This window comes from Dromiciops gliroides, chromosome X (assembly GCF_019393635.1).
Source record: "Dromiciops gliroides isolate mDroGli1 chromosome X, mDroGli1.pri, whole genome shotgun sequence".
In the NCBI taxonomy this organism is placed as follows: Eukaryota; Metazoa; Chordata; class Mammalia; order Microbiotheria; family Microbiotheriidae; genus Dromiciops; species Dromiciops gliroides.
Genome location: NC_057867.1, coordinates 37,463,275 through 37,534,940, shown reverse-complemented (window position 1 = coordinate 37,534,940; position 71,666 = coordinate 37,463,275). Strand labels below are relative to the sequence as shown.

At 45.1% G+C, this 71,666-nt stretch overlaps 1 protein-coding gene across 4 annotated transcripts; it reads right to left on the bottom strand.

Moving 5' to 3' along the window:
- Positions 1-33,383: 33,383 nt before the first annotated feature.
- On the bottom strand, positions 33,384-60,831 carry LOC122733358. 4 transcript variants are annotated; one of them, XM_043973672.1, is made up of 12 exons: positions 60,053-60,831; positions 55,972-56,090; positions 52,794-52,916; positions 50,163-50,330; positions 43,969-48,397; positions 43,334-43,424; positions 41,444-41,558; positions 40,726-40,847; positions 39,401-39,562; positions 37,869-38,031; positions 36,951-37,100; positions 33,384-35,800 (listed from the first exon to the last, which is right to left on the bottom strand). In XM_043973672.1, the coding sequence occupies exons 1-12, from the start codon at positions 60,822-60,824 to the stop codon at positions 33,899-33,901; spliced, it is 8,316 nt and encodes a 2,771-aa protein (XP_043829607.1). In that variant the 5' UTR covers positions 60,825-60,831; the 3' UTR covers positions 33,384-33,898. The 4 variants fall into 4 exon arrangements, with proteins under 4 accessions (XP_043829607.1, XP_043829608.1, XP_043829609.1 ...); XM_043973673.1 differs by lacking the exon at positions 39,401-39,562; XM_043973674.1 differs by lacking the exons at positions 40,726-40,847; positions 41,444-41,558.
- Between the last annotated feature and the right edge of the window lie 10,835 nt (positions 60,832-71,666).

Below are 71,666 nucleotides of genomic sequence, written 5' to 3'. Positions count from 1 at the left end.
ATTTGGATGCTATGCTACTTGGTGCAAAGTTATTCAGTATTGATATTAGTTCTTTGTCTATGGTATCTTTTAGCAAATGCCGTTTCCCTGATCATCTCTTTTATTCTTTTTAAAAATACACTTTTATTTTGCTAAATATTTCTCAATTACATGTAAAATTTTTTAACATTCATCTTTTAAAAGTTTGAGGTCCAAATTCTCTCCCTCCTACCCCTCTTCCATCTTTTGAGAAGGTAAGCAATATGATACCAATTATATACATGAAGTCGTGCAAAACATATTTCCATATTAGCCATATTTCAAGAGAAAGGACACACACACACAGAAGAAAAACAGTTTTTAAAAAGTATGCCGCATGGGGGCAGCTAGGTGGCGCAGTGGATAAGGCACCAGCCCTGGATTCAGGAGGGCCTGAGTTCAAATCCAGCCTCAGACGCTTGACACTCACTAGCTGTGTGCCCCTGGGCAAGTCATTTAACCCTCATTGCCCTACAAAAAAACCAAACAAAGAAACAAAAAAGTATGCTTCAATATGCATTCAGAATTCATTCGTTTTCTCTCTGAAGATGGATAGCATTTTTTTCATCAGTGGTCCTTTGGTATTGTCTTGCATCATTGACTTGATCAGATAAGTCTTTCACAATTGATAAACTTTTCAATATTACTGTTATTGTGTACAATGTTCTCCTGGTTCTGCTCACTTCACTTTGCATTAGTTTATATGTCTTCTCACATTTTTCTTTTTTATGTTCCCATTAACTTTATTTTTTTAAATAAGAAACATTTTTATTTATAGTTTTGAGTTCCGAATTTTATCCCTCTCTCCTCTCACCCCTCCCTGAGGCATTTAGCAATCAGATAATGGGTTATACATGTGCAATCATGTAAAACATTACCATATTAGTCATTTTGTACAAGAAAACTTAAATAAAGGAAAAGAATGAAAGAAAGTGAAAGATAGCATGCATCAGTCTGTGTTCAATCAATATCATTTCTTTCTTTGGAGGTGGATAGTATGTTTTATCATTAGTCTTTTGGTATTGTCTTGGTGAGAATAGTTAATATTAATAGTTAAGTCATTCACAGCTCTTCATCAAACAATATTGTTGTCTCTGTGCACAACAATTTCTTGGTTCTGTTCACTTTACTATACTTCAGTTCATACAAGTCTATCCAGGCCTTTCTGAAATCATCCTGTTTGTCATTCTCACTTTTTTCTGAAACCACTCTGTTCATCATTTCTTTCTTTCTTTTTTTTTTTTTGGAGGGGCAATGAGGGTTAAGTGACTTGCCCAGGGTCACACAGCTAGTAAGTGTCAAGTGTCTGAGGCCGGATTTGAACTCAGGTCCTCCTGAATGCAGGGCCAGTGCCTTATCCACGGAACCATCTAGCAGCCCCTTAATTTCTTATAGCACAATAATATTCCACCACAATCATATACCATGACTTGTTCAGCCATTCTCCAGTTGATGGGGATCTCCTCAATTTCCAATCCTCTGCCAACACAAATATAGCTGCTATAGTCTTTGGTGCATTAAACTGAGAATAAAGGCATGATGGAGACTGCCAGCTTCTCTGATTTTGGCTTTTTCCCAGAGTCTTTTTCTCCCTTTAGCTGTCTAAAGTGGAGTTGGAATAATTTATCTTCTCTCTCAAAGCTGGAAGCCAGTAAAGTCACAAAAAGACTGAAGAACCCATCTTAAGAGACCAAAGAGATCTCTCCTCTCTCTTGCTCCTGCAAATTCCACCCTACCTCTCACACATGTAGGACATTAATCTCTATCAATGAAGAGAGAGTCCCAAACCAATGGGCTCTGGGGCTCTGGTAATATTCCTCATATACCAAAAGTTTTTGCAGATCCTTGCGAAAATCAGATGGGGCAAGTCCAAAATCTAACTATGCAGTATATATACAAACGTGAGCACTATGAAACAACAAAGGTGATTTTCCTGGTGTCCCAGGTAATCAACATTTCATATTGTTGAAACGGAAATAAAACAAATGCACATTAACTGTACACTAAAGAGAGAGGAGCCAAGATGACAGAATGAAGTCAGAATTTTTGCTGAACCTTCCTAACACACTCCTCTATAGCAACTTATAAACAAAAACAAAACAAACACTCCAAACCAAATTCTGAGTGAGGGAAAATCACAGTAAGTCACTTTCCAGCCCAGAGAAGCTTAGGAAAAGAAAAAGAGAGGTCTGTGGACATTTATGTGGGGGTTGGTCAAGAGTGTGGTGCAGTGGAAACAGCACCAGCTGTGGGCTATGGGGTGGCAGCAACAGGAGTAACCAAGCTCCTGGGCATAGTAAGGGGACTGAATACCTGGTCAGAAAGAAATCCCAAAAAGACTTGTGTGAACTGATGTAGAGTGAAGTGAGCAGAACCAAGAGAACATTGTGCACAGAGACAACAATATTGTTTGATGAAGAACTGTGAATGACTATTAACTATTTTCAACAATACAATGATCCAAGACAATCCCAAAGGACTATGGATGAAGCATACTATGCACCTCCAAAGAAAGAACTGATATTGATTGAACACATACTGAAACATGCTATTTTCACTTTCTTTCATTTTTCTTTTATTCATTTTTGTGCAAAATTACTAATATGGTAACGTTTTATACAATCGCGCATGTATAACCTATATCTCATTGCTTACTGCCTCAGGGAGTGGGGAGGGGAGGGTGGGAGGGAAGGAGGGATAAAATTTGGAATTCAAAACTATAAATAAAAATAAATGGGGGACAAAAAAGAATTCCCAGGAGACTCTTGTACTAGCATGGGGTGCAGGATCAGGTACCATTTGGCAGCTCTGTCATCTATTACCTAGTTCTAGGTTACAGTTCCAGGATGTAGAGGAGTACCCACAGTGATGAGAGAGCACAGGCTTTGTCCCAGTAAGGACCTGAGAAGAGACAAGGAGGGAAGTAACAAGATCTCTCTTTAGATCATACCATTTTGGAATTACTGAAAATTTAAAGCCCCCCCCCCAGACTGAGCTGTAAAAGCTGCAGAAGCTCATAAAATACAGAAGGGCAGGACAGACATCTCCCCTAACCCAGAAGTAAAGTCCAAAGCCAACAAATAGGCTGGAAAATGAGCAAAGAACACAAAAAGAACCTGATCATAAAAACCACGATGGGGACATGAAAGCTCAAGAAACACACCCAAAGGACAGCTAGGTGGTACAGTGGATAGAGTACTGGCCCTGGAGTCAGGAGGACCTGAGTTCAGATCCAGCCTCAGATACTAGCTGTGTGACCCTGGACAAGTCACTTAACTCTGATTGCCTCCCAAACTCCCCACACACTCAAAAGAAAACAATGACTTGAAAACATCAATGAGCACCACCAAATACCAGTTCCATAAGAAACACATGTAGCAAATAGGAAAGACACCCATTTATCCAAATTTATAGCAAGATAGAAATCAGGTAGAATATATATAAGAGCATGTATACCAGGAAATACAGAATAAAGGAACTCAGCTCAGCCAAGAGAATCCAAGATCTAGGCTATGTAGGGTAACTGACCTCCCCTATGTCCTTGGGTAAGTTATCTTACCCCTCTCATCCTCAGTTCCCATTCATGAATGGAAAAAAAATGCCCCTCACCTGCCTTACACTCTGTAATCATCTACCAAAGAAAGAAGTACCTCCCACTTCCAACTCCCCTAGTTCCCTCCATTAGCATTTAAGTTCCTTGGGGGAAGAGTCCATCTTGCTTGTATTCATATCCCCAGAAATTAGTTCAATATCTGGCACAGAGTAGTCACTTAAATGCTTTCTCATTCATTCGTTGATGAATTTAATGGAATCTGATGTAGAGATTTTGGATTGGTGACCACTTGGAAAACACTTCTCCTAGTATATACTTAGATTAGTTGACTGCCAAGCTCTACAAGCTAATTCCAGCCAAATTTTCCAGAACATCTGTGTGCACCGGGAATGTCTTTTATTCTTTTTTTTGTTGAGGGAGGGAAATGAGGGTTAAGTGACTTGGTCAGGGTCACACAGCTAGTGTCAAGTATCTGAGACTGGATTTGAACTCAGGTCCTCCTGAATCCAGGGCTGGTGCTTTATCCGCTGCAGCACCATCTAGTTGCCCTTGTCTTTTATTCTTTATCCTCTACCATTGACTTGGGAGTCTTAGAAGACCCAGTGACTGGCTTCATCAAGGAGCCACCCAGAGTAGGGCTCAGCTGAGATGTGTGTGTGTGTGTGTGTACACATGTGTGTGTGTTGGGGTTGGAGGGGGAGCAGAGTGAATGGTAGTGGTGAATAATCAGCATGTTTGCCATAGATGTAAGGAATAGACAAGGAGGAAGGAAATGGCAAAGGAGGCAGCGATGTAATTGCTAGAGTATGGAACTTGGTGTTTCTAGACTGGGGTTCACATCTTGCCTCAGACACTTATTAGTTGTGTGACCCTGGGAAAGTCACTTCTCCTCCCTAGGCCTCAATTTCCCCATCTGAAAAAATGAGGTGGTTGAGCTAGATGGCTTTTGAGGTTCCTTCTATTCCCAGAAGCATGTGCTTCCATTTCATATGAAAAAGCCATGCCTAGTGAACTTAATGGTCTTCACTTAAACAAATAATTCCCTTCCAGCTCAAAATCTATGATTCTATGAAAGGAAGAGAAAGGAATCAACCAATGAGCTTTGATTAAGTGCTATGTGCCAGATATCTTTTTTAAAATAGTATTTTTTCCAGTTACATGTAAAGATAGCTTTCAACCTTCATTTTTACAGGATTTTGAGTTCCAGATTTTCTCCCTCCCTCCCTTCCCTCCCCCTTCCACAAGGTGGCAAGCAATCTGACATAGGATATATATATATATACAATCATGTTAAATATATTTTCACATTAGGCCAGACATCTTTCTAAGCACAAGGAGTTCCAAGACAAAAACAGTCCTTTCCCTCAAGGAGCTTACATTCTAATGGAGGAGACAAAGCGTGGGGCAAGGACGCTGAAAAGCTAGGAAGAACAAAAAGAAAAAGGCACCCAGATTGTAGATTAGAAGAGAGCATGCCATCCATTTGTCTGTGCTCCCTTAAATGTGAGCTCCCCGGCCCTCAGTAGAGTTCCAGGAACAGAGTAAGCACTAAATAAATGTTTGTTCGTTGATTGATCCCAGCCAGAGTTTGCTATGGAGAATGGTATTCTTGGGGAGGGAAAGGAGAGAAATCAGGAAGGGACCACAGGGGATAGAGCAGAGGGATGGAAACAAAGGGAAAAGACTACTTGGTATGAGGCGGGCAGAGAGGAAGAGGAGGAAAGATCTTTGGAGATGCAAAAGAAAGAGAAGGAAGAAGCCAGTTAAGATGGGGGTGGAAGAGGGGCAGCTAGGTGGCGCAGTGGATAGAGCACCGGCCCTGGATTCAGGAGGAGCTGAGTTCAAATCCGGCCTCAGACACTTAACACTTACTAGCCGTGTGACCCTGGGCAAGTCACTTAACCCCAATTGCCCCGCAAAAAACCAAAACAAAACAAAAAACAAAAACAAACAAACAAAAAAAGATGGGGGTGGAAGAGAGGAAGAAGGAATCACTGGGGAAGGGGAGAGAGAAAGAACAAAGGACAGGACAGATGGGGTTGGGAGAAGATAAAGGAGGGAAAGAGACAAAGGGAAGGGACTTCTGGGAATATGGAGGTGGAGAGAGAGGGAAAGGACTTCATGGAGAGGAGGAAGGGCAGAAGAAGAGAGAAAAGACAAGAGATGTGGGCTGAACTTGGGTGACTAGACAGAGGGACCAAGGAATCTCTAAATAAGGCATCCCTTAATCTGGATAAAGCTCTCTCCTGGTATGACACTGTGCCTGTAGTTGTTCACTTTTAGATAGTTTGGACTGAGATGGATTCTCAGGCCTATAATACAATAGTTTTGTGGGACTCAAGGCTGATGTCAGTGCCTTACTGTAAAGGAAGACTCTGGCTATATGGTGATCACATGGTGTGTTTTTTTTGGTACCACAGATTGGCTAACATGGTCTGAAAGAAGCTGTCTTTTGTCAAAGCTTCTTTAAAAAGGAATTTTCTTGTCTATTTTAGTACTCCCAAATCTTGACTTTCCCTTTTCTCCACTCACACACTCACCCTGCTTGTGCATACCTGCTTCCCCTCTTGCCTAGTCTATTGTTGTAGCCTCCCAATTGATCTCAGTTTCCAGTTTCTCCTCTCTATAATCCAACCTCCATACATATTCATATTCCTAAAACTGCCCTGCTCACAAACCTTCTGTGACTCCCTAGTGTCTCAAGGATAAAATACCAGCTCCTCAGTTTGGCATTTAAAGCTTACCACAATCTGGCTTCAGTCTTATTGTACCCTAGGTTCCAACCAAACTGGCTTATTCCTGTTTCCTCAACATGCCCCCTGTGGTAAGATTATTGGAATTTGGCAGACTGATTGGGATGAGCCACACCTGGCCCGCCCTGAGTGCTGTGTGCTGCTGATGTTAGCAGGAGAAACCACTCTCCACAGGCAGTTTTGAAGGACCTCCCCTTTTGGGGGAGGGAGAGTAAACGCTCGCTGAGGGGAGCTGAGTCTCAGTCTCTTCCGGAGTGACTCTGTCCAGGTGCATGTGAGCAGCAGCAGATGATTCCTGTGGGCCCTGGCTACAAGCTGGTTTTCCATTGAAGCTATGGACCCCAAGTGGTGAGTTAACATACGAGCCCTGCTTTTTTTTTTTAATTAGCTGAAATTAAAGAGAGTTTGGGGATTGCATAGACTTAGCTTAGAGTTAGGAGGATTATCCATATTTCTTTTTCCCTATTCCCTTGTCTTTGATTTTATTAATTTCACCTTTGCTGTTTATTTAATTCCCATTAATAAAACCTGATTCATTTGTGGAAAAGAGGCTGTTAGGCTCCTTTCTTACTGTCCTGGGAGAAATATCTAAAAAGGCAGTTCAAAGGGAAGGGAGCTTCGGACCTAGAGGTCCCTCATTATTTCCGGGACCCCAATATTATGGTGAGCCACTCAATTAACTATCCATATATTAAGTTTGGCCCTCACACCCTTCTAGTCTCTGAGTTTTGGCTGGAATGCTCTCACTCCTCACTTTTGGCCCTCCGAGTCCCTGCAAAAGTTTTGTTTGTTTGTTTGTTTGTTTTTTGCAGGCAATGGGGGTTAAGTGGCTTGTCCAGGGTCACACAGCTAGTAAGTGTCAAGTGTCTGAGGTCGGATTTGAACTCAGGTACTCCTGAATCCAGGGCCGGTGCTTTAACCACTGCGCCATCTAGCTGCCCCCTGAGTCCCTTCAAAATTAAGCTCAGGTGTCACACCTCCTACTTGAGACCTTCCCTCATCCCCTAAATGGTTAGCGCTCTCACTCTCCTCAAATAACTGGCATGTTGGATCTTCCTGCTTCCCCTCCCCATAATGTAAGGCCCCCTCACCCCCAGGGCAGGGACTATTTCCTATTTGTCATTGTATTCAGAGCAACTGAGGGTCTTGCATATATATTTTGGTATCACATTTATTGAATTGAACTAAATTTCTTGAAATCAGGATGGTGGGAGATTTGTCAAATTTAGGAAGTCTAGTCAAGGGAAGAAGGGCCATATACTCCAGAGCCACAGATTAGGGACTAAGGCTGCAAGCGCCACAGTAATGTCAGGTGGCCCTGGTGGGCACTTTGGCTGTTGCCTCCTGCCAGCCAAAGCAATGGGCCTCCTTATTCCCTCTTTCAAAACCCAAAGAGAAGCTAGATCCACTTATCCTGGCTGATGATCCCCGCTAATCTGGTCTATGCATCTGGGCCTGGTCCTATTTGCCTTTCGCCCCTTTGCTAAAGAATTCTGCTGCGTTTTGAACTTTTGGGCCATGTATTTGTCCAGATCATTCTCTGGTCTTCTTTACTAGTGGCAGCTAGGCCTTGTGTTAATTCCCACTTGGAGATCTGGGAAGAGTTTGGTGGGGATCGATTCCTGGGGGACAGTGCTAGTTTCATGTTCCTAAGGATATGTCCACTAGTATTGAGTTCTGCTGTCCTTGGGAAGAGGGTAGTGGAAGAACACACTGTCAGCATAGGAGGGAAGAAGATTAGTGGGTTCATTATCAAATATGTGCTAGTAGGTCAATGTGTTGTTTGTTTTCCTTCTTTGTGTAAACAGCGAGAATCTTGTTTTGAAAATGGAAAGAAGCATTCATTTATTAAATGGCCCATTTTGGATATTACATGCAAGTCAACTGGCTGAGATTCAGGCCCTGGGAGGCAGCAATGGAGGCCTCCTTTCCTCAGTCAGGCAGTAATAATTTAAGCCTCTTATACATGGCAGTTAAAGTTTACTAGAGTTTTTGAGAGCCACAGAGAAGCAGGGGAAAGGTCAGAAGTGTTCATGGTGTTTTGAGATGGCATAGTGTTGTTTGTCTTTCGTTCTCAAAGAGGACTATGACATCAGGGTGATGTCATGACTTGCACTGAATTGAATTTAAGTGAGGGAGGACTGAATGGCATAGTGACTGTGGAGTCAGACGGCCTACGTTCAAATCTTTTTCTTTTTCTTTCTTTTTTTTTTTTTAGTGAGGCAACTGGGGTTAAGTGACTTGCCCATGGTCACACAGCTAGTAAGTGTTAAGTGTCTGAGGCCGGATTTGAACTCAGGTACTCCTGACTCCAGGGCCGGTGCTCTATCCACTGCGCCATCTAGCTGCCCCTTTCTTTTTCTTTTGATGGGGCAATGAGGGTTAAGTGACTTGTCCAGGGTCACACAACTAGCAAGTGTCTGAGGCCGGATTTGAACTCAGGTCCTCCTGAATCCAGAGCCAATGCTTTATCCACTGCACCACCTAGCTGCCCCCAAATCTTAATTCGAACATAATCTGTATGACCTTGGGCAGGTCATTTTCCTTCTGTGTGCCTCAGTTTCCTTCTCTGTAAAATAAGGTGGTTGGATTCAATGGCCTCTAGGATCCCGTGGTCTTAAATGTTGCCATGATGAGGTGAGGAACAAAGGACCTAGCCCTTGTCCTCTTCTGTTACAGTGAGTTATTCAGATGGCATCCTTAGAAAATAAAGGGAGTTTCCTTTCTAGCAACTGCAAGGTCATTTTCCTTCTGGGAGGGATGTGGGGGCTGGGGGGTGAGGTGTGGGTGTGGGTAATACAATAGGACTCTGGATGTTTTTCTGAGCAAGACTAGAACTCACTGAAATATTAAGGAGTGTCTGGCTAGCAACCCCAAGTTTGCCTCCCTTCTGAGGGAAGTCAAAATCACAACATAGTGGTGAGTGCCCCGAGGCCCCAGTAATTATTCACTGCCAACCTATGAGAAAGGATTCAATACTGCTTCCATAGCAAGTAGCATCCATTTGTTATATCTTTTAGAACTGAAGATTTTCCAATTAATGTTTATCATTATCAATTCATATCCTGTTGTTTTTCTTTTTGTATTTATTTCATGTGTGGTTTTGCAAAAAAAAAAATTTATATCTTCAAGCTCATTTAGTTTGTCTCTGATGATAATCTCTGCTTCTTCAATAGTCAGAAGGGTTATCTCCCTTGTGCAGCTAATATAAAAATGCTATTGCATTTGTTCCTTTTACAAAAAAACACAAAACTCCAGCTGGCTTTTATTGGAATATACAGTGAGAGCTATGGATCCAACTTAATTCTTTTCTGTGCTTAAATATTTCAAAGCTCTGGGGTTTCCTTGGTCAGTCAGTCAGTTAACAAGAATGTTTAAAAGTGACTACTCTAGGGGGGCGGCTGGGTGGCACAGTGGATAAAACACCAGCCCTGGATTCAGGAGGACCTGAGTTCAAATCTGGCCTCAGCCACTTGACACTTACTAGCTGTGGGCAAGTCACTTAACCCTCATTGCCCTGCAAAAACAAACCAAAAAAGGGGGGGGGCAGCTAGGTGGTGCAGTGGATAAAACATTGGCCTTGGATTCAGGAGGACCTGAGTTCAAATCCAGCCCCAGACATTTGACACTTAACTAGCTGTGTGACCCTGGGCAAGTCACTTATCCCTCATTGCCCTGCAAAAACAAAAACAAAAAATAAAAGTGACTACTCTGTGCCAGGAACTGTGGTAAGCCTTGGGGATACAGGAGAAGGCAAAACAGTTCCTGTCCTCAAGATGCTGACAGTCTAATAGGGAGACAACATGCAAACAAACATGTAAAAACAAGATAGATACACACATGTATACGTATATGTGTGTATGTGCATATGATATATACATATACATGCATATGATAAGGTAGATATATCTATATAGATATAAAATATATGTTAGATACATATACACACATATGAGCAGTTAGCGATAACCAACAGAGGAAAGACACTAGTGTTAAGAGGAATTAGGGAAACCTTGTAGAAAATGGAATTTTACCTGGGACTTGAAGAAAGGCAGAGGCAAAAGGCAGAGATGAGGAGGGTGGGAATTTCAGGCATGAGAACTTCTTTTGTCCTTTGGGGGTCCCCAATGTCCTATCAGGAGGTTGAAGCTAATATAATAATTTCTGATACAGCTCTGCATAGATAGATGTGATCTCAGTCATTTTATTTTATTTTTATAGTTTATTTATAGATTTTAATATATTTACATATAATATATACTCAAATATATATTTTTTATTGTTTATTTTTTTCATGCACATCTGATTCTCTGTGACCCCATCTGAGGTTCTCTTGGCAAATATCCTGGAGTGGTTTACCATTCCTTCTCCAGCTCATCTGTGAAAACTGAGACCAATGGGGTTAAGTGACTTGTCCAGGGTCACACAGCTAGTAAGTGAGTCTGGATTTGAACTCAGGTCTTCCTGACTCCAGGCACAGCTGCTCTATCAAGTGTGCCTATAAGTGATCTATATTATCTATATATCAATAGATATAACTCCCATAAACAAAAGTTCTTTGGGAAAGATCCTCAATGATTTTAAGGGTGTAAACAGGTCCTGAGACCAAAAAGTTGGAGAGGTGCTGCTCTAGGACATTCTTTAAGTTTATCAGTTGCAAGGAAGATACTTACCTCCATTGGTAGAAGGAATTCCATATCCAGTGAAATCCTGGTCTAGTTCCTGACTTTGGCCAGAGGTTTTTTGTTTATTTGTTTGTTTTTCATAAAAGTATTTTATTATTTTCCAGTTACTTGTAGAGATAGTTTTCAACATTTGTTTTTCATAACATTTCTAGTTTCAAATTTTCTTCCCTCCCCACTCCCCAAGACAGCAAGCAATCCAATATAGGTGATATATGTACAATCACATTAAACATATTTCTGCATTAGTCATGCTGTGTAAGAAGAATCAGAACAAAAAGGAAAAACCTCAAAAAACAACAAAAAAATAGAAATAGTATGGTTCAATCTGCATCCAGATTCCATAGTTCTTTTTTTCTGGATTTGGAGAGCATTTTCCATCATGAGTCCTTTGGAACTATCTTAGACCACTGTATTGCTGAGAAGAATCAAGTCTATCACAGTTGATCAACACACAATGTTGTTGATACTGTGTACAATGTTCTTCTGGTTCTGCTCATCTCACTCAGCATCAGTTCATGTAAGTCCTTCCAGGTTTCTCTGAAATCTGCCTGCTCATCGTTTCTTACAGCACAGTAGAATTCCATTACATTCATATACCACAACTTGTTCAGCCATTCCCCAATTGGTGGACATCCCCTCAATTTCTAATTCCTTACCACCACAAAAAGAGCAGCTATAAAATATTTTGTACATGTGGGTCCTTTTTCCTTATTTATGATCTCTTTGTGAAAAAGACCTAATAGTGGTATTGCTGGGTCAAAGGGCATGCACAGCTTTATACCCCTTTGGACATAGTTCCAAATTGCTCTCCAGAATGGTTGGATCAGTTCACAGCTCCACCAACAATGCATTAATGTTCCGATTTTTACACAGCTTCTCCAACATTTATTATTTTCCTTTTTTTGTCATATTAGCCAATCTGATAGATGTGAGGTGGTACCTCAGACTTGTTTTAATTTGCATTTCTCTAATCAATGGTGATTTAGAGCATTTTTTCATATGGCAATAGATAGCTTTGATTTCTTCATCAGAAAACTGCCTGTTTTGGGGCAGCTAGGTGGCGCAGTGGATAAAGCACCGGCCCTGGAGTCAGGAGGACCTGAGTTCAAATCTGGCCTCAGACACTTAACATTTACTAGCTGTGTGACCCTGGGCAAGTCACTTAACCCCAATTTGCCTCACTAAAAAAAAAAAAAGAAAAAGAAAACTGCTTGTTTATATCTTTTGACCATTTCTCAATTGGGGAATGACTTCCATTCTTATAAATTTGATTTAGTTCCCTATATATTTTATAAATGAGGCCTTTATCAGAAATACTGGCTATAAAAATTATCTCCCAGATTTCTGCTTCCCTTCTAATTTTGGCTGCATTGCTTCTGTTTATACAAAACTTTTTTAATTTAATGTAATCAAAATCATCCATTTTGCATTTCATAATATTCTCTATCTCTTGTTTGGTCATAAACTGTTCTCCTTTCCAAAGATCTGAGAGGTAAACTACTCCTTCTAATTTATCTATGGTATCACACTTTATGTCTAAATCTTGTACCCATTTTGACCTTATTTTGGTATAAGGTGTAAGATGTTGGTCTGTGCCTAGTTTCTGCCATACTATCTTCCAGTTTTCCCATCAGTTTTTGCCAAATATTGGGTTCCTATCCCAGAAGCTGGAATCTTTGGGTTTATCAAACAGTACATTACTAAAGTCATTTACTACTGTGTCTCCTGTGCCTAACCTATTCCATTGATCCACCACTCTATTTCTTAGCCAGTACCAAATAATTTTGATGACTGCCACTTTATAGTAAAGCTTCAGATTTGGTATGGCTAGCCCACCTTCCTGTGCATTTTTTCATTAGTTCCCTTGATATTCTTGACCTTTTTTTCTAGATGAATTTTTAAATTATTAGATAATCTGATTGGTATGGCATTGAATAAATAAATTAATTTAGGTAGAATTATCATTTTTATTATGTTAGCTCAGCCTATCCATGAGCACTTGATATTTTTCCAATTATTTAGATCTTATTTGATTTGTGTGAAAAGTGTTTTGTAATTGTGTTCATAGAGTTCCTGGGTTTCTCTTGGCAAGTAGACTCCCAAGTATTTTATATTGTCTACCATTACTTTAAATGGAATTTCTCTTTCTATCTCTTGCTGCTGGACTTTGTTGGTCATATATAGAAATGCTGATGATTTATGTGGATGTTTTTATATCCTGCAACTTTGCTAAAGTTGTTCGTTATTTCAAGTAGTTTTTTAGTTAATTCTCTAGGATTCTCTAAGTATACCATCATGTCATCTGCTAAGAGTGATAATTTTGTTTCCTCCTTTTCTGGCCAGAGGTTTTGAGTCACTAGCTGCTAGACAGACATAAAACCCCTTAAGGCCTAAGGGACACTGGATTCCACCAGTTCAGTTGCCTTCCCTGTAGAGACACCCAATTCCAATGCCCATGACCTCTTTTCTCTTTTGAGTCTTTCTTGACTATGGAAATTGAAAATTCTATTCAGTAAAGAAGTAGAAATGAAAAAAAAAGAAAAAGTCACAGGCAAACTCTGATGAAGTGTGCCAAACAACACTCACTGATTTGGAAGCTTTTGTTCAACCAATTTGCTACAGAAGACTCATGATGAGGGAGCTCGTCAAGGGCAACCTGGAGCAGAAGTTGCTACTATTTGTCTGGGAAAGCCAATGCCAAGATGGGGACATGAATACCTAGTTGTTAATGAATATTGACTGCTAGACATGAACAGGTGCCTAAATGAGATTGTTAACAGTGGAATTCACCGATGTTATTTCAGGTTCTCTTTGAAGTGCAAATTAGATCCAATGAGAGTCGCTGCTTGTTTGTACCATGGTTGGTTGTTTCTCTAGATTATGGGCTAGTGGAAAGTGCATGGCCTTCAATCAAAGGGCCCAACTTTGGGCTTAGTTCTTTATTTTTAAATAGGTTTAATTGAGGACTCCTGTTTTGACATAACAGTCATTTCTGGAAATATTTCCCCCCACTTTGTAATGAAGAAAATCAGTTATGCAAAATTCATCCAATACCATGTTTGCCATAGACTGTTCCTTCAGTTGTCAATGGAGGCAATGATCTATGCCTTAGTTTCCCTCAAAGGGTCATTTGTTGTGGAGCTCAAAAGAGAGGCTCTGTGAAATTGTGATATGCCATAAATGTGAACACCCATTTGGCCTTCTTACTCAGTCAGTTCCTAGTGGGTCCAAAGGTTAGAAGTTGTACAGAGGGAAGGTTTTGGCTCTGTGCAAGCAAAACCTTCCTGACAGGGAAGGGGAAAATGGAGTAAGTTGCTCATTACTAGTGCTCTGCAAGGGAAGGTTGGGTGACCCCTTGTTAGGGGTGTTGTAGAAGAGGGTTCTATACAGGTTATATGTTGGACTCTGGCCTTTGAAATCCAGTCCAACTCAGTCTGTGATTCATCACGGCTTTAATTTGAGAAATTTGGTTTTCTAGTATAAAATGAGGAGGTTGGATTAGGTTATTTCTTAGGGTCCCTCCCAGCTCTGATATTCTGTATCATACGGTCAGTAAATGAAGAAGCATTTATTAATCACTTAAGGTGTCATGTGACATAAGGGCAGCTAGGTGGCGCAGTAGATAGAGCACTGGCCCTGAAGCACCTCGGACACTTTACTAGCTGTGTGATTCTGGGCAAGTCACTTAACCCAATTGCCTTAAACATCCGGGACCATCTCCAGTCATCCTGATGTATATCTTGCCACTGGACCCAGATGGCTCTGCAGGGGACAATGAGGTTGGTGATTTTGCACAGCCCTCCCTCACTTAAATCCAATTCACTGAAAGTTGTGACATCACCCCAATGTCATGGTTCTCTCTGAGAATGAAGGACAAACAACAACAATAACAACTGTGACATAGTAGTCCAGCACATTGCTCCATCTGTCATCCCCATTCTGATGCTCATCTTCAATCTCTCCCTGTCTATTGGCTCCTTCCATACTACTCACAAACATGCCAGTGTCTCCCCCATCCTCAAAAAACCTTCCCATGATTCCTCCATCCCCAGTAGTTATTGTCATACATCTCTTCTTCCCTTTGTGGCTAAATTCCTGGGGCCATCTACAATAGGTGCCTCTACTTCTTCTCCTGTCACTCCCTTCTTAACTCTCAACAACTTGGATTGTACCCCCATCATTCCACGGAGATTGCTCTCTCCAAAGTTACCAGTGATCTCTTAATTGCTAAATCCTATGGCCTTTTCCCCCATCTTCACTCTCTTTGACCTCTCTGCAGCCTTTGACACTATTGATCACCCTCTCCTCCTTGACACTCTCTTTCTTCTCTCTTAGGTTTTCAGGATACCCTTCTCTCTCCTGGCTCTCTTCCTCCCTCTCTGACTGCTCCTTCTCTATCTTTTTTGCTAGGTTCTCATCCAGATAACACCCTCCAAACATGGGTGTCCCTTAGGGGTCTGTCCTGGGCCCTCTTTTCTTTTCTCTCTCTACCACAATTTCATCAGCTCCCATGGATTAAATGAACATTTTTTTGCAGGGCAATGAGGGTTAAGTGACTTGCCCAGAGTCACACAGCTAGTAATTGTCAAATGTCTGAGGCTGCCTGGAAAGACTCATATGAACTGATGTATAGTGAAGTGAGCAGAACCAGGAGAACATTGTGCACAGTGACAACATTATAGCTCCATGAGCAATTTTGAATGACTTAACTACTCTCAGTAATACAATGATCCAAGACAATCCCAAAGGACTAATGATGAAGCATACTATCCACCTCCAGAGAAAGAACTGATATTGATTGAACACAGACTGAAGCATGCCATTTTGTGCTTTCCCTTTTTTACTGGAGTCTTTTTATGTAAAATTACTAATATGGTAATGTTTTACATAATTGCACATGTATAACCTATACTGATTGCTTGCAACCTTGGGAAGAGGGGAGCGGAGGGAAGGAGGGAATGAGAGAGGGATAGAATTTGGGACTCAAAACTTTAAATAAAAGTGTCTGAGGCTGGATTTGAACTCAGATCCTCCTGAATCCAGGGCCAATGCTTTATCCACTCTGCCACCTAGCTGCCCCCTATGCTAATGATTCTCAAATCAATCTGTCCTGCCCTAACCTCTCTGTTGACTGCTAGTTTTGCATCTCCAACTGCCTATTAGACATTGCAAACTTGATATTTTATAGACACTTTAAATTTGCAATGTCCCAAAGTGAATTCATTATCCTTTCTTCTGAAACCATGCCTCTCTTCAAACTTCCCTGTTACTGTCTAGGACACCACCAATCATCCAGTCCCCAAGGCTCTCAACCTAGGTATGATCCTTGACGCCTCACTACCTCTCACCCTTCCTAACCAACCTGTCACAAAGAAAGGCCTATCAATATCATCTTTCTAACATCTCTTGAATATGCCCCCTTCTCATCTCTGATACTACTCCTACCCTGGAGTGGGCCCTTATCTCCTTAGCCCTGGGCTATTTTAAAGCCTGCTGGTTGGTCTGTTGGCCACAAGTCCCTCTCCGTTCCCATCCATCCTCTCTTCAGCTACCAAAGTGATTTTCCTTAAGTGCAGGTCTAACCATGTTCCCCCCCCACCTCTTCCCAGCAACAATTAACTCCAAGATCACAAACAAAATCTCAGTTGGCATTCATTGCCCATCATAACCAATCCCCCTCTCCACTTTTCCTATCCTTTTTGAGCAATCAGGGTTAAGTGACTTGCCCAGATTCACACAGTTAGTAAATGTCTGAGGTCATATTTGAACTCAGGTCCTCCTGACTCCATGGCTGGAGCCAACTAGCCACCCCCTTTCTTATCTTCTTACACCTTATTCCTCCCCATGTACTTTTCGATCCACTGACACTGGCCTACTTGCTGTTCTTCAAACAAAATGCCCCATTTCTGGGCTCTGAACATTTTGCTGACTGTCTCTCATGGCTGGGGTTCCCTCCCTCCCCATAGCCACTTCTTGGCTGCCCTGGTTTATTTCAAGACCCAGTTCAAATACCACTTTCTAGAAGTCTTTCTTGATTGTCTTTAATGTTTGTGCCTTGTCTCTATGGATCATCTCCAATTCATCCTGTATAGAGTTTCTTGGTACATACGGGGTGTTGAAGAGGACTAGCACCTCTGGTGTGAGAGCTTGCTGAGCCCTTTTAAGGGCTGCCTATCCACCTTTGGTGTCCACGTGTCACTCAACTCTCACCAATTGCTCCAAGAAATTGTACTGGTCACACCTCAGCAAACCATCTTGAGAGATGGGCTAAACCAGGTTGACAGGCCTCAAACCCATTAGGGAATTAGGGGGATGTTTACCCCAAGCATGTGAAGACTTCCCCCGGGCAATGGGTGAATAAGAATAATTTGTTCCAACAGCCATGTGTAGAAATATTTTGACTTACTGGCCTAATTTGGGGGGTCTAATCTGACTGGGGTACTTCATCTGGAACTGTTGACTGTTTGGTTATCGAACTAGTATGGACCATATGGGACTAGTATGGACCATATGGGACTAGTATGGGCCGTATCGGATTAGTATGGACCGTTTAAAAATTTCTCCACACTGCTCCCAAATTGATAAGCAAAAGATTAAGAAGCCTCTTCCATTTTAACAGCAGAGGGTCTATTTAGGAGATATAATTTAAAATTAAGAATACAGGGAAATAAAATGTACAACCTGACTGCGTTCCGGCGTGTCTCTTTCCTCCTGCTGTGCCTGGAACTTTTTTAGCCTCCTCCTGCGTACCAACGGACCTTCTTCTAGCATTCCCCTCACTGAAAAGTCCCCCTGCTCCATATCAGCCTCCGTCCCTTCTTGCTCTTAGCTTTTTCTCCTTCCCCTGTCTCTTAGTGCTCCAGCCTTTCTGTTCTCTTAATCTTTGCTTTCTCCAACTTGTACCCTGTGCTGAACGCTTCTGTGCTCTCCGCTGCCTCCCTCAGTGTCTAACTCTCTGGTATATATATATATATATCTTCCTTCCCTTCACTCAAACCTCGGGGCTCCCTGCACCCTCACACACACACCTAGCTAATCCGCCAGCCGCACTAGGGCTGCCGCTGGGGGGGACACTCGAGTGTCCCTTGCATACCGCACCCAGGGCTCCAGGGGCCCATGCCCCCTTCTGTGCACCCAGGGACCTCTGCACGGGCTACGCCAGAGGCTGGCCTGGACAATCCCTGGATCTCTCGGATAAATCCACTCAGGGCGGAGGGAGCTGGGGCTTTATCCCCCAGCCGTCTGACCTGGCGTCTTGTACAGCCCATGGGGCTTTTTTGGCTCAGTTGAAGCAGAGGGGGAGGGGGCACCAGCCCCTCCCACACAGAGAAGAAAAACCTGAGGACCTAAGGCTTTCTAATCTCAGCCCAAAGGTAGGGTCCCCAAATCAAAAGAAATTTCCACAGAAGGAAGCTAACATAGTTGTGGTAGAGGGCTTAGATGTCAGTCAGATTTTGAAAACACCAAGGTCATCCGCTGCATGCTGGGCCATGACCAGTAATCCCGACTTTTGTCCTGCCACTAGATTCTGATGACTCTGGAAGAGAGAGTGAGGTTGATGATTTTTTCCAATTCTGCCTCACTTAAATCCAATTCACACAGTCAAGACATCACTACATTTCATTGGTCCTCTCTGAAAAAAATGAAGGATGAACAACAATAACATTGTGACCTTGGATAAGTCATTTCACCTCTTCCTCTATTCGCCTCAGTATCCTAAACCATAAAATGCAGATAATAATGGAACAACATCTACCTTTAAGGGTTGCTGTGAAGATCAAAAGAGATAATCTTTGTTTTTGTTTTTTTAATCATAAAAGTATTTTATTATTTTCCAGTTACATGTAAAGATAGTTTTCAACATGTGTTTTCATACGATTTTCAGTTCCAAATTTATCTCCCTGCCTCCCTTCCCTCTGCTTTCCCCAAGACAGGAAATAATCTGATATAGGTTACATATGTGCAATCACATCAAACATGTTTCTGCATTAGTCATGTTGTGAAAGAAGAATCAGAGCACAAGTGGAAAACCTCAAAAACAAAAAGAAACAAAAACAAAAGTAGAAACAGTCTGGTTCAATCTGCATTCAGAATCCACAAATTTTTTTTTCTGGATGTGGAGAACATTTTCCATCATGAGTTCTTTGAAATTGTCTTGGATCATTGCACTGCTGAGAAGAGCCAAGTCTATCACAGTTGATGATCACACAATGCTGTTGTTACTATGTACAATGTTTTCCTGGTTCTGCTCACTCCACTCAGCATCAGTCCACTTAAGTCTTTCCAGGTTTTTCTGAAATCTGCCTGCTCATCATTTCTTACAGCACAATGGTATTCCATCACATTCATATACCACAACTTGTTCAGCCATTCCCCAATTGATGCAACATTCCCTCGATTTCCAATTCTTTGCCACCACAAAGAGAGCTGCTATAAATATTTTTGTACATGTGGTGTCTTTTCCCTTTTCTATAGTCTCTTTGGGATACAATCCTAGCTAGTGGTACCACTGGGTCAAAGGGTATGTACAGTCCCATAGTCCTTTGGGCATAGTTCCAAATTGCTCTCCAGAATGGTTGGATCAGTTCACCACTCCACCAACAATGCATTAGTGTTTTTACACAGCTTCTCCAACATTTATTATTTTCCTTTTTTGTCATATTCGTCAATATGATAAGTGTGAGGTAGTACCTCAGAGTTGTTTTAATTTGCATTTCTCTAATCAGTGATTTAGGGTATTTTTCATATGGCAATAGATAGCTTTGATTTCTTCATCAGAACTTGGATTCTTATAAATTTGTTTTTCTTTTTTGAGGTTTTTCCTTTTTGCTCTGATTCTTCTCTTATAACATGACTAATGCAGAAATATGTTTAATGTTATTGTACATATATAAATTATATCAGATTACTTGCTGTCTTGGAGGGGGAAGGAGGGAAAAATTTGAAACTAGAAATCTTATAAAAACAAATGTTGTAAACTATCTCTACATGTAACTGGAAAATAATAAAATAATTTTATAATTTAAAAAATCCTAGCAGAAAAAAAGGAAGACAGGAAAACCAAGGGGAAGAAGTTGGGATGAAAGATTATATATAAAACATAAAGAAATGAGATGTAGTATTGAGTCATGCCTGGAGGCATGTATAGCAGAGGGGTACATCAAGCTCTATGCATGTCTACAGCTAAGTTCAAGCTCTGTTTCTGGCAAGTAACTGGCTTTGTGGCCCTTGGTAAGTCATTTAACCTCTGAGTGCTTCAGTAAGATCTCTGAGAATATAAATTACATAGTAAGGTTCAATATGCTTCAGTGGAGGGAATTTCCACTCTGGGAGTTTCCCCCAAACAAATGAAAATACAGGGTCCAGAGCAAAATAAATTATAAAAATAAACTAAGAAAAGTAGATTACCATAGTCATTTTCTACTGTTTCTCCTATGCCCAACCTATTCCATTGATCCACCACTCCATTTCTTAGCCAGTACCAAATAGTTTTGATGACTGCTGCTTTATAGTATAGTTTCAGATTTGGTCCAGCTAACTCACCTTCCTGTACATTTTTTTTATTAGTTCCCTTGATTTTCTTGACCTCTTGTTCTTTCAGATAAACTTTGTTATTATTATTTCCAGCTCTATAAAATAATTTTTAGGTAGTCTGATTGGTATGGCACTGAATAAGTAAACTAATTTAAATAGAATTGTCATTTTTATGATATTATCTCGGCCTGTCCATGAGTACTTGATATTTTTCCAGTTATTTAGATCTGATTTTATTTTAGTGAAGTGTTTCTTAATTGTGTTCATAGAGTTCCTGGGTTTGTCCAGGAAGGTAGACTCCCAAGTACTTTATATTGTCTACGATTATTTTAAATAGAATTAAGAGATAATATTTATAAAATAGGTGACACATTGTAGGTATAGTATAAATGCTTGTGCCCTTCCCTTCTTCCCATGTGGAGTGTATTTGACAGAGGAGTTGAGGATGCCATCAAGATTGTGAACCTGGATAACTACTTTCGGTGATTTTAGATTCCTTCCAACTCTGACTTTCTGTGTTCTAAGACCCCATCTAGCTCTGACATTCTATATATTAAGATGCCTGCTATCTCTTAAATTGTTTCAGTGTACCGCCAAGCTCGGACATTCTCTGTTCTAAGGATTCTCACAATTCTGCCATTTGATGTTCTAAGACCCTTCCACCTCTGTCATATTGTATTCTAAGGGCTCTTCCATCTCTGACATTGGATATTCTAAGTCCCTTGAATGTTGGCGTTTTGTGTTCTAAGGGCTCTCCCAGTTCTACCATTTGATGCTCTAAGTCCCTTACATCTCAGTCATTTTGTAATCAAAGAGCTCTTCCAGCTCTGTCATTTGATGTTCTAAGTCCATCCCTGCTCAGACAGTGCATGTTCTAATGTTCTTCTTAGCTCTGTCTTTCTTCTTCTAAGGCTCTCCTAGCTCTGCCATTTGAAGCTCTAAGTCCCTTTGATCTCTATAATATTGTGTCCTAGGGCTCCCCCAGCTCTGCCATTTGATGCTCTAAGTCCTTTTCACCTCTGTCATTTTGTGTTCTAGGGATCCCGAGTTCTTCCATTTGATATTCTAAGTACCTTCTGTTTCTGCCCTTTTGTGTTCTTTGGGGGGGGGGAATGGGGGTTAAGTGACTTGCCCAGGGTCACACAGCTAGTAAGTGTCAAGTGTCTGGGGCTGGATTTGAACTCAGGTACTCCTGAATCCAGGGCCAGTGCTTTATCCACTGTGCCACCTAGCTGCCCCACATTTTGTGTTCTAAGGATTCTCCCAGCTCTGCCATTTCATGTTCTAAGTCCCTTGAACCTTGTCATTTTGTGTTCTAAAGGTTCTCCTAGCTCTGCCATTTGCTGTTCTAAGTACCTTCCATCTAGGCCATTTTGTGTTCTACAGCTCACCCAGCTCTGCTAATTGAAGTTCTAAGTCCCTTCCATCTAGGCCATTTTGTATTCTAGAGTACTCCCAGCTTTGCCATTTGATATTCTATCTCCCAACTCTACCATTTGATGTTCTCAGCACTTTCCACCTCTGTCATTTTGTGTTCTAAGGGCTCTCCCAGGCCTGCCATTTGATGTTCTAAGTACCATCCATCTCTGTCATTTTATGTTCTAAGGGCTCATTCAGAGCTGCCATTTGATGTTCTAAGTCCTTTCCACCTCTGTCATTTTGTGTTTTAGGGCTGCTCAGTTCTTCCACTTGATGTTCTGAGTACCTTCTGTCTCTGCCATTTTGTGTTCTAAAGCCTCTCCCAGCTCTGCCATTTGATGTTCTAAGTTCCTTCCATCTTTGTCATTTTGTGTTATAAGGGTTTTCCAGGTCTGTCATCTCATGTTCTAAGTCCCTTGCACCTTGTCATTTTCTGTTCTAAAGGCTCTCCCAGCTCTGCCATTCGATGCTCTAAGTCCCTTAAACCTCTCTCATTTTGTGTCAAAGGCTCTCATAGATCTACCATTTGATGCTCTAAGTCCCTTCCATCTTTGTCATTTTGTGTTCTAAGGGTTCTCCCAGCTCTGCTATTTGATGTTTTAAGTAACTTCCATCTCTGCCATTTTGTGTTCCAGGGCTCTCCCAGCTCTGCCATTTGATGTTCTAAGTACTTCCCACCTCTGACAGTTCACGTTCTAATATACATTGTAGCTCTGTCATTCTTGTTCTAAGGTCTCTTCCAGATCTTCCATTTGATGTTGTAAGTCTCTTCCACCTCCGTCACTTTGTGTTTTAGGGCTCCCCCAGTTCTGAAATTTCATGTCTAAGTACCTTCCACCCCTGTCATTTTGTGTTCTAAGGGCTCTTCCAGCTCTTCCATTTGATGTACTAAATGCCTCCAAGCAACGACAGTCTGTGTTCTAATATTCTTCTTAGGTCTATCATTCTTGGTCTAAAGGCTCTCCCAGCTCTGCCATTAGATGTTCTAAGTCCCTTCCATCTCTGTCATTTTGTGTTCTAAGAGTTCCACCAGCTCTGTCATTTGATGTTCTAAGTCCCTCCCACCTCTGACAGTTCATGTTCTAATATACTTCTTAGCTCTGTCATTCTTCTTCTAAGGGCTCTCCCAGCTCTGCCATTTGATACTCTAAGTCCATTACACCTCTGTCACTTTGTGTTCTAGCATTCTCCCAGCTCTGCCATTTGATGTTATAAGTCCCTTTGATCACTGTAATTTTGTGTTCTAGGGCTCTTCCAGCTCTGCCATTTGATAATCTAATCCCTTCACCTTGTTATTTTGTGTTCTAGGGCTCTCCCAGCTCTAACATTGGATGTTCTATCCCCAAGCTCTGTCATTTGATGTCCTAAGTACCTTCCATCTCTGTCATTCTTGGTGTAAAGGCTCTCCCAGTTCTGACACTAGATGTTCTAAGTCCTTTCTATCTCTGTCATTTTGTGTTCTAAGAACTCCACCAGCTCTGTCATTTAATGTTCTAAGTCCTTCCCACCTCTGACAGTTCATGTTCTAATATACTTTGTAGCTCTGTCATTCTTGTTCTAAGGGCTCTCCCAGCTCTGCCATTTGATGCTCTAAGTCCCTTTGACCTCTGTCATTTTGTGTTCTAAGGGATCACACAGGTCCCATACAACTCACTCATTTTGTATTCTAGGTGTTCTCCCAGCTCTGCTATGTTATGTTCTTAGTCTCTTCCATCTCTCTCATTTTGTGTACAAGGGCTCTCCCAGCTCTGCCATTTGATGTTCTAAGTACCTTCCACCCTTGTCATTTTGTGTTCTAAGGGCTCTCCCAGCTATGCCATTTGATGTTCTAAGTATGTTCCATTTCTGCCATTTTGTGTTCTGAAGGCTCTTCCAGCTCTCCCATTTGATGCACTAAGTCCTTATTATCTCAGTCATTTTGAGTTCTAAGGGCTCTCACAAATCTCCCATTTGACATTATAAGTTCCTTTGATCACTGTCATTTTGTGTTATAAGGGCACTCTTAGCTCTGCCATTTGATGTTCTAAGTCCCTTCCACCTCTGTTATTTCATGTTCTAGGGCTCCCCCAGCTCTACCATTTGATGCACTAAGTCCGTATTATCTCAGTCATTTTGAGTTCTAAGGGCTCCCACAAATCGCCCATTTGATATTGTAAATTCCTTTGATCGCTGTCATTTGTGTTCTAGGGCTCTTCCATCTCTGCCATTTGATATTCTAATCCCTTCCACCTTGTGACTTTGTGTTCTAGGGCTCTCTCAACTCTAACATTGGATGTTCTATCTCATCGCTCTGTCATTTGATGTTCTAAGAACCTTCCATCTCAGCCATTTTGTGTTCTAAGGGCTTTCTCAGTTCTGCCATTTGATATTCTAATCCCTTCTACCTTGTCATTTTGTGTTCTAAGGGCTCTCCCAGTTCTGCCATTTGATGTTCTAAATCCCTTTCTACCTCTGTCACTTTGTGTTCTAGGGTTCTCCCAGCTCTGTCATTTGCTGTTCTAAGTACCTTCCATCTCTGCCATTTTGTGTTCTAAAGCCTCTTCCAGCTCTGCCATTTGATGTTCTACGTCCCTCTGAGTTCTGACAGTCTGTATTCTAATATTCTTCTTAGCTTTGTCATTCTTGAACTAAACGCTCTCCCGGCTCTATTAATTGAAGTTCTAAGTCCCTTCCATCTCTGTCATTTTGTGTTCTAATGGCTTACCCAGATCTGCCATTTGATGTTCTAAGTCCCTTCCACCTTTGTCATTTTGTGTTCTAAAAGCTCTCATAGATCTTCCATTTTATGCTCTAAGTCCCTTACAACTCACTTATTTTGTGTTCTAAGGGTTCTTCCAGCTCTACTATTTGATGTTCTAATCCCTTCCATATCCCTCATTTTGCAGGCAAGGGCTCTCCCAGTTCTGCCAACTGATGTTCTAAGTTCCTTTGACCCCTGTCATTTTGTGTTCTAGGGCTCCCCCAACTCTGCCATTTAAGTCCCTTCCACCTTTGCCATTTTGTGTTCTGAGGGCTCTCCCAGTTCTGCTATTTAATGTTCTATGTCCCTCCCAGATCTGACAGTCCATGTTCCAATATTTGTCTTATCTGTGTCATTCTTGTTCTCAGGGCTCCACCTGCTCTGCCATTTGATGTTCTAAGTCCTTTTTCATCTCTTACAGTTCATGTTCCAATATACTTTGTAGTTTTGCCATTCTTGTTCTAAGGGCTCTCCTAGCTCTGCCATTTAATTCTCTAAGTCCCTTCCACCTCTATTATTTTGTTTTCTCCCAGCTCGGCCATTTAATGTTCTAAGTTCCTTCCACCTTTTTCATTTTGTATTCTGAGGGCTCTCTCAGCTATGCCTTTTGATGTTCTCAGTCCTTCCCAGTTCTGCCAGTCCATATTCTAATATTCTTCTTATCTCTGCCGTTCTTGTTCTAAGGGCTCTCCCAGATCTGCCATTTGATGCTCTAAGTCCCTTCCACCTCTGTTATTTTGTGTTCTAAGGGCTCTTCCAGATCTGCCATTTGATGTTCTGACTCCCTTCGAACTCAGCCATTTTTGTGTTCAAAGGGCTCTCCCAGATATGCCATTTGATGCTATGTCTCTTCCACCTCTGTAGCTTTGTGTTCTAGGGCTCTCCCAGCTCTGACATTTCATGTTTTAAGTACCATTCACCCTTGTCATTTTGTGTTCTAAGGGCTCTTCCAGCTCTCCCATTTGATGTACTATGTCCCTTCCCAGCTCTGACAGTCCATATTCTAATATTCTTCTTACCTCTGTCATTCTTGTTCTATAGGCTCTCCAAGCTCTGCTAATTGATGTTCTAAGTACCTTCCATTTCTGCAACTTTGTGTTCTAAGGGCTAACCCCTGTCTGCCTTTTGATGTTCTAAGTCCCTTAGTTCTAAGGACTCTCCCAGCTCTGCCATTGGATGTTCTAATTACCTTCCATCTCTGCCATTTTTTTGTTCTAAGGGCTCTTTTGATGTCCTAAGTCCATCCCAGCTCTGCCAGTCCATGTTCTAATATTCTTCTTAGATCTGTCATTCATGTTCTAAGGACTCTCCAAGCTCTGCCATTTGATACTCTAAGTCCCTTCCACTTCTGTCACTTTTTGTTTTAGGGCTCTCCTAGCTCTGTCATTTGCTGATCTAAATACCTCCAAGTTCTGACCGTTCATATTCTGATATTCTTCTTAGCTCTGTCATTCCTGTTCTAAAGGCTCTCCCAGCTCTACTAATTGATGTTCTAACTCCTTTCCACCTCTGTCATTTTGTGTTCTAAGGGTTCTCCCCGGTCTGCCATTTAATGCTCTAAGTCCCTTCCACCTCTGTCATTTTATGTTCCAAATGCACTCACAGATCTTCCATTTCATGTTCTAAGTAATTTTGGTCTCTGTCATTTTTTGTTCTCGGGCTCTCCTAGCTCTGTCATTTGATGTTCTAAGTACCTTACATCTCTGCAACTTTGTGCCCTCCTCTCCCAGTTCTGCCATTTGATGTTCTAAGTCCCTTCCATATCTTTCAATATGTGTTCTAAAGGCTCTAACAGATCTGCCATTCGGTGCTCTAAGTCCCTTCCACCTCTGTCACTTTGTGTTCTTGGGCTCTCCCAGCTCTGCTATTTGATTGCTAAGTCCCTTACATCTCTGCTGTTTTTGTGTTTTAAGGACTCTCCTAGGTCTGCCTTTTGATGTTCTAAGGCCCTTTCACCTCTGTTATTTTGTGTTTTAGGGGCCCCCAGCTCTGCCATTTGATGCAGTAAGTCCCTATTAACTCAGCTGCTTTTAGTTCTAAGGGATCTGCCATTTGATGTTCTAAGTCCCTCCCAGTTCTGACAGTGCATGTTCTAATAGTCTTCTTAACTCTGTCATTCATGTTCTAAGAGCTCTCCCAGCTCTGCCATTTGATGCTCTAAGTCCCTTCCATCTATGTCCTTTTGTGTTCTAAGGGTCTCCCAGCTCTGCCATTTGATGTTCTAAGTACCTTCCATCTCTGTCATTTTGTGCTGTAAGCCTCTTCCAATTATGCCATTTGATGTTCTAAATCCTTTCCACTTCTGTCACTTTATGTTCTAGGGCTCTCCCAGCTCTGCCATTTGCTGTTCTAAATACCTCTGAGTTCTGACCATTCATATTCTAATATTCTTCTTAGCTCTGTCATTCCTGTTCTAAAGGCTCTCCTAGATTTGCTTATTGATGTTCTAAGGCCTTTCCACCTCTGTCATTTTGCGTTCTAGGGGTCCCTCAGCTCTGCTATTTGATGCAGTAAGTCCCTATTAACTCAGTCATTTTTAGTTCTAAGGGTTCTGCCATTTGATATTCTAAGTCTCTCCCAGCTATTACAGTCCATGTTCTAATATTCTTCTTAGCTCTGTCATTCATGTTCTAAGGGCTCTCCCAGCTCTGCTAATAGATGTTCTAAGTCCTTTCCACCTCTGTCATTTTGTGTTCCAAATGCTCTCTCAGATCTCCCATTTCATGTTCTAAGTCCTTTTGGCCTCTGTCATTTTTTGGTTCTAGGGCTCTCCCAGCTCTGTCACTTGATGTTCGAAGTCCCTTCCATCTCTTCCCTTTTTGTTATACAACCTCACCCAGCTCTGCAATTCGATGTTCTAAGTCCCTTACATCTCTGCCACTTTGTGCTCTAAGCTTCTTCCAGTTCTGCCATTTGATGTTCTAAGTCCCTTCCCCATCTTTCAATATGTGTTCTAAGGGCTCTCACAGATCTGCCATTTGGTGCTCTAAGTCCTTTCTACCTCTGTCACTTTGTGTTCTTGGGCTCTCCAAGCTCTGTCACTTGATGTTCAAAGTCCCTTCCATCTCTGCCATTTTTTGTTACACAGCCTCTCCCAGCTCTGCAATTCGATGTTTGAAGTCCCTTACATCTCTGTCATTTTGTGTTCTAGGACTCTCTCAGCTCTGTCATTTGATGTTCTAAGTACCTTACATCTCTGCCACTTTGTGCTCTAACCCTCTCCCTGCTCTGCCATTTGAGGTTCTATGTCTCTTCTACATCTTTCAATATGTGTTCTAAGGACTCTCACAGATCTGCCATTTGGTGCTCTAAGTCCCTTCCACCTCTGTCACTTTGTGTTCTTGGGCTCTCCTAGCTCTGTCATTTGATGTTCTAAGTCCCTCCCTGCTCTGACAGTCCATGTTCTAATGTTCCTAGCTCTGTCATTCTTGTTCTAAAGGCTCTCCCAGCTCTGCCATTTGATGTTTTAAGTCCCTTTGATCGCTGTCATTTTGTGTTCTAAGGGCTCTCTCCAGTCTGCCTTTTGATGTTCTAAGTCCCTTGTACCTTTTCATTTTGTGTGCTAAGGTCTCTCCCAGCTCTGTCATTTGATGTTCTGTGTACCTTACATTTCTTCCCCTTTGTGTTGTAAACCTCTCCCAGCTCTGACATTTGATTTTCCAAGTCCCTTCCAGCTCTTCCAGTCCATGTTCTAATATTCTTCTTAGCTCTGTCATTCTTGTTCTCAAGGATCTCACAGTTATGCCATTTGATGTTCTAAGTCCCTTCCACCTCTGTTATTTTGTGTTCTAGGGCTCTCCCAGTTGTGCCATTTGCTGTACTAAGTCCCTCCCTGCTCTGACAGTCCATGTTCTAATATTCATCTTTGCTCTTTCATTCTTGTTCTAAAGACTATCCCAGCTCTGCCATTTGATGTTCTAAGTACCTTCCATCTCTGTCACTTTGTGTTCTAGGGCTCTCCCAGCTCTGCCATTTGCTGTTCTAAATACCTTTGAGGAGTTCTGACCGTTCATATTCTAATATTCTTCTTAGCTCTGTCATTCCTGTTCTCAAGGCTCTCCCAGCTCTGCTAATTGATGTTCTGAGTCCTTTCTACCTCTGTCATTTTGCGTTCTAGGGGCTCTCACTGGTCTGCCATTTGATGTTCTAAGTCCCTCCGAGTTCTGCCAATCCATGTTCTCATATTCTTCTTAGCTCTGTCATTCTTTTTTCTAAAGGCTTTCCCTTCTCTGCATTTTAATGCTCTAAGTCCCTTCCACCTCTGCCATTTTGTGTTCCAAAGGCTCTCCCAGATCTCCTATTTCATGTTTTATGTTCTTTTGATCTCTGTCATTTTTTGTTCTAGGGCTCTCCTAGCTCTGTCATTTGGTGTTCTAAGTCCCTTACATCTTTGCCATTTTTTGTTCTACAGCCTCTCCCAGCCCTACAATTACATGTTCTAAGTCCCTTAAATCTCTGTTATTTTGTGTTGTTAGGGCTTCCCCAACTCTGTCATTTAATGTTTTAAGTCCCTCCCAGTTCTGACAGTTTTGTTGCTCTGTCATTCTTGTTCAAGGACTCTCCCAGCTCTGCCATTTGATGCTCTACGTCCCTTCTACCTCTGTCACTTTGTGTTCTAGGGCTCTACCAGTGCTGCCATTTGCTATTCTAAGTCCCTTCCATCTCTGCCATTTTGTGTTCTTAGAGCTCTCTCAGCTCTGCCATTTTATGTTCTACCCGCAAGGATTGGTCATTTGATGTTCTAAGTTCCTTCCACATCTTTGTCATTTTGTGTTCTACAGGCTCTCCCAGCTCTACCATTTGATGTTCTAAATCCCTTCCACCTCTGTCATTTTGTGCTCTAGGGCTCTCCTAGCTCTTCCATTCTGTTCTCTATTCTAAGATCCCTTCCAGTTCTATGGTTCCTTGCATCCATAAATTGAAACTCCATTCCTTCTGACCAGGAAAAAAGGTAAAGCTTTTCTCTTTGCCTTTTCCAGAGTTTCCTTGTATTTCCTTATATACAGTAACATTTCCAAAAGAATTTGAGCTTAATGTTTAGTCCATTTCCCATCAGAGCTCATGGCATGAGCTCCTCTATATAAAATTCCTGCCACATTCCCTCATTTAGGAGCTGGGAGGAAGTCAGTGAATTCCACCTCCATCCGTGACCTGTAATCTATAAAAGCAAAGCTGTCCACAAAAGGCCTTTTTCATCTACAGCACTGCTTATTAGTACCTAGGTAGCTAAGCAGCAGTAATAGGGACTGAGCAGAAAGGCACTGAGTCATCAGTGAGCAGGGACCATCTTGTTTAGGGAAAGATGGAAAAAGCCCAACTCAGAGAGAAAACAAGCCAGGCAAACTGTACAAGCCAACGGGAAGTGGGAGTGGGGGGGCTACTGGCTTGGATTCAGCCTGATGCCTCCTCCCACCCCTGCTGTATACAAAAACACATTCATTTTCCAGGAGGGATCTTCTGGGCTCATGCCATCGGACCAAAACACCAGCCTCTCCTGCAGGTTTGGTTTCTAGAATTGAGCCACAGAGTAGTTTGGTCTCTTGTACAGCCCCCCACACACACCCTCTCAATAACTCTAAGTGATTCCTTGTTACCTCCAGCACCAGCTATATTATCCCCATCTTCTAATGCCCTTTACGGCCTGGCCCCTTGTTACTTCTCCAAGCTTCTTGTGTTTCATTCTTTCCATATCCTCTATGATCTGGCAATGCTGGCCTCCTGTTCCTTGCCCGAGATGCTCCATCTGAGAATTTTTCTAATGGGTTGCCACTGGAATGTTATCCCTCCTCATCTATAACTTTTCCTTCCTTCAAGACTCAGGTCAAATTCTACCTTCTTTCCCACCCCCTTCCCCCATCCCCACTGCCTTTCACTGAGATGATTTTCCATTTGGGGTGGGTATATCTTCTATGCACTTATTTGCTTGCCCATTTTCTCCCCGATTAAAAAGGGAACCCCATGAGGGCAAGCACCCTATGTATCTGCCTTTCTTTGTATCCCCAGTACTTAGTACAGTGTATAGCTTGATTAGTATGAGATAATGGGCTCCTTGGGGGCTTTGAATTGCATCCATCACAAGGGGGCCGCACCTTAGGGTTAGGCTCTTATATGAAGACAAATGCAGTCCAGGGACCATCTTGCTGCATTTTGAATATATCAACTTTTATTGAATATGCTTGTGTCACTTATTGTGGAAAGATGTATTTGGGGTACTTAAGAAAATTCCACCAAATGAGCTGAAATGTTATGTCATGAAAGGCACTTCAGCTGATCCCCAGTTTTATATCAATATACATGCTGAGGAGGGGGGGGGATGGCTGAGCTTCCCAGTGGAGTGTAATGTAAGGCTTCTGTCTATTACATATAACTAGACATTCTGACTCCCAAGTTAACGAAAAAGGAAGAAGATGCAGGAGGCTGGTGGGAGACTTGGCCTTCTTCTTGGTCTACATGGCCATTTGCACTTATATATTATTATATATTATATATAAGATATATATTATATATTAGATGGGACTCATTGAAGAAGACCCTAATGTTGGGAAAGATTGAAGGCAAAAGGGGATGGCAGAGGATGATATGGTTATAGTGTCATGGACAAACTTTAAGATACAGTGGAGGTCAGAAGAGCCTGGTGTGCTGTGATCCATGGGGTTATAGTCAGACACAGCCCTCACATGTACTTAACTCTCAGCAAGTCCCCGAATTGGATCTTCGATGTTCGTTGGGGGGTCATTTAGTCTAAACTATGTTTTTCAGAGCAAACTGAGGCACAGAGAGATGAGGTGACTTATGGAAGGTGCCACGGGTATGAAGCAGGGCTGGGGTTTTTCCCACTGTACCCCCTGGGACCTCCTCCAAGTTTACTAGAGTTTTGAACAGAATCCACCAGAGTTCTACTCTATATTGGACTTTTTCTTTTTTGTGTTTGCTCGATAAATGCGTGGTGATAGACTGAAGCAGTGTTTTGTCAGAACTGTTCAATCTACCTTTTTACAATAGCAGTAGACATGGGACCAGGCAGTCTCCTGTCATGTTACTTAAGCCTGACAGTTTTCACTCTTCACTGAATCAGCCTAATTATCCACAGAAGTGCCTACATGACACTTGACACAAGCTCAGTGCCATATAGTAAGTTATTTCATTCATTCAGTGGCTGCCAGTGAAGGTTTGAAAAGGGACAGGGAGGTAGGGGACCTGAGTTACAGGACTGGGCCAGCCAGCGTGCAACTTGGGAAAATTCTTGCCCTTCTTTGGGTTTGCTTCCTCCTTTGTCAAATGAGAGGGCTGGATCCAGTCTCAGCCAGATGGGCCAGTCCATGATAGCAAAAGATCCAAAGCAGAGTATTAGTTTTTTGGGGGTTTTTTGCAAGGCAATGAGGGTCACACAGCTAGTAAGTGTCAAGTATCTGAGGCCGGATTTGAACTCAGGTCCTCCTGAATCCAAGGCCGGTGCTTTATCCACTGTGTCATCTAGTTGCCCCCAGAGTATTCGTTTTAAGGGTTGGCTCAGTAGCTGGGGGTGAGAGCCATCTGCTAGGAAAGGCTGTGTGTGTGTGTGTGTGTGTGTGTGTGTGAGTGAGAGAGAGAGAGAGAGAGAGAGAGAGAGAGAGAGAGAGAGAGAGAGAGAGAGATTGGGAATAACTGTGACCAGGGGAAGCTGACCACTCTGTTGTTGTGGTTTTGGAGTCGTTTCAGTAGTGTCTGACTCTTTGTGGCCCCATTTGGGGTTTTCTGGGCAAAGATATGGAAGCGGTTTGTTGTTTTCTTCTCCAGCTCATTTTACAACATGAGGAAAGTGAGGCAAACAGGGTGAAATGACTTGCCCAGGGTCACACAGCTGATATCTGAGGATAGATTTGAACTCAGGTCTTCCTAACACCAGTCTGGGTGCTCTATAGATTGCAGCACCACTAATGGGAACCATTTGCTGAGTTTCCAATCTTCCCAGTCCTTTGCATGAGGACCCAAACTCCTTTCTGGTGTTCTTGGGCCAGGATTATTCTTCACCTACTCTATTTGTTCTTGGGCCCTTATCAGCAAGGTGGGGGTGGGGGTTAGGGTTAGGATTCAGATTAATGGATAAATACTTTGAAAAAGAGGCCAAATTGGATTGTTCCTTTTAAAATAGCTCTTTTTCTTTTGGCCCTGAACAGCCAATGACTGAGCTTGATCACTCTTTATTTGAATTACAATCCCTGCTTGTGAAAAATCTTAAAGTTCCCTGATGAAATGGGTACGTTCCCTTTCTCTGAAAAGAGAGCAGCTTGCTCTAAAGAGCATCCCAGCCACTGCCTTCAGAGCTCATCCATGAGGGGCTGCCCAGGTTTGTTCCGAGGCAAGACAAACACCCTGCTTCACCCCCCCATTGTCCCTCCTATTATTATAAACTGAGTCAAACCACATGTGTAGAGAACTTGTTTTTTCCCAGGAAAGTTTATGAACCCATAGGGTTCAAAGGGAAAACTGTTAAGTCCATAGGGCTAGAATGGAAAAACAATCATTAGCCCATTTGGACTAGAAGGTCCAACTGGATAGATTGAGGAATTGGAAGCCAAGGGGAATGGAATGTGAAATTAGGGAGACCTAGTCCTGGGGAAGAGGAAAGAGCTCATGTCTCTTAACAAACCTAAAGGGAAGTCTTTGACGCAATGTTTACAAAACACCACAGGACACAATTGTGCGAAAATAAATTATTCAAACAGAATGAAGTAGTGAACATTAGCTGAATCCAACCAGAAGCATTTGGAGTAAGACCAAACATGAGTCAACAAAATAAATTCATCAACATCAATTGTTTCACAGTAAAGACCAAACATTCTTTTGGAAATGTAAATGCTATTTTCTGAACTTTTGAAGGCAAACAATATCACTGTGTGCTCTAGAACAACACCTAGGCCATTCATTTAGCAATGCAGCATGTCAACAATTGCAGATAGAAAGAGAGAAGAGAGAAGATGGAGGGGGGGGAGAGGCAGGAATGAGGGTTTTCCAAATGGAGTAAACCCTTAAGCAGGTGTTATTTAGGACATCCTGCTCAACACTCCCCCTGAGGTTAATAATGACCACCCATTAAGACAGTATTGCGATTAAAGACAGTGACAAGAAGTTTCCCCCCCCCTCCCCGCCCCCCACCAACTGGGAAGGGAAAGCAGAGCAGAGCAGAGCCCCTTCCTTTCTCTTCATCTCTTGGGTTTCACTTGCCCTGATCTTGGGCTTCACTTGGGCCTTGGGCTTGGCCCTGGTTTGACCCTTCCACTGGAGCTTGGCTTGGCCCCTCCAGTGGAGCTTGGCTTGGGCCTGGGTCTTGGCCCTGGTTTGGCCCTTCCACTGGAGCTTGATTTGGCCCTTCCACTGGAGCTTGGCGTGGCCCTGCTTGACGTGGCCCTTCCACTGGAGCTTGATTTGGCCCTTCCACTGGAGCTTGGTTTGGCCCTTCCACTGGAGCTTGGCTTGGCCCTTCCACTGGAACTTGGCGTGGCCCTTCCACTGGAGCTTGATTTGGCCCTTGCACTGGAGCTTGGTTTGGCCCTTCCACTGGAGCTTGGCGTGGCCCTTCCACTGGAGCTTGGTTTGGCCCTTCCACTGGAGCTTGGCGTGGCCCTTCCACTGGAGCTTGGCTTGGCCCTTCCACTGGAATTTGATTTGGCCCTTCCACTGGAGCTTGGTTTGGCCCTTCCACTGGAGCTTGGTTTGGCCCTTCCACTGGAGCTTGGCGTGGCCCTTCCACTGGAGCTTGGTTTGGCCCTTCCACTGGAGCTTGGCGTGGCCCTTCCACTGGAGCTTGGTTTGGCCCTTCCACAGGAGCTTGGCGTGGCCCTTCCACTGGAGCTTGATTTGGCCCTTCCACTGGAGCTTGGCTTGGCCCTTCCACTGGAGCTTGGCTTGGCCCTTCCACTGGAGCTTGGCGTGGCCCTTCCACTGGAGCCTGGCTTGGCCCTTCCACTGGAGCTTGGCTTGGCCCTTCCACTGGAGCTTGGCGTGGCCCTTCCACTGGAGCTTGGCGTGGCCCTTCCACTGGAGCCTGGCTTGGCCCTTCCACTGGAGCTTGGCTTGGCCCTTCCACTGGAGCTTGGCGTGGCCCTTCCACTGGAGCTTGGCGTGGCCCTTCCACTGGAGCCTGGCTTGGCCCTTCCACTGGAGCTTGGCGTGGCCCTTCCACTGGAGCCTGGCTTGGCCCTTCCACTGGAGCTTGGCGTGGCCCTTCCACTGGAGCCTGGCTTGGCCCTTCTGCTGGAGCTTGGCGTGGCCCTTCCACTGGAGCCTGGCTTGGCTTTTTCGCTGGAGCTTGGCGTGACCCTTTCACTGGAGTTTGGCGTGGCCCTTTCCCTGGAGCTTGGCTTGGCCCTGCTGCTGGGCCGTGGCTTGGCCCTGCCGCTGGGCCGTGGCTTGGCCCTGCCATTGGGCCGTGGCTTGGCCCTGCCACTGGACCTTGGCTTGGCCCTTCCATTGGGTCTTGGCTTGGCCCTGCCACTGGGCCTTGGTCTTGGCCCTGGTTTGGCCCTGCCACTGGAGTTTGGCTTGAACTTTTCCCTGGGCTTTTTCTTGGCCCTTCCAATGGAGCTGGGCATGGCCCATCCATTGGCTCTTGGCTTGGCCCTTCAACTGGAGCTGGACTTGGCCCTTCCACTGGGCCTGGGCTTGGCCCTTCCACTGGATCTTGGTTTGACCTTTCCACTGGAGCTTGGCTTGGGCCTTCCATTGCTTCTTCGCTTGGCCCTTCCATTGGGTCTTGGCTTGACCATTCCATTGGATTTTGGCTTGGCCCTTCCATTGGGTCTTGGCTTGGCCCCATCATTAGATATTGGCTTGCCCTTTCCATTAGATAGCGGCTTGCCCTTTCCATTAGATAGCGGCTTGAGCTTTCCATTAGATACTGGCTTGTCCCTTCCATTGGATCTTGGTCTTCATCTTCAAGTGGGATGTGGACTTCAACTTGGTTTGGGTTTTGGTTGAGGGCCAAGTATGTCAGGACACGCTGAATGCCATTCAAGCGGTTCCTCAGGGACTTCATGGACAAGAAAGGAAGCTGAGCTCGACTTTCAAGTGGAAGGACTGCCAGGATCCACCAGCACCAAGAGGGGCCATTGGGGTTGACCTAGAGTAGAAACACAAAGGGGGACTGGTCACTTTTAGAAGGAAGTCCCATGATGCTGGCAGATGTCCAATGCACAAGGATCTACCTTGGTTTGACTCTTCAGCTCCAACTTCTCTGTCTTGTCCCTAGACATTTTTTTGCTTGGTCTATTCTGCTGGTTCCTCAGTGACCTCTACACCCACCTACTACTGCCTACTACTGACATTCCAGATGCTAGCTGTTGGCCATCCCTGCCAGGGCCAGACTTGCCTGGTAGCTCTGGGGTGGTGCTGCCCAAATGACAATGATAACTTCTCCTAAGAGTGTCACCAAGCCCTTCTGGGTCACTGTGGCACCTGTGTGCTTCTCTTGGAAAACTGCTCTTACCATTGCTGTTTCCCTTCTGCCAGCTCAGAGGGGCTACAGGACTGAGATTCAGTGGCTCAGGTTGAGCCACAGGGGCACTGGGCGACTTCCCTCACCAGGGAGATGGTGAGGGAGGCATTAGGGAACCCAAATCCTGAGCAAAGGTAGAAGGGTCCACCTCCCTCCCACAAACAGACAATACAGCAGGTCCCCTTAGCATACACTAGGGACAGGAGGTGAATGTTTTATGCAGAGCAAAGGACAGGACTGGGAGGGCCCTTAGTATAGAGAACAGACCAAGTCCAAGCTGCATGAGACCCTGGGACGTAGAGCTGTGCCCATGGATTAAGTCTGATGTCTCTCCTGGGCTCCAGTTGCACTTAAAAAACTGAATGCTAGACATACCCACCTGAGAAGTCTCAGTTCTGTCTCCTCATCTCATGCCTGCCACTTTCCCTTTCTCCTCATCTGTTTGCCTGCCCTGCCCAGGGCAGCCCAGTTTTACTAGCTAAATATCCTGTCTCCCAGCCCAACTGGGAATTCTCATCACTGTGACAGGAATCCTGTGTCTACCCAAGACCGTGGGTGTTGGCCTAGTCTTTGCTTTGGGAGAGATGGGACCCCAGGGGCCAAAAGGCCTGCCTATGTTGGCACTTCCAACTTACATGGCCTGGAAGCAGCAAAAGCAAAAGCAGTTAACTTCTACTTGGTTTTCCTTTGGTTCCACTGTCTGACTTATACCAACCACACACATGCAGTCACCAACCCCAGGGACCCTGTGTGGGCAGGGGCACTTGTGTTATACCTGTGGATCAAGATCTTTTGGTGGCATGGGACCGAAGTGGCCCAGAATGCGGCTCCGGAGCGCTTGTTTGAGCGAATTGAACCAGCCAAGTGACTGATCATAGACAGAACTGTGCAGGTTTTGCAACCTGACATACTCTTCCCCTTCAACCTGTAATTACCCAAAGAGAAATGATATGAGCAGGGGGCAGCTGGCCACTCCATGGATATTCAGTCCCCCTTTCAAAGACCCTTCATATAGACATTCTTGAGTCCATTCAGCCAGCAGGATTGATTCTGTCTGTGTACATGTGCATCGACTTATATGTCTAGATGTAGGCCATTGCATGGTGATTGGAAAGGGATGAGGCCCACAGCTGTTCAAACTAGTTTTCACAGCAAAGCATCTGCATCAGCAGAGATATTAAAAGGGGCCTGGATTCCTACCCCACCCCCAACCCAGTCATGCCTTATGTATCCTCTCCAAGCACCAAGGAGGGCATGTGAGAGGGTGCCATTCAAACTCGAATAGCATTCCAAAAGCTCAATCAATCCATTTCACAGCTATCTGAATGCCTGTTCCATGCACCCCTCCTTCCCACCACAAGCCAAGTCAACAATGCACTGACTAACTGTGCTGGCCACCTATTGCTCTTTTAAATGGGATGATGCACTAATGGGCAGATGGGTATGTGGAGAGGATCTCTCTCCCAGTTGAAGTCAAGAGAAGTGATCTAGCTTCCTGATGCCTCTGGGAGCTCAGCTGCTGAACTGGGGGAGTGGTGCCAACATTCTGCTCTAGCTTTGTGGCTTCTCCTTAAGGCATAGGCAGCAGCAGCATACTCTAAAGCCCCAGAAAAGGGCTCATGAAGCCAGGCTGGCATTCCAAGTTCCTGGAATCTGCTGGCTTCCAGATTCTCAGCCCCTGAAGAAGACCCACCTTGTGATCCTCAACATATTCGATGTCGGCTGTGTTGTAGCCATCTCTCTGGCTCTGCCGGAGCACCTTAAACCTCCTCTTACCAATGCTGTCCACCACGGAGCGACCATCAGGAAAGAACTCAACATTTCTTATCTCCAGTAAGCAACCATATTCTGCAAACCTAAATATTGGGATAGGAGCAAGTGAAACAATCCTTTCTGTTGATTGGTTTGTTTCCCCAGGCCTGCAGCTTAGCCATCTTGATGATTCTACAATATGATTTGGCCAACTCTAGAGCCTGAGTCCTTGGAGGCCCCCACCAGGAAAGCCAAGAGCCCATGTGAAGGATGGCCCCTGGCACCAGAGTCTTTACTCCTCGTGCATTTTTTTCTTCTCATGGACACTGGCTCAGTTGAGTGTCCTCAGAGATTTCTCTCCAAGGTTGTCCCAGAGTCCATGACCCTATCTACCTCCCCCCTCCACTCACTGGATCTAAACAGATGTTTCGGGATTCCAGTAAATGAACTAAAGTGGACCTGAGGAACAATATGTACCAAAGAAACCCAAAACAAAACAAAAAAAAACATTCCCCTGTACCATCCAATCAAGACGGCCAAGAGAGCAGGGGAGACAGTGATGGTCAGATACTCTGCTTTGAGGCAGCAAGGCTCATTAATCACACTCTGTCCTTGCAAAGAATTAGGGACCAAGTATACCTTTATACAACAAGGACATCAGGCCTCCATTCCCTCTTTCCCACCATTCAGAGGACTGAAGGAGGGCAGTGATTAGCAGCTCTGCCCTTCAACGCAGGAACCCCCAGGGGTCCCAACCACTAGTGTGATGCCAGTGGAGGCTTACGGCATAGAAAGCAGAAGCTGGAAAGAAAGGAGTAGGAAAGAGAAAAGGAGGAGAGGAAGGGAAATGAAAAGTATTTCTGCTAGAGCAGGAAGAAAGAGAGTTGAATTTGGAGTCAGAAGTCCCAGGTGCCTATCTTGGCTTAGCCACTCTGTGGCCTTGGACAAGTCGCCTGGTTACCATTGCCTCAAGCATACTCACTTATAGTAAGACCAGTCTCTTTCTTCCTATTTCCCACCACTGTGCTCATCCCTAATTCTATTTCCTTTGCCTGATGTGCCCTCTCTCTTCTTTCCCACTTAGTAAAGTGATATGTGGTAGAAATAGCAGAGGCTACTATTAACAGCAAGAAAATTGTGGGCCATATTCCTAGATGCTTAGGGGATCTAGGGGAGAGTACCTTCCTCAAGACAAACTCAAAGTGATCCCACAGGTCGCCAGAACAACTCATGTTATAGTGCTACCTGGGGTTTAGAAAAAAGGCTCCTGTTGCCCGTGTCCCCCTCTCTCTGGGCATCAGTTTGCCCATCTGTAAAATGGGAAGGGGTGGGCTAGATGCACTCAGTGGTCCCTTCTAGCTCTGACAGTCTGCCTATGCTGTGTGAGTTTCTCCCCCACTCCCACACCCACACCCCAGCTGAAGCAGGCCCCACGCCCTCAGGTTGGTCTTCTGGTGGCCTGCACGCACTCACCCTCTGGAGGAGTCGCCAATGCACATGCCGAAATGCTTGCTGCCAGTCTCCATGCATCTTCGAATCATAAGGCGGTAGCAGGGTTCGAAGATGTGGAGGGGGCATGGCACAGTGGGGTAGGCCATGGTGCACACAAATATAGGCACATTCTTACTCAGGCTGCTGCAGAAGGGAAATATGATTTTGACAGTGGGGTCCCCACCAGAGCGGGGCCATCTGAGCACCCTCACGCCGTGGGTGGGGAATGGCTTGGACCTGCCTGATTCTGCTATCTTGCTCAATGAGGGTTTTATAAAGGTACTCTCTTTTCAGCTTGGGGAGAAGCTGCTGTGTTCAGGAGGAAGAAAGGCCCCAGCTCGCCCAATACCTTCCCGGCTCCCATCACTCCTGGCACCATCTGTGACCCCCTCTCTCCACCCTCCCACCTGCTGGCTCTGCCTCCAAAGAACTACCAGAACAGCCCTCTCCGCCCCGTCCCAAGCCCAAATTGTGGTGGGGAGGGTAGTTTTGCTTAAAGATGCTGATGAATGCTCAGTGCTTAGTCAAATTCCAAAAGGAGTCCTCTCCAAGTTGAATACTTTGGTGCTGCCACACCGGTTGGGGAAAACTAGTTTCTGGGGGATACTGCCAACCAAACAGCACCTGGGAGTCAGAGGCTCCCCACAGCCAGGAGAACGGAGAATGGGGTGGGGGGGCCAGTGTGCTTGGAAATGGACTCTCCAATTGAACAATGACTACTCTCATTCTTAGGAGCCCAGCCTTTCCTAAACTGTGGCCTCTAGAACAGGACCTGACTGCTGCTTCTTAGGGCTCAATGAGATATTATGACCCTGCCCAAAAGACTGGGCTGAGGATATCACTCGGGTCCCAGTTTCAACCTTTTGCCTCACGAGCACATACCATTCGAGCACAGACCCAGTGAACCTAGAAAAGCTTCTGAGCCCAGGAGGATGATGGGATCTAAGACCTAGAGCTAGAAGGGACCTCAGAGGCCATTCTGTCCACTCATTCTGGACATAAGGAAATGAAAGCCCATGGAAGGAGAAAGGCTTGTTCAAAGTCACACAGGTAGCAAGGTAGCGGAAACCTAGGATGTGAACCTAGCACCAGTGACTCCGAGTCGGGTACTCTTTCCTACTGCATCAGGTCTGCTCTGCAGGGGCCTAAAGAGATCATCTGTCCCTACACTCAGCCTCCCACAGTTTGAGCACCTGGCCCATGAGAATACCTTCCTCACATCCAACTGAACGGATTCATCTCAACTTACATTTCAGTCCATTCCCTTACATGCTGGGAGACAGAGTGACATACAGAGGGTTACATACTTCGAGAGTTCTGCCATTTCCTCCTCGAAGATCCTTCTGCGTTCACTGAGGTCATCAGGCAGATACTTGGCTATGACAGCCTCCATCAGGAAATTTTTGCTACATTTCCTCACAGACACACACTGCACCAAGAAGGAAAGAAATCAGCTGTTGTTGGGGCCTGCCCAGGCACTGTGAAGGTCCAATGAGCAAATGAGCTTTGCATTAAGGCTCCTCTGACCAACAAGCTAGGGTTTCTATGGCTTTGAGCTCTTAAGAAAGTTTATCTGCTATATCATTCAGAGAAGGGCAACAGAGAGGGGAAGGAGCATTTATTTCTATAGCACCTATGGACTAAAGTGCTTTTGACAAACGTCTCATTTAATCCTGACAACCCTGTTATTCTACTTTTATCCCTATCTGATAGCTGAGGAAACTGAGGCTGAGAGCCCAGGGTCACGCAGGTAACAGAGAACTCTGGTGGGCTCTGTCTAATTATTCATCTCAACCAAGGCCTAAAATAGCGAGATCTAGACTTGTTAAAGGCCCAAAGACAAGACTGGAGTTGGTCCTGTGATGACCTATGAAGTCATGGGTCTCCTATTTCAGACTGACCCTAGCCATAACACTTTGGCTCACATGAAGAGGATCTAAAGGACTGTTCTCTCTCTCCACCATGCCAACTGCCTGGCACAGTCAATGCAGAATGAATTTTCTTGAATTGAATATGCTCTCTTACCTCTGCAAGGCTTTCTTTGCATAGGGGACACTTGGGGTTGTGATCCAAGCTTCTTTCAAGACATTTCATGCAGAAGGTGTGTCCACAGGGGGTGGTGACAGGCTCATAGAACAGCCTGAAATCAAGTCATAACAACCAAAACTGAGAATTTAACTCCATTTTAGGCTTTTGGGGGTATCCTTGGCAAGGTGGGGGGGGCTTAGAACCCTAGGGAGGTATGTGTGCTAAGCAAGATTTAAAATGAAAGCATTTATTAGGGTTTCCAGCATGTCTGAGATCAGGGCCCTCCCAATCTCCCCAGCAGGAGATAAGCCAATTAGCACTGGAACTGCTTCAGAATCAGTCCCGCCCTCAGTAACCCCAGTCACAGCTATCTTGCCATCCCATGTCTAGCCCCAACATTGACCACTATACCCAATACCAAAACAACATCTGTCCTGCTCACCCTGCTTTCTATGGCTTCAGGAATGATGATCATCTCAACACCGAGTAGGGAGGCCCCTGATGCTCAGTAACCATTGCTACTAGAAATGGTGATCAAAGATTTGATCTCTGACTAGCCAATGACCACTCTCTTCCCCTCAGAATCCCTGTGATTCCAAGTTTGACACTGCCTAGACCATCCCCTGCTAATGTTCTCCATTTTCTCATATCCTGAGGCAGGTGAGTCAGAGATAACATACAAGTTAGAAGCATCATGGCATTAAGCAAGTCCTTTCCCTTCTTCCTTCTCAGTTTCCTCTTCTGTGAATTGAGGAAGTTCAACTAGATGGCCCGAGGTCCCTTCTAGCTCTACATAGACCCAAGATCCCCAGCCTTCCCATTTCTATTCTACTCTATCCTCCCATTTTATTGGGCTCCAAGGAGAACCCTTGTTCTATTGTTAAGGACTTGCCCTTTAGACCATGTCTCTTCTCATGTCCCTCCTACTTCCTTGCCATCACAGAAACCTGGCTCTCCCCTGAAGAGAGGCCTTCAAGAAGGGATCACTGGATTCTGTACTGGTGGAGTACTGATGAGAGGCAGAGGGCAATGCTGGTCGTCCAAACTGGAGCAAGGCCCCAGAAACACAGGCCAGGGTTGAACAACTTAACCCAGTGCACTGAAGAGGCAACTAGCTGCAAAGCACCCTCCAGTGGCTGGTAGGTGTACCTGCAGCCCTAACTGCTCAGTTTCCCCAACACATACATAGTACCTACTGGCCAATGGGGCTAGTAGCTCACAAATTGAGGAAGACCAATCCATTCCAGACTGGTCCTCTAATCACTGACTTATGTGGAAATATCCTTTCTATCACGCTATGCTGTTCTCTTTGTAGCTGAACCGTTTGGCCACATTCAGAATGAAGACTTTTGCCCAGCTTGTAATGTCTAATAGAGGGTGGGGGCTTCTGGTGGGGGTAAGGAAGACTTCTCCTTCTACTCTCTTCCCAGTCAGAGCACATTTGTTGAAAACACTAAGGATGATTCTTTTAGACAAGATAGGAACTAGGATGGTAGGGAAGAGAAGAGATGGTAGCTGGAACCAGGAGGCGTGTTAGTCTGTGGTTGGCAGTATCCTGTGGAAGCTAGCTCTTCCTGGATTTTTTTTCATGTCAGGCCTATGATTTTCATCAATGCAGGAACTTCCAGTAAAAAAAAAATACCTCCACCATGCAAAGTGGTGCCAACTTTGAAACTTATATTCCTAGAGAGTGGCCTGGGAAATTAAAGTTATGTGACTTGGCCAGGATCACACAGCCTATATGTGTCTGAGCCCACTTGCAACCTAACCTTGGCTTCCCTAGTCTTATACCTCGTGACGTGGTTGAGTGTCCAGACTGCTGATGCAGCAAGACATTAGGAAAGTGGCTAATCAAGGAGCATGGGATTGACGGCGCTGCATACCTACCTCATACAGAGCGGGCAGTCCAGATCAGTTGGGTCAAAAGATTCGAAGGGAACATTAGAAGCAGGATCCCCATCCCGGGAGTCATTTGATTCTGAAATGCAAAATGTCCCATCAAATCTGAAACAAGCTACTAATATCCCTGGCCCAAGAGGGTCTGGTTTGTTTTTCCACATCAGAGAGCTGATTTCCACCCTCAACCTTTGGGAAGGCCCTCCCTTACAGTGGAAAACATCATCCCCAAGGTGAGATAGAATCTCCACATTTCTATGGACTAGGGGGAAATGTGACAGGGATGAGGCAATATCAGCATGTTATGACATAAACCTTATGTCATGTTTGGGGCATTATGGGGGAAGCCTAGTTCAGGGAAAAGGGACCTGGAATCTTGCCACTAAAGTACAGTGCGGCCTTCAGGAAATGTTTTCACCTTTCTAAGCCACCTCCTCTGTAAAAAGAAGAGGTGGCCTAGATGGCTTCTCTCAGGTCTATATCTAGGATTCTATGGATGATCTTCCAAAAGCTACTTCCCCCACCTGGACCTCAGTTATAGAATGAAGATCAGCCCATCTTTCATTCTCTTTTCAGACTTAATGACTCTGGAACCCCCATAGAATCTCTTTAGGTAGGGTGATTACCTTTCTTGGGAACCTTGCATGGTACTTCAGGGTCTAAGGACTCTGATGGGCTGCGTTTCCGTCTTGGCAGTTGACGTTTTTGGGGATGTTTGTTGTCTTCATCCTCCTTGCCCTGGGCCCCTGGACTCTGTCTCTTATTGGCGTGGGCGTCCAGAATCTGTCTCCTCCTGGCGTGGGCGTCCAGAATCTGTCTCCTCCTGGCGTGAACCACTTGACTTGCCTTCCTCTTGGCTTGGACCGCCCACTCTAACCTCTTCCTGGCCTGGTTCACTACAGTCTGTCTCCTTTTCTTGGACTGGGTCAGTGAAATCTGTTTCTTTGTCTTGGGATAGGTCACTAGAGTCTGTTTCTTTTTATCCTTCAGCTGAACTAAGGCAATCTTTCTCTTCTTGGCCTGGACCACTCGCACCTGTTTCTTCTCTTTAGCCTGGGCTACCCAAGCCTGTCTCTTTTTGGACTGGGTTAAAGAAACCTGTTTCTTCCCAAGCTGGGATAAGGAAATCTGTCTCTTTTTGAGTTGGGATGAAGAAACCTGTCTCCTTCTGGCCTGGGATATCATAGCCTGTCTCCTTCTGGTCTGAGATGAAGACTCTTGTCTCTTTCTGGTCTGGGATACTGAAGCCTGTTTCTTCCCTGGATGGAACATAGAAACTTCTTCCTGATCAGACTGGAACATAAAAGCCAGTCCCTCTTCAGTCTGGGACGTGGATGCCTGTCCCTCATCGGGCTGGAACATAAAAGCCTGTCCCTCATCAGGCCGGAACATAAAAGCCAGTCCCTCTCCAGTCTGGGACATGGACACCTGTCCCTCATCGGGCCGGAACATGGAAGCCAGTCCCTCTTCGGTCTGGGACATGGACGCCTGTCCCTCATCAAGCTGGAACATGGAAGCCTGTGTCTCTTCAGGCCGGGACAGGAAAGCCTGTCCCTCATCAGACCGGAACATGGAAGCCAGTCCCTCTTCGGTCTGGGACACGGACGCCTGTCCCTCATCGGACCGGAACATGGAAGCCAGTCCCTCTTCGGTCTGGGACACGGACGCCTGTCCCTCATCGGACCGGAACATGGAAGCCAGTCCCTCTTCGGTCTGGGACACGGACGCCTGTCCGTCATCGGACCGGAACATGGAAGCCAGTCCCTCTTCGGTCTGGGACACGGACGCCTGTCCGTCATCGGACCGGAACATGGAAGCCAGTCCCTCTTCGGTCTGGGACACGGACGCCTGTCCGTCATCGGACCGGAACATGGAAGCCAGTCCCTCTTCGGTCTGGGACACGGACGCCTGTCCGTCATCGGACCGGAACATGGAAGCCAGTCCCTCTTCGGTCTGGGACACGGACGCCTGTCCGTCATCGGACCGGAACATGGAAGCCAGTCCCTCTTCGGTCTGGGACACGGACGCCTGTCCGTCATCGGACCGGAACATGGAAGCCAGTCCCTCTTCGGTCTGGGACACGGACGCCTGTCCGTCATCGGACCGGAACATGGAAGCCAGTCCCTCTTCGGTCTGGGACACGGACGCCTGTCCCTCATCGGACCGGAACATGGAAGCCAGTCCCTCTTCGGTCTGGGACACGGACGCCTGTCCGTCATCGGACCGGAACATGGAAGCCAGTCCCTCTTCGGTCTGGGACACGGACGCCTGTCCGTCATCGGACCGGAACATGGAAGCCAGTCCCTCTTCGGTCTGGGACATGGACGCCTGTCCCTCATCGGGCCGGAACATGGAAGCCAGTCCCTCTTCGGTCTGGGACATGGACGCCTGTCCCTCATCGGGCCGGAACATGGAAGCCAGTCCCTCTTCGGTCTGGGACATGGACGCCTGTCCCTCATCGGGCCGGAACATGGAAGCCAGTCCCTCTTCGGTCTGGGACATGGACGCCTGTCCCTCATCGGGCCGGAACATGGAAGCCAGTCCCTCTTCGGTCTGGGACATGGACGCCTGTCCGTCATCGGACCGGAACATGGAAGCCAGTCCCTCTTCGGTCTGGGACATGGACGCCTGTCCGTCATCGGACCGGAACATGGAAGCCAGTCCCTCTTCGGTCTGGGACATGGACGCCTGTCCCTCATCGGGCCGGAACATGGAAGCCAGTCCCTCTTCGGTCTGGGACATGGATGCCTGTCCCTCATCAGGCCGGAACATGGAAGCCTGTGTCTCTTCAGGACGGGACAGGAAAGCCTGTGTCTCTTCAGGCCGGGTGAGGAATGCCCGTGTCTCTTCGGGCTGGAACATGAAAGCCTGTGTCTCTTCAGGCCGGAACATGAAAGCCCCTGTCTCGTCAGACAGGGACAGGAAAGCCCGTGTGTCTTCGGGCAGGGACAGGAATGCCTGTGTCTCTTCGGGCCGGGACAGGAAAGCCCCTGTCTCTTCAGCCTGGGACAGGAAAGCCCGTGTGTCTTCGGGCCGGGACAGGAAAGCCCGTGTGTCTTCGGGCAGGGACAGAAATGCCCGTGTCTCTTCAGGCTGGGACAGGAAAGCCCGTGTGTCTTCGGGCAAAGACAGAAATGCCCGTGTATCTTCGGGCCGGGTCAGGAATGCCTGTGTCTCTTCAGGCCGGGACAGGAATGCCCGTGTGTCTTCAGGCCGGGACAGGAATGCCCGTGTGTCTTCAGGCCGGGACAGGAATGCCCGTGTGTCTTCAGGCTGAGATAGGAATGCCCGTGTGTCTTCGGGCCGGGACAGGAAAGCCCCTGTCTCTTCAGGCTGGGACAGGAAAGCCCGCGTGTCTTCGGGTCGGGAAAGGAAAGCCCGTGTGTCTTCGGGACGGGACAGGAAAGCCCGTGTGTCTTCGGGCCGGGACAGGAAGGCCCGCGTGTCTTCAGGCTGGGACAGGAAGGCCTGCGTGTCTTCAGGCCGGGACAGGAAGGCCCGCGTGTCTTCGGGCTGGGACAGGAAAGCCCGTGTGTCTTCGGGCAGGGACAAGAAAGCCCGTGTCTCTTCAGACAGGGACATGAAAATGTGTGTCTCTTCAGGTTGGCACATGGAAGCCTGTCTTTCTTCAAGATGGGACACAGAAGCCTGTCCCTCTTCAGGCTGGGACAGGAAAGCCCGTGTCTCATGCGCTTGGCACATGGAAGGCTGTCCCTCATTGGGTTGGAACAAAAAGGCCTGTCCCTCTTCAGGTTGGCACAAGGAAGCCTGTCCCTCATTGGGCTGGAACAAAAAGGCCTGTCCCTCATTGGGCTGGAACAAAAAGGCCTGAGTGTCTTCAGGGTGGCACATGGAGGCCTGTCTCTTTTCCTCCAAAGCTCGGGCCATCAGAGCCAGTGTCTCTTCCTCATCAGGCTGGGCCATGAGAGCCAGTACTTCCTCTTCTGATTCGGGCTGGGCCACCAGAACTGGGATCTCATCCTCATCCTCTGGTTCCTGTTTAATCTGGAAATCTGGAATGTCTAGTGGCTCCTCTTTAATCTGGAAATCTGGAAGGTCTAGTGGCTCCTCTTTCGGCTGAAAATCAGGAAAGTCTAAATCTTCATCTTCCTCCTTGGGCCGGAACTCTGGAAAGTCCAAATCATCATCGTCATCGTCGTCATCCTCCTCCTTAAGCTGGAACTCAGGAAAATCTAAATCCTCTTCCTCTTTGAGCTGGAACTCGGGAAAATCAATTTCTTCCTCCTCCTCCTTGAGCTGGAACTCGGGAAAGTCGATTTCCTCCACCTCCTCCTTGAGCTGGAACTCAGGAAAGTCTATGTCATCATCGTCCTCCTCTTTGAGCTGGAACACTGGAAAGTCTATGTCCTCTGGTTCCTGCTTAAACTGGAAGTCAGGGATGTCTAGCGGCTCTTCCTTAAGGTGGAAATCTGGAAAGTCTAAGGGCTCCTCTTTGATCTGGAAATCTGGAAGGTCTAGCTCCTCTTCCTTGGGCTGGAATATAGGAATCTCTATCTCCTCCTCCTTGGGCTGGAACACCGGAATCTGGATATCTTCCTCCTTCACCTGGACCATCATAGCCCGGATCTCCTCCTCAGGTTGGGTCATCATAGCCCGGATTTCCTCCTCACCATGGACCACCACGGCCCGGATCTCTTCCTCCTCTCCCTGGACCACCACGGCCCGGATCTCTTCTTCCTCTCCCTGGACGACCACGGCCTGGATCTCCTGCTCCTGCCGCTGGACCACCGGAGTCTGTCTCTCTTCAGGCTGGGCCATCAGAACCGGAATCTCCTCCTCCTGGAGATGATCCACTGAATCCTGTCTCGTCTCCCTGGAAAGGGATTCCAGAAGTTTTCTGTCCTCTTCCTCCTCCTGTTCCTCCTCGGGATCCATCATCAGGGCTCGTCTCACTTCCTCATCGTCCTGGAACATTGGGGCCTGTCTATTTTCTCTCTCCTCGGAATTCCTTCCTTTATTCGCTTCTGCACAGTCCATGTCATCGTAGTCAGGAGGCTCTGTCTTCACCTGAACAGGGGGGCATTTCTCTATCTCCTGTGAGACAGGGAGATAAGGCTTTGGAAATCAGGGGCTACTTGCAATCCTGCTCCTCCTTTGATTCCCATCAATGGATGGGTGGGGTGGGGGCAGGGGGGAAGGGAGGATGGAAGAGTAGAGCAGCCCCATTTCAAGGCCCTCGGACTCTGAGGTTCAATTGTGTGGAAAATGGGGAGAATCCCTTTAGCACCTACTTTATGGGATTCAAATAAGATAAAATGTCTATCTAGAGAGCACTATGTAAATGCCAGTTAATATAACAAGGCAAGCTTTTTGGAAGGGCCAACAATACCAACTTAGGCTACTACTGGGTGAAACATAGTCTATCTGTCCTGCTGAATTGGGGAAAGTTTAATAAGTTTTGCAAATTTCTTTTAAAAAAGGAGTCCAAAATGGGTTGGGGGGGGCAGGAATGATTTCTCTTCTCTATAAAAATTTCTGATCCAAATGCTTGCAAACTGATACAGCAAGGAGACATTTAAGCCAATCAGCTCAAGGTCCATGGCCCCACACTGGGACAGGCCAGGAACTCAGTGGGCAGGCTGTGAATGGCATTCCTAACAAGCGGGTTACTGGGGCAATGGGTCAGCTGGTTAGATAACCCGCTTTCCAGAAGCTTGGCTAGCAGCACAGGGATTATTTGAAGCAGGAAAAATTTTCTCTACCCAGGGAATCAATCCAATACCAGCTTGGGGAGACTGACCTGGGGGAAATCCTTGCCTAATCTTAACATAGTCCATAGGTCAAAGTTTGCCAGACTCTTCTTCTCAGGGTACAGGTTGAGAGTAGGTGAGATATAGGCAAGTGGGAGAAAAATTTGAGGTGAGATGGAAAAGAAGCTGCTTTTCCCCCTCCCATGGACCATGGTGGTATTCAAATTTTGTTTTATCTATCTATCTATCTTTTGTGTGTGAGGCAGTTGGGATTAAGTGACTTGCCCAGGGTCACACAGCTAGTAAGTGTCAAGTGTCTGAAGCCAGACTTGAACTCAGGTCCTCCTGACTCCAGGGCTGGTGCTCTATCCAGTGTACCACCTAGCTGCCTCTGGTGTTCAAATTTTGGAACATGATGACACAAGGATTCTACTTCCTAGAACGAGAACCCCATTCTTCCCAAGACTTTCAAGGATTTGGCATGCTGGTAGATTGTACTTCACACTGGCATTTCATTCCAGGCCTTCCCACTGGTTTACAATGGCAGGTTCTCAGAAGCTATCTCAACGGGCTGCCAGGAAAAGTCCTACCCCATCCTGATGCCAAGTCCTGAGTCTATGAGGTACCACCACCCTCTCCCTCTCCCTAAGGAAACATCAAAGACCCAAAGGCCATTCTGCAGGGACTCAGCTGGTGTGTACCCAGGCCCAAGGGCCCCTCTATCCCCTGTCATGGACAGATATCCCCTTTTTGTCCTCTCTTTCTTTCCTCTCACTTAGAGACTACCATGTACCAAACCCAGTTGGGGACAACTTGTTTCTTAGCCTGATACATGGGAGAGGCTTGAGTGGGAAGATGGGTAATGACTCCAGCAGAGCCCATATCCCCAGCTCCCTCCTGCCTTTCTAATGAACCTCTCCACAGATCTTTCACACCAAGAACTCCATTGAAGACTTGGTCTTGGCAGTGAAAGACAGGAGGGGGAACAGAGGCTCCTGCTGCTTCCCCTCCATCTGGCCCCCTGGCCCTCCTTCCCCTGCCAAGCCCAAGGCCAAGGCCGACACATGGCAGAGCCCCAAGAAGCAGGCAGCAAAACTTGTCCCCCTTACCTGGACCAATCCTGGCAGCTGAGGGTCGTCACCTGAGCCGCCGGCTCCACAGGTCTGGGAGGCCACGGTGATGCTTTTTGGTTTCAAGGTGCAGGGATCCAGCTGCAGGCTGTTTGCCAAGCGCACCTGGGTATTCCCAGGGATGGGGGAGAACAAGCTAAACAGGAGCTGAGACACAAAGCAGAGTATTTCACTCCTTCAAGGCTCGGATGGGAAGAGGAGGAGAGGGGCAGCTCTCTTAAGTAAGGAGAGGGAGAAAGGGCCTGCCTCCACACATTGGACAATGGGCAACTAAGCTTGGGTACTGAAGAGTGGGCTGTCTCCCCAGCTCCCAACAGCCACTATTCTAGAGCAGATGGATATGTTTTGGACCCATTTCTTTGGCAAGAAAGGAGGGAGCAAAGAGGCAAAAAGACTAAGCCAGGGAAAGTCCTTGCAGAGAGTAGAGGCCGTTCCCATTGGGTGGCCCAAAGGCATAGGGAGGGGGGCCTGTGTTCACTTTAGTCTGGTTGGTCTCTCTTCCTCCTCTGCCAATGACTCTGAGCCTCCTCACTTCCCTTTAGAATGGTGTCATATTTGAGTCTCAGCTTCCCTAGCCAGACTGTGCCCTTGGGGTCAGGGTCTATGTTCTTTCATGTTTTTTCTTTTCTTTCTTTTTTTGCGGGGCAATGAGGATTAAGTGACTTGCCCAGGGTCACACAGCTAGTAAGTGTCAAGTGTCTGAGGCCGGATTTGAAATCAGGTCCTGCTGAATGCAGGGCCGGTGCTTTATCTACTGTGCCACCTAGCTGCCCATTGCTTCTTCAATTATGTTCAATTTGAACCCTCTTCAAGTCTTGGGGACCAAAAGGTGCCTGGATTCCCAAGGCCCAGAGTTGGCAGAAACATCAGCAACAGGCAGAAACCTACTCATTGGCTGGCCAATAGCCAGAGCCCAATAGGGAAGAGCACAACAAAGGCCCAGGGACTTTGTTCCCTGAACTGCCCAGCAGGGGCCACACAATTCCAAGGTGAGACCTGTGAGAAAAGGCCATGACCTTCCAATGCAACCATATTAGAAAGTACAAATAGCTCCCTTTCTAAAGAGAACAAAGAAAAGGGGAGTGGAGGTAAAGGGAGGAAAAAGAAGGAACAATGGTACCCTCTTCAGTAGAAGCAAAAGACCTACTGAATGGCTCAAGAAATCCAAGGTTTAATCCATGGGCTGGTTCATTTCCCAGTAGGGAAGACCATTTTACAATGCTAAATCTTTTTTTCTTTTCTTTTTTCTTTTTGCAGGGCAATGAGGGTTAAGTGACTTGCCCAAGGTCACACAGCTAGTAAGTATCAAGTGTCCGAGGTAGGATTTGAACTTAGATCCTCCTGAATCCAGGACTGGTGCTTTATCCACTGTGCCACCTAGCTGCCCCTACAATGCTAAGTCAAAGTGAATTCCACTCCAGCCTCAGTCTTCAAAAGAAGAGAATAAAAAAGGAGGCAACCCCCACCCACCACAATAGCCATGGTGATCACCTGGTCTCTACAAAACACCTTGGACGTCTGGTCCAACTCCTCATTGTACAGAGGAGGAAACTGAGGCTTAGGGAGGAAAGAGACCTGCCCAAGGTCAAGGAGAGAGAGCTCAGTTTCTAACTCAGATAGCTAGCTTCCAAAGCCATCATTCTTTCCATTATCCATCCTGTGGAAGGAAATCGCAGCCTGCCACGGAAATGTCTGCATTCTAACTCCTTCTCCTTCGTTTACTTGAGTCTTTGTACATAGGTTTTCCAAATCTGACAACCATATTGTCAGCTCCACCCAGCCCTCTTTCCTAGAGGCCCTTGGAAGGGATGGGACCCTGAAGCAGAAAAGGGGGGAGAAGCCCAAGCATGGATGGAGGGCGCAGAAAGAAGGGGTGAGAAGCTAAAAAAACCCTTCCCTTAACAGAGGGGAGGGTCAGCCTTGTGAGGAAGGGGCATGCTAGAACCAAGGCCCAAGTGTACAGTACACAGTAAACACATGTTTACTTCCCTGTGGTCTGGTCATTCTGCAAGGACCCTTCCTCTTTGGGTCAGTCTCTTAGATATCTGCCCATTGGCCCTCACCCTTCCAAAGGCTCTCCTCCTCCCTCCCTCCTCCTCCCTCCACATGTGCTAGTCTTTGGGCTAAGGGAACATGACCTTCTCATCATTAGAAGCAGCAGTCTAAGAACAGCAGGTAAGCAGCCTTGGGAATTGCTTTCTGTCCTTGGGAAGCCAGGAGACCTTTGCTCAGGCCTCAGTAGCTACTGATTTAAAAAAAAAAAACCTTTAAGGCTGAAATGCCCAAGCTCACCCTTCTCCCCAGAGGGCTCCTACAAATGTGCACCAAATCATGGTGTCTGATTGGCTGCTGAATGGAAGGGCTTGGCTCAGGAGGTAAGGGCAATAATGGACAGTAGGTGGTGGTGGTCCCTTCCCTAGGGCCCCAGCATAGAAGCCCAAAGGGATCTGGCTCTGTCTCATCTCTCCTCCTGCCTCTGTGTTGTACCTCTCCTCTTTCCTCTCTCTGTCTCTCTCCAACAAGGAGAAGAGGGCAGCAGGCCAGCCCCTCACTCACTTCCCATGGCAAGCCAGACCACCAGAGTTCCCCAAGAGAACTGGCTTGACTCACCTTGGCAGCCTCACATCTGGCTGTCCTGTTCCTCTCATCCAAAGCCACACAGAACAGGAACTCCCTGAGGGCTTCTTCCATATTTCCCAGGATGGCTAAGGCTTGGCCTTTGCGCATGTGACCCTACAGAGAGATAGGTCCCCTTATTTGAGCCCATTCGCAAACCCCACTTGAGCAAAAACCTGCCTCGATTAGAGAACTTTGACTCTTATCATACCCACACAGGAGCAGGAGTGGCCTCAATTGTTTAAAAGAGAGTTATAAAGTGGCCCCTGCAGGTTCTGAAATTTAATCTAACAACCTAATGTTACAGATGGGGAAACTAAGGCCAGAAGAGGGAAAAGGAACTGGCTAAGTTTCAACAGACAGTGACTTGTCACATATCCCATGATCCTCTGGACCATACTCAATGTCCCACATAATATATTGGGAATTTTAACAGAGGCCTTCTAGAGACAATGTACCAATACAATTTGGGGCATGGTGGCAGGCTAGTGGGAAAGAGATTTGGGGGCAGATAGGTTGATTGGAGAACTTTGAATCTTTTAATTAAAAAAAAATTTTGTGGGGCAAAGAGGGTTAAGTGACTTGCCCAGGGTCACATAGCTAGTAAGTGTCAAGTGTCTGAGGCTGGATTTGAACTCAGGTCCTCCTGAATCTAGGTCCAGTGCTTTAGCCACTGCACCACCTAGCTGCCCTGAGAACTTTGAATCTTGAACTCAGGTCCTCCTGACTCTAGGACTGGTGCTCTATCCACTGCACCACCTAGCTGCCCTGTTAAAAGAGAGTTATAAAGTGGCCCTGCATTAATCTAACAACCTAATGTCACAGATGGGGAAACTAAGGCCAGAAGAGGGAAAAGGAACTGGCTAAGTTTCAACAGACAGTGACTTGTCACATATCCCATGAGCCTCTGGACCTTGCTCAATGTTCCACATAATATATTGGGAATTTTAACAGAGGCCTTCTAGAGACAATGTACCAATACAATTTGGGGCATGGTGGCAGGCTAGTGGGAAAGAGATTTGGGGGCAGATAGGTTGATTGGAGAACTTTGAATCTTTTAATTAAAAAAAATTTGTGGGGCAAAGCGGGTTAAGTGACTTGCCCAGGGTCACATAGCTAGTAAGTGTCAAGTGTCTGAGGCCAGATTTGAACTCAGGTCCTCCTGAATCTAGGTTCAGTGCTTTATCCACTGTACCATCTAGCTGCCCTGAGAACTTTGAATCTTATCATACACACACAGGAGCAGGAGTGGCCTCAATTGTAGAGAGAGTTATATTTTGGTTTTTGTTGTTGGGTTTTTTTTGGTGAGGCAATTGGGGTTAGGTGACTTGCCCAGGGTCACACAGCTAGTAAGTGTCAAGTGTCTGAGGCTGGATTTGAACTCAGGTCCTCCTGACTCTAGGGTTGGTGCTCTATCCATTGCACCACCTAGCTGCGCCATTAAAAGAGAGTTATAAAGTGGCCCCTGCAGGTTCTGAAATTTAATCTAACAACCTAATGTTACAGATGGGGAAACTAAGGCCAGAAGAAGGAAAAGGAACTAAGTTTCAACAGACAGTTACTTGTCACATATTCCATGATCCTCTGGACCATGCTCCTTGTCCCATATAACATATTGGGAATTTTAACAGAGGCCTTCTAGAGACAATGTGCCAATACAATTTGGGGCATGATGGCAGGCTAGTGGGAAAGAGATTTGGGGGCAGTAAGTCTTTTGATGCCTTGCAAATCATGCCAAGTGCCACTGTACTTGTTACATCAGTCTTTTTTCTTTTTTTTTTTTTTAGGCAATCAGGATTAAGTGACTTGCCCAGGGTCACACAGCTAGTAAGATTCTAGAGCCAGATTTGAACTCAAGTTCTCCTGATTCCAGTTCTGGTGCCCCATCCACTGTGCCACCTAGCTGCCCCCATCTCAGTCTTTTTCTTGACTGGTTATATAGAGACTTGGATAAAAGGTGTGTGTGGGGGGTGGGGGGATTCCTACCAATGAAAGTCAACTCCTTTTCTGCTGCTTGTCTTCAGAGTTTCAGAGGCAGCTGAGAGCTGAAGTGGGGGCAGGGGAGTTTGTGTGTGTGTGTGTGTGTGTGTGTGTGTGTGTGTGTGTGTGTGTGTGTGTGTGTGTGTAACACAGTGGCACAATTTAGATACTGGGTTTATTTCAGAGCATTAAAAGCTACCAAAATTTTTCCCCTTTTGTTCTGATTCTTCTTTTACAATATGACTAATATGGAAATATGTAAAACATGATTGTATATCTATAAAACCTGTATCTGATTGCTTGCCATCTTGGGAAAGGGGGAAGGAAGGGAGGGAGGGAAAAAAATCTGGAACTCAAAATCTTACAAAAATGAATGTTGAAAAGAACCTTTATATGTCATTGGAAAATAAAATAAAATATTACCAAGAAAAAAAAACCCAGCTACCAAGAAGGGGGGCGGGGCTCCAGGCTCCAAATAAATGAAGGGGGGCTGCATGTATTTCAGAGCCTTCTAGCAGACAGACTGCATTGAATTTAACATACAAATTTACATTTAAAATGTTCAAGTTAAGGAAGGGAAAAAACGGGTCATTTTGAATTCTGGACAATTTTCCACCTCCAAGGAGTTGCTCCAAAATCAATTGCTTTCCTTGGTAAGGAAAAGGCCCCAGGAGCCCCCTTTTACCCTCCCCAAAAGGCTTCTCCAATCTGTTCTGTGATGGTGCCTGAAAGTCCACCATTCCTGATTGTTTAGGTTAAATTAAGTCCTTTTTTTAAAAAAAAAATTTAAATCCTTATTTTAAAATGTGAACAGGCTACCTAGGAGGGGAGAGATTTGAGGGGATCATCCCCCATTGGCATTTTATCAGAGAAGAAGGGAGTCTGTAGGAAAGGAAGACCAAAGCTAGCTAGCGCCTGGGGACCTGTCTGCAGTGGCCATCTTGGAATTGCTGGGGGGCAGGGGACAACTGGCAGGGTAAAGGCTGCTTGGGAACAGGGACTATTTGTCCTTTTCTTTCAACCCCAAGTGGCCTATCTCCCTTTTGGGGCTACCCTTCAAATATTTCCTTAGCACTGATCCTTGCCCCTCACACACCTGTAGGAGCTGAAAATGGACAAGGGGGGGTGATGAAGGGACCTTCCCTTATTGTTTCTCCGTGGAATAAACCCATCACCCAGAAAGAACACGCACCTTCAGCCAATTTGGCTGGAGTCTGCAGGCCATGTCAGCATCGTGCAATGCAGCTTCAGGACGTTTCAAGACAGAATTGATCTGAGATCGGTTGCTATAGAGCAAGTAGTCATTGGGAGCTGTTGATTGAAACACACAGCAGCATACAGTCTCATCAATTACCATCAGCACAGAGCCCCCGCTTCTCTCTGGGGCTTTCTAAAGAAGAGCCACTTAAGGCTGTCTGTCTAAGCAGGAGGAGGAGGTCTGAGGCCCACTCCCAGAACCAGTTGCTAACCGGTTCAGACTAGACCTGACTGCCTGGGAGATGATATTGGAGGCGCGTCACCACTTACCATAGAGAATGCGCTGTCATTTTTCTGGCTGATTTTTTTTTGGTTATTGTCGTTTATTTTTTAGGTTTTAATTTGGTAACCCTATTCTCAGCTTTCTTCCATTCAATTTACCCCATCTGCATTTGAATTTTACCATCTGTAAAACAAGCTAAGAAATAAATCTTGCTATCTGATCACATTTAACTGTCCAGATTCCTCCCCCCCCCCCAAAAAAAATGGGGGGAGGGGAGCCAGGTGTTAGAGTTTAATCCTTTTACAATTCAGTTAGCATCACACAGACAAAATGGTTCTTGGCTCAAGACCACACTTCTTAACTGATTTAATAAATGTATGTTAACCAGGGGCTGGGCAAGTGTTAAAATGAGATAATATTTGAGAATAAAGAGAGATAATATTTGTAAAGCACTTGGCAAACCTTAAAAGCACTATCTAAATGTTAGCTGTTATTATTAAAACATTAAGAGTATGTGAGTGATTTAGCATAGATCCATCCCCCACTACTGGACAAATGATGTCAAGCACTTGTTGTTCAGTTAAAGGGAGGCAGGTGACCAGCACCACCTCTGTATACATTAGACAAGCCATACGATCAAAGGGCAAACTGCAAAGGGAAAGGTGAAATTCATTTGGGACAAGGGGCTCCACTAATCTCCCCACCTAGGCATGAAAAAAAAGATACAAGAAGCCAGTAAATACAGTCAGAGAATAGCTCTGGCTTCATTTATTCTTCAGTCGTGTTCAGTGGTGTCTGACTCTTTGTGGCCCCATTTAGGGTTTGCTTGGCAAAGATATTGGAGTGGTTTGCCATTTCCTTCTCCAGCTCATTTTCCAGATGAGGAAACTGAGGCAAACAAGGAGAAGTGACTTGCCCTGGGTCACACAGATAGGAAGTGTCTGAGGCTGAATTTGAACTCAGGTCTTCCTAATTCCAGGCCCAGCATTCTATCTACTTGCTGCCCAATGGCACTGATTAGGGATTACCAAAAGTACAGAAAGTCAGAGCTGCAAGGGCCTTTGGAGATTATAAAATTTCAGAGGCCAAAACTCTCTAATCTAAGTAATCTACCCCCCAATAAGAGGGCATCTGACTTTTGCCTGAAGACCCCTAGTGAATGGGAACTCAATACCTCTTGTGTCTGTCCCTCCAAAGTGACCTCCCTAAGATACAGACAGGTCTGACCTCATCACCTTCAATAAATTCACCTCTAGGTTCAGATATAAAATGGCAATAGAAAACAGAAAATCCTCTCTTTGGCATTAAAGCCCTCCATAACCTGCCTGTCTCACCAGTCTTCTAGAACATTGCACACTCCCTCTCCTCCTCCCTCCCCCCACCCCAATCCAGTGACACTGAAGGCTTTGCTGTTCCTTCCTCACACAAGATTCTCCATCTCTGCCTCCTCCTGGCATTTTTCAAGCCTCAGCTAAAACCCCATCTTCTGCAGGAAATGTTCCCTGATCCCCCTTAATTCTAGTGCCTTCCCTCTGTTGATGAGCTCCAATCTCTCCTGTGTGAAGCCTGTTGGTACGCATTTGGATGTTGTATCCCCTAATTAGCCTGTGAGCCCCTCCTGAGAAGGGACTATATTCCGCCATTTTGGGGGGGGTATCCACAGTACTTAGCACAATACCAGGCACATAGGTGCTTAACAGATGTTTGCTGACACTGAACCTACATCTGCCTCTGTGCAATTTCTCCCCATTATTAATAAATAAAGCTAATATGTATATGGTGCTTTACATATATGATCTCATTGCTTCTAGTTCACATCTAGCCCAACCTGTAGCAGAGGAAAATGGGGTGCAGGGAAAGGAAAGGTCTTGTCCATAGCCACATAACTGGGAGGCTGGGATTAGGAAAACTGCTCCCAATATGGGCAGATGAAAATGGAGGGGGGGGTACAATGATACTTTCTCTTCCCCGGGGTTCTTTTCTCATAGGGTCTGATAACCCTTTTCTGAATTCACTGGAAGATGGGGCGTTTCTGCCTGTGGCAGCAATGGGGTTGGGGGGGGGGCTTGGTAATATCATAAAGCTAAAGCTAGCAGGGACCTCAAGGGCCAGGGTGGGACTTTGGCGCCATCTTGTCTTGCCAGTGTCAGGGGTTTTTTTTTGTTGTTGTTGTTTTTTGGGGGGTTTAAAAAGCGTACCCCAAGGATTTAAAATCACCGTTTCAAGACCTTTTTTAGAGCTCTGAATAATTTGCTAATAAGCATCAGCTAAAGGTGGATGGAGATCTTTGATTTTTAATTTTTTTAATTTTTTTTTTTTGCTGGGGTGAGTCACAGAATATGGACAATGTGTCCAAAGGGAGTTTCCCCGTACCTTAATCTGCCATCTCTCTTGGGTATGACAGACAAGACGCCATTTACGAGTCCCTTTGCATGGGGGTTATTTGGGGGGGGGGTGAATCCTCCAATTTTACCTCTTTTCTAGCAATGCAGCTGAGTGCTCCTTTCCTTCCCATCGACATTTTTTTTCCTTTCCCTTCCATCCACATTTTTCCTAGGTCTTACATTCTAGCTTTGCAAATTGGATGCCATCTCCCTGCTTATACCTGTTGCAGGCCTATGACGACAGTCAACAAGTAGTTCCAATCTTCCCCATTTCCACGTATTTGCGTCAACCCTCATAGCCCCTCGAGTTGCCCCTATTCTAGACGCCACATCCATTGAGGGGGTGTTTTGCCCCCCCAAGATGCTTTCCAGCTCAGTTCTCACCCCAAAATTGCCCTTATTCAAGTCCTGCGCCAGACCACCATCATCACCCCTGCAACGCAGCAGTACTGGAGAGAAACGTGGGGGCGGGGGCGCGAGAGTGAGGCAAAGGAGGGAGAGGGGGGGGCGCAGCAGCAATCTGAAGACGTATCACCCTCCAAACCAGCCAAGGGGGCTTCAACGCTCAACTCGGGAGCCCATCCCGACCCCCTCCAATCAGACACACAACTCCAAAGCTACAACCAGAAACTGGCCGACTCGGGCTTGACTAAACAGCAGGCCTAGACGATCGACGGCAAGGGAAAATCGATCGGGCCCCGCAGGGGGGAAAGGGGGGGGGAGCAGCTCTTTCGGACCGGGGAATCGTATGATCGTCAACAGTAACCCTGACTCACAGGCCAATTAGGGGATCGGCGCCCACTCCCACCTCTCTTCCCTCGCTCCCAGGGATGGTTTCCGAAATCCTGGCCCACTTCAGTTACCTCACCCGTTACACAACCCGGCCCCACAGGGAGGAGGGGCCGGGAGCCGGGCCTGGCCCGAGTGGCCGAGCTCAAAAAGGGCTTATGCAACGCGGTGGCTCTCCTGGCCTAATTGCACTCGCTCCTAGCGCGCGGAAGGGCATCCGTGCCCCCCGAAAGCCTCCATTGCACACAAAACCCTACGCCCCCCCTCGGGGCCAAACCACCGAGAAGCTGATGCAGAAAAACCTCAGGCCCGGACCCTGAGGTAACCAGACTGACGCACGTGAGCACACACCCACCCGCCGCCCAGCCAGCGCCACACACTGCCCTGAATGGGCACCTGCGGCCCTCGATCGCCTTGATCGCCGCCCTCCCCGCGGGACCCCCCAGGGCTCGGATGTTTGGGATGGGAGTAGGAAATCAGACCCTCCCCCGGGAAGATTGGTCCCCAAAGCGAATGATCGGGGCGGGGGAGGGCACGACGCGCCTCAGGGGACAGATTCCCCCCTCCCCACCCCGGGCCAGGCCGCCCCGCCCCGCCCCCACCAGGGCCCCGTTCCTTACCTAGATCGAGCGCCTCACAGTACTTCTCCAGCGCCTGCTCCGGCTTGTGTTCCTGGTACAGCCGGTTGCCTTCGTGGCGGAGCCGCGACGCCTGGGTTGGGCCCGGGAACCACTTGGCCAGCAAGTTGCTGAGCAGCACATTGACCCGCAGGCGCGGCAGGGGCGGCGGCGGCAGAGACGCCGACTGGCCCGCCACGGCCCTGCTGCAGCTGGGGACCGCGGGCCTGGGGATGATGCACAGGGTGCAGCGGCGCTCTTGCTCCAGGCACACTTTGCAGAAGGTGTGTCCGCAGGGTAGGGACACCGGATCGGACAGGAAACCTTGGCATTTCCGGCATCGGAACCCATCCCAGGGCGTTGTGGGCTCCCTGGCGACCGCCGCCGCCACATCCATCGGGGTCGCCTCCCAGGGGGGCTCGCTCGCGCCGCCGCCGTTCGGCGCCCCGGGGCCGAAGAGCCCCTCTCGTTGCCGGATGCTCTCGGCCAGGCAGCGCACCAGATGGTCGAGGTGCTCGATGCCCAGCTGCCGCTGCAGGTAAAGGAACTGGTACAGCTCGAAGGCTTCGAGGAGGCTGCCGCCGGCGGCCAGGACATTCGCCTGCTGGAGGATCTCCAGGCTGTCCGGGGTGAGAGCCAGCGCCAGCCTCGCAGGGGGTGCCTCCAGGAAGGCGGGACGCCTGTGCAAGCCAGACGTCGACGCCACCACGGGAGGCTCGGCATTTCTGCCCGCCGAGTGGCGGAGCATCGGCCCCTGACGGGGATTGGAGCTCATGATGGCTGAGCGTTGGAGGCGCCTAGTAGCCGCGGGGCTGGAAGCGCCGCTGGAGCTGCAATCGGGAGAGCTGGCCCGCTAGGGCCGAGACCCGATCGGCCTCAGCGGCCTCGGCGGCTGCGGCGATCGCTGGCTGCGCGGCAGCGGTGGCGGTTGGAACGACAGGAACTAAAGGGACGGATGCTGCGGAAGCAGCGGTGCCTTCTACGACTCGGGCTCCTGGGGATGACGAACCAGGTTTTTCAGCTTTCCACGGAGACCCTACATCCATTCCGCGCGCCCCGCGGCTTCTGATAACTGTCTCGGCTCGGCTCCGTCTTATATAAACTGAAACCACGTGACCCTCGAGCCGCCTCTCATTGGCCGGTGGCCGGAGGACTGTTACAAAACCTGACGAAGGGTTTTGTAACAGTCCTCAGCTCCCTCTTCTTCGGGCTCTGCTTTTTTGGTTTTTGGTTTTTTTTTTTTTCGGTGCGAGTGTGAGTGTGAGTGGGGAGGGGGTCGCGTGTGGATGTGTGGCGCAGCAGACGTGTAGGGCTGGTGCTAGCTATATGCACTGGAGGATGATGTGTATGTCTGTATCGATGCGCGCGCGCTCCCGCTTGCGGGGGCTGTGCGCCTGTGCCTTCTGCATGTTGTTTATCCGCCTAGCCGGCAAATCTTCCGCAGAAGCACAACTCGCTGTCGTGGCCTTTGCACCAACGACCACCCTAGCCCCTCGGCGGGCTGCGCGTGTGCCCAGACCCTTCTGCACCCAGAGCCCCCTCCCCCAGCTCCGCATCCAGCACGGCTGGACGATCAGTGCCCAAAGAGAGCCCTGGCGGATGGACAATTGGAGGGAGGGGGGTGCGGTTTGCAGATAGCAGTCCCCGGAGCAAAATTGACCTGCGCCTTGCGCACACCCGAGAGCACGCGCACACACACACACACACACACACACACACACACACACACACACACACACACAAACATACATACACACACACGCGCGCACACACACTATTCTACTGGGAGGGGGATTGCTGCGCGGGGGCCGGGGGGAGGGGTCCCACTCCCTTCTCGAGTGACAGGGTTTGAAAGAAAGGAGCCTCGTAGCCTTGGGGACCCGGGCTAGCCGACCTTCTCTGTGTGTGTGTGTGTGTGTGTGTGTGTGTGTGTGTGTGTGTGTGTGTGTGTGTGTAAGGGAGGGGGGCGATCGGGGAGTGGGCAGTCCGCATCTTGGAATTCCTTCTCAATCCGCTCAGGATAACAGGCTTCTTCTAGGAGGCCTGAAAGGCCTAGACATGACGCATCACAGAAGAGGACCACAAAACACAGCTATTCCAAGCTGAAGCCCCCAAAGAACATTCTGGATTCACCAATCAAATTCTCTAATTATCTTCCCTCAGCATCCTCTGCCCTAGCAGTCCCCCTTCCACTCTTGGGAGTCTATTTTCTCCTCAATCAAAGGAGAGAGTCGGACTAAATGAGTTGTGAGCCGCCCCCCCCCACCCACCGCCACCAATAATGACTTCCCAGGATCCTACGCCAGTCTTACAAGTGACCGCTCAGTCATAGTAGGGGTTGCTTGGGCAGTAGCTGATGCAGTCCCCCACTTCTGCAAAAAGGAGCAGGCATAGATGGTTTGGACTCAATTTTGATGGAGGTCTGTGGGCAAGACAAAAGGGAACATAACCCTGACAAAAATTGGCATTATGTGGAGGCCAGTGAGCAACTGGGGGCAATCTGAGAATTCCCACTCCCCCACTCTCCCCATCTCCCTTCCCCCACCTTCCCAATCTCCCACTCTCACAGCCTCATCTATCACGTCCCAAACTTTGGGCCTAGTGTTCTCTCCCACTGTCTGCTCTGCCTCTCCCCCACTCCTCTCACATCCTATGGAGCCCAGTGCTAACCTGGGCCAGGGGAGAGACAAGGGAAGCTGGAGCCAGTAATTGTACTTACATGGGTCCCCAAAAAGATATGGGTGCAGATTAGCGACTGGTTAGTTGGCTTTTTCCTCCTGGGATCTAAGGTCCCCAACTAGACAATGACTTCAAATGACCCAGTGGTTTCTGGCCCTCAGAGACATAACTCACAAGGAAAAGAGAAAGGGGCACACATATACCAAATGGGGTAATATACATTTACATAACAATAAATAATTATAATAATTTCAAGATAATTGATTCTGAATTCTCAAAGGCAAACCCAGTAGAGATCTCCAGTGGCCTGGAGTGGGAGTGGGGTAGGTAATCATAAAAGATATATTTGAGGACTCCAGTTCTGAGGTGACTTAGGTATTTTAAAATCTGATTTTAATTGATTAATCTTATTGATTTTATTATTTAACATTTAATTTTATTATTACATCACTTTCATTTCCAAATATATCCCTCCTCTACCAAGACCTTTCAAAAGCAGTTTAACAAAATCAAAGGTCAGCCATAATGTATGTAAGAATACACACCCGGGGCAGCTAGGTGGCGCAGTGGATAAAGCACTGACCCTGGATTCAGGAGGACCTGAGTTCAAATCCAGACTCAGATACTTGACAGTTACTAGCTGTGTGACCCTGGGCAAGTCACTTAACCCTCATTGCCCTGCCAAAAAAAAAAAAAAGAATACACATCCACTGTTCCCCACTTCTGCAAAGAAAGGTGGATGGTCTATAGTCCATTTTGAGGGAGGCCTGTGACCAAGAAGACAAAAGGGAAGAAATTCCTGACCAAAAAAATGGCGCTTGTAGATGCTAGAAGCCGTGCAAGAGAAATATTAAGTCTACTTAATACTATGTGTGTGCAAGGCTTTGTGCTTGGAGCAGGTGGCAGGGATATAGAGGGAGACAAGGGATTTGAGGAGTTTTTATAACCTGACACATCTGTCTAGAATCCCAAGATTCTTTGTCTGCCCTGAAGTGAGCTCCCTTCACTCCCCAGTGCCCTGTTCTTGTCACTTAGGACAACAGTATGTGCTTGAAGCATATACTATTCATTTCTGTATCTTAGCATCACAGGTCTAAATGGATCCAACCATTCTGGAGAGCAATTTGAAACTATGCCCAAAGACCTACAGAACTGTGCATACCCTTTGATCCAGCAATACCACTGCTAGGCTTATATCCCAAAGACATCCCCCAAAAGAGAAAAAGACCTATTTGTACAAAAATATTTCTAGCAGCTCTTTTTGTGGTGGCTAAGAATTGGAAATCAAAGGGATGCCCATTAATTAGGGAATGGCTAAACAAGCTGTGGTATATGATGGTGATGGAATATTATTGTGTCATAAGAAATGACAAGCAGGATGAGTTCAGAAAGGCCTGGAAAGACTTGTATGAACTGATGTATAATGAAGTGAGCAGAACCAAAAGAACATTGTGCAAAGTAACAGCAATATTGTACGATGAAGAATTGTGAATGACTTAACTATTCTGAGCAATACAATGATCCAAGACAATCCCAAAGGACCAATGATGAAGCCTACTATCCACTTCTAAAGAAAGAACTGATATTGATTGAACACAGACTGAAGCAGGCTATTTTAAACTTCCTTTCATTTTTTATTTTCTTCAAGTTTTCTTGTACAAAATTACTATTATGGCAACATTTTACGTAATTGCACATGTATAACCTATGTCCGATTACTTACCATCTCAGGGAAGTGGGAAGGGAAGGAGGGATAAAATTTGGAACTCAAAACTTTAAATTAAAATGTTTATTATGAAAAAAAACACCAGAATCACTGGTTTAGAGCTGAAGGGGAACTTGAAAGCCATCAAGTCCTCATTTTACGCTTGAAGAAATCTCCTAAGTCCCCATAGCATATTCCTCTATTTCGCCTGGCTAAGCACAGGGACAGTCACATTTTGGATCTTCCCATCCACACAGTATAAGTGATGCACTTTCATGATCATGGACACTCAAAATCCTCCCTGATCACAATCCACTGTCAGATTTTTTCTATGTCTTTGTTCTCACCCTGACCTCTAAAGTCTTTAACAGTATGTTGGCTACACTGACCTTCTCTCCCAATGCCAACCCCTTAGTGAACCAGTTCAGTTCTGCACAATTTTCAAATGTCCAGCTCCTGAGTCCTATGAAAGACTGGGCCTTGCTACAATCCACAATGGAATGTGACCACTATCTCCCTCCTCAGCTCCTGCCCACATCCGGGAAGTCAGCCAGGCAATAAGCATTTTTTGTTGTTTTTGTTTTTGTTTTTTTGTGAGGCAATGAGGGTTAAGTGACTCGCCAGGGTCACATAGCTAGTAAGTGTCAAGTGTCTGAGGCCGGATTTGAATTCAGGTCCTCCTGAATCCAGGGCAGGTGCTTTATTCACTGTGCCACCTAGCTGCCCCAAAAGGCATTTTAAGTGCCCACTATGTGCCAGGCACTGGGCTGAGTGCTGGGAGTATGGAGAAAGGCAGTAAGTCCCTGTTCTTGAGCTCGTAGTCTCATGGGAAAGGCAACATCAAACCATCTGGCTACAAAAAAGTTCTATACACAGTCAATTGGAAATCAATGATTGGGGCAGGCTTCTTGTAGGGGGGTAATTTTAGCTGGGACTTGAAGGAAGCCAGGAGGTAGAGATGAGGAGGTAGAGAATCCCAGGCATGAGGGGGTAGCCAGTGAAAATGACCGGAGTCTAGAGATGAAGTGTCTTATGTATAGAACAGCTAGTCCAGTCTCACTGGATCAGAGAGTATGGGGAGATATGGGGTATAAGAATACTGGAAAGGGGCAGCTAGGTGGAGCTGCAGTGCATAAAGCACCGGCCCTGGATTCAGGAGGACCTGAGTTCAAATCCGGCCTCAGACACTTGACATTTACTAGCTGTGTGACCCGAGGCAAGTCACTTAACCCCAATATCCTCACCCAAAAACCGAAGAAGAAGAAGAAGAAGAAGAAGAAGAAGAAGAAGAAGAAGAAGAAGAAGAAGAAGAAGAAGAAGAAGAAGAAGAAGAAGAAGAAGAAGAAGACTGGAAAGGTAGGAGGAGGCCAGATTGTATAGGGCTTTGAATGCCACACAGAGGATTTTGTATTTGATCCTAGAGATGATAGGAAGCCATGAAACAATACTGACCAAGCCCACTACAAATCTCTTTTGTCTAACTTCAACTCATCCCTCACTACAGCAAGACAACCCTTCTGCTATTCCCTAACTGATTCACTATTCCAGAGAAGGTTCCAAACCTTCTCTTCTTCTCTCCTCAAGCCACCAATGTCACCTCTTTCCCCACCCTCAACTAAAGACCTTGTCTCATACTTTTGGTTGAAAAAATTGAGGTTATTCCCTTAGAGATTCTTGTCCCCTTCTCAGTCCATATTCCTCTGACATCATCCCCCCCACTATTTCTTCCTTCACTGTAGTCTCTGATGAAGAATTGGCCCTTCTCAGTCAAGATAAACCCCTCTGTAAATATCCTTGATCCCATTTCTTCTCATCTTTTTCAGCACTTTCCATTCTCTCTCTCTCTCTCTCTCTCTCCCCCTCTCTTCTCCTCTTCCTATCTCTCATCTTCAACATTTCCTTATTGCCTCCTACCTGCAATATACAAACATACACCTACCCAATCTTTAAAAAATAAAAATTAAAAATCTCCCACTTGATCCAATCATCCCTACTAGTTCTCCCACTTCTCTACTAAACTCCTTGAAGAAGCTATTGCCTCAGCCTCTGCTTCCTCTCCTCAGATTTGCTTCTAAAACCTCTTCAGTCTGGCTTCCCACCTCATCATTCAACTGAAACCGCTCCTTCTAAAGTTACCAATAATCTCTTAATCACCCACTCTAATGGCCTTTTTTCAGTCCTCAACCTTCAAGATTTTCCTGCAGCCTCTGGCACTGTTGATCACCTTGTCCTGGATCCTCTCTCCGTTCTTCTACCTGTCTAACTAATTCTTCTAAGTCTCCTTTGCTGGATCTTTATCCAGATCACTCCCAGTAACCATGGGTATCTCCCAAGGCTCTGTCCTGGGCCCATTTCTCCCTCCATATCATCTCACTTGGTAATCTCATCATCTCTCATGGATGCAATCATCATCTCTATGCAGATGACCTTTTTGGGTGTGTGTTGATTTTTTTTTTTTGCAGGGCAATGAGGGTTAAGTGACTTGCCCAGGGTCACACAGCTAGTAAGTGTCAAGTGTCTGAGGCCAGATTTGAACTCAGGTACTCCTGAATCCAGGGCCAGCGCTTTACCACTGTGCCATCTAGCTGCCCCTGTGTTGATTTATTTTTAAAATTTATATCTATATCTTTAGTGCAGCAGATGAGTAGGAATTCATCACATCCTGGGATGTTTTCTTTGTTTTGTTTTTTTATACAGTGAATTCCAACCTATAGGAAGAGGCCTGGAGGACAGAGTGAGATGCTCAGCATCATACTAATGAAGAGGCAATACAGGCAGCCATTAATTTACTCTAAATCATCTTTATGGGGGGTCATCTTTAAGTTTAGTGTTCAGTTCAAAAGCTTTTGCACAAAATCAGTGCAGCTAAAATTCAAAGTCAAACAGTGGAGTGGGAAAAAATCTTTATGGTAAATTTCTCTCATAAATGTTTAATATCTATTAAGATCTATTATATAAAATATACTATATATGGAACATATTCTATAAATCTCTGGCAGATTTCTCTGATATATAAGTAATGTATATTAAATATAATGTTATATTTAATCTATCATATAGGGAATTATATGTGGAATGTTTGTACATATCTCTGCATGGCAAATTCCTCTGACAAATGCCTGATATTAAAGATAGGTATATATGTTATTTATTATATAGCATATGTGGCATTGACACAGATATGAATTATAGATAGAGAGATATCTATGTAGATTATATATATGTGTGTGTATGTGTACTTGTGGTAAATTTTTCTGATCAATGCCTTCTATGCTTCCTATATCTATCTATCTATCTATCTATCTATCTATCTATCTATCTATCTATCTATCTATATCTATCTATCTATCTATCTATCTATCTATCTATCTATCTATCTATCTATCTATCTATCTATCTATCATCTTTCTATATGTGTATACACACACAGAAACACACACACATTTATATATAATTGATACACACATCTATCTTTGTGGCAAATTGCTCTGATAAATGTCTGACGTCTAAAATGTATTATATATTACATATATACACATATAATTTATATGGAATATATTTTCCGTAGCAAATTTCTCCAATAAATGTCTGATATCTAAGATATATGTAGCATATATTATATGACATATCATATATTATATAAGAAATTGATATATAATATATGGATTACATTTTTAAATCTTTGTGGGAAATTTCTCTGATAAATGTCTGATATTTAAGATATATACATATAGTAGCACATGTATGTTTATGGAATTTTATATATGGAATATTATATACATCTTTGTGGGAAATTTCTCTAATAAATTCTGATATCTAAGGTATATTATCTATAACACATATCACATATATTATACAAGAGACTGATATATAATAAACGGATTATATAGACAAATCTTTGTGGGAAATTTCTCTGGTAAATGTCTAATGTCTAATACAAGTATATTATTGATGGTATTTAATATATCATATAGGAAATTGTCTATTTGTCCTTCCTTCCTATTTCTCAGTCTTCTTGGGAAACCTCTATCCATCCATCCATCCATCCATCCATCCATCCATCCATCCATCCATCCATCCATCCATATATCCATCCATCCATCCATCCATCCATCCATCCATCCATCCATCCATCCATCCATCCATCCATCCATCTTCTTGGCAAACCTCTCTGATACATGTCTGATATCCAAGATATGTAATATTGATATTTTATATAAGGAATTTTATAGATGGAATACACACACACACACACACACACACACACACACACACACATATATATATATATATATATTTTTTGGTGGCAAGTTTCTCTAAGTGCCTAATGGCTAAGATATGTCTAGTACATCTATAGATTACATATATTATATAAGGAATTACTATTATATATTAAAATCTTTGTGGTAAATTTCTCATAAATTCCTGATATCTAAGATATGTATATTAAATATAATACCTGTTTTTAAAATATATTATTTAAAGAATTGATATCTGTGAAATATATATACACATATAATATTTGTGGAAAATTTCTCTGATATATGTCAGATATCCAAAATATATGTGTTATATATTACACAATAGATTTTACACATGGAATTAGATATAGAATTGCTATATTATAGATATGGAATATATATTTATATATAAATCTTTGTGGCAAATTTATCCAATAAATTGTTATATCTAAGATATTTTATATAGCACATATATTTAGTATATATTATATAATAAACTGATATAATATATTTAGTCTATAAAATATATGCTAATTATACTATGTTATAGTTAATATGCTATATGTGGGGTTATATATGCAACTTATATTTGTGTGTAATATATATTTATAGAAAATTTCTTTGATAAATATCTGTTATACAAGAGATGTTATATATCATACAACATATATAATTATATATGAAATTGATGTTATACATGATATTTCATATATCTTTGTGGCAAATATCTAGGATAAATGTCTGATATCTAAGATTGACTATAATATATATATATACATGTATACATGTATATATGTATGAAATATATAAATGTGACAAATTTCTCTGATAAATGCCTGATATCTAAGACATATATAGTACATGGAATTGATATGTCTTATATGGATTATATATAAAATGTGGACACTTTTGCTGATAAATATCTGATATTTAAAATAGATTATATATTACATATATACATACTTAACCGTCATTGCCCTGCAAATAAAATAATAATAACTCATCTGATCCTCACAACAACCAAGGGAAGTCTATGTTATTATTATCCCTGCTTTACAGATGAGGAAAGAAGCTGAAAAAGGTTAAGTGACTCGCCTGAAGTCACATAGCTAGTAAGTATCTGAGGCTGAATTTGAACTCAGGTCTTCCTAACTACAAGTCTTATACTCCCTCCACTATGTCATTTAGCTGCCTTTACCTAAGTTGAAAGCCCCCACACCATGGTCCCTATTTCTTTCTCTCCATGCCAAGTACACAAAATATTTAACAAAGAAATTGTTAATTGGCTGATGGGATGGGAGTGTGTTGCGTGGCAGGAGGAAGCTGAGCTGAGATTAGCCATTGGCCATGGGTAATTTACAAAATGACTAAGAAGCATGTAGAAAATGAAGAACTAAACACATAAATAAAATTGAGAAAGAGCAGATCAATGAATTGGGCATGCAATTAAGCTAGAAAAAAATTTTAAATATCCAATTAAACACAAAATTGGATATCCTGAAAATCAAAAAGAAATTGAAAATAAGAAAATCAGTGAACTAATAAATAAAACTAGGAGCTGGATTTAGGGGGGGAAATAAAATAGATAACCCATTAGTTCATTTGATTTTTAAAAAGAAAAACCAAAATGGCACTATCAAAAATGAAAAGGGTTGGGGCAGCTAGGTGGCTCAGTGGATGGAGCACCAGCCCTGGAGTCAGGAGTACCTGGGTTCAAATCCGGCCTCAGACACTTAACACTTACTAGCTGTGTGACCCTGGGCAAGTCACTTGACCCCAATTGCCTCACTAAAAAAAAAAAATGAAAAGGGTTAATGCATCACCAATGAAGATGAAATTAAAGCAATTATTAGAAGCTGCTTTCCCCATTATATGCCAATAAATCTGACAATCTAAATTAAATGGATGTTTACAAAAATGTAAATTGCTCAGATTAATATAAGAGGAAATAGAGTACTTAAATAACCCTTAGTAAAAGAAATTGAACAGACTATCAGTGAACTTCCTAGGAAAAAATCCCCAGAACCACATGAATTCACAAGTGAATTCTACCAAACACTTAAAGAACAATTAATTTCAATACTACACCAACTATTTGGAAAAATATTCAAAGAAAGAGTCCTACCAAATTCCTTCTATGATACAAATATGGCACTGATACCTAAACCAGGGAGAGCAAAATCAGAGAAAGAAAACTATACATCAATTTACCTTGTGAATATTGATGCAAAATTTTAAAATAACATACCAGCAAGCAGATTACAGAAATATATTTCAAGGATATTACACTATGAACAGATGGGATTTATACCAGGAATGCAGGGCTAGTTCAATATTAGGAAAACTATCAACATAATTGACCATATCAATAACAAAACCAACAGAAATAATATGATTATTTCAATAAAAGCAAGCATCTGTAAAGGAGTAAGCTAGAAGCCTTCCCAATAAGATTAGGAGTGAAACAATGATGCCCATTATCACCACTATTATTCAATATTGTTCTAGAAATGCTAGCTATAAGAACAAGGCAGGAAAAACAAATTGAAGAAATTAAAATAGACAATGAAGAAACAAAACTATCACTCTTTGCAGATGATATGATGGTATACCTAGAGTATCCTGCAGAATCAACTAAAAAACGATTTGAAGTTACTAGCAAAGTTGTAGGGTATAAAATAAATTCATAAACAATCAGCATTTCTAATTACTATCAATAAAGTCCAGCAGGAAAAGACAGAAAGAGAAATTCCATTGAAAATAACTGTAGGCAATGTAAAATACTTGAGAATCTACCTATCAAGACAAACCTAGGAACTATATGAACATAATTACAAAACACTTTTCACACAAATAAAGACAGAACTAAACAACTGGAGAAATAAATATTAATTACTCATAAGTAGTCCAGGCCAATAAAATAAAAATTAAAAAATGACAATTTTACCTAAGTTAATTTACTTACTCAGTGCCATACCAATCAACCAAAACT

What these genes read in the sequence shown, in the direction of transcription:
- LOC122733358 (XM_043973672.1), bottom strand. Translation starts at nt 60,824, where the DNA reads ATGAGCTCCAATCCCCGTCAGGGGCCGATGCTCCGCCACTCGGCGGGC. An exon ending in ATTGGCGACTCCTCCAGAGG is followed by an intron (nt 38,032 to 39,400) that starts GTGAGTGCGTGC and finishes CCCAATATTTAG; the next exon opens with GTTTGCAGAATATGGTTGCT. An exon ending in AATATGTTGAGGATCACAAG is followed by an intron (nt 37,101 to 37,868) that starts GTGGGTCTTCTT and finishes GGGTAATTACAG; the next exon opens with GTTGAAGGGGAAGAGTATGT.